This window comes from Pteropus vampyrus, unplaced genomic scaffold (genome assembly GCF_000151845.1).
Source record: "Pteropus vampyrus isolate Shadow unplaced genomic scaffold, Pvam_2.0 Scaffold143, whole genome shotgun sequence".
Lineage (NCBI taxonomy): Eukaryota > Metazoa > Chordata > Mammalia > Chiroptera > Pteropodidae > Pteropus > Pteropus vampyrus.
The window spans coordinates 3,249,259-3,306,582 of record NW_011888924.1 but is presented as its reverse complement, the minus strand read 5'-3'; the positions used below and the strand labels follow the sequence as shown (position 1 = coordinate 3,306,582).

The 57,324-nt window shown below is 42.9% G+C and overlaps 2 protein-coding genes and 1 pseudogene across 8 annotated transcripts in view; 1 reads left to right on the top strand and 2 right to left on the bottom strand.

Annotated features, from left to right (window-relative positions):
- The first annotated feature begins 7,299 nt into the window (after positions 1–7,299).
- Positions 7,300–52,985, top strand: MAP3K3 (mitogen-activated protein kinase kinase kinase 3). 5 transcript variants are annotated; one of them, XM_023535650.1, is made up of 16 exons: positions 7,300–7,454; positions 9,096–9,188; positions 17,775–17,815; positions 21,927–22,026; positions 25,847–25,960; positions 32,392–32,512; positions 40,223–40,356; positions 43,826–43,899; positions 45,551–45,618; positions 45,804–45,896; positions 46,493–46,684; positions 47,199–47,347; positions 48,064–48,195; positions 48,682–48,811; positions 49,151–49,305; positions 50,713–52,985. In XM_023535650.1, exons 1-16 carry the CDS (start codon positions 7,359–7,361, stop codon positions 50,770–50,772), a joined length of 1,752 nt encoding a protein of 583 aa, XP_023391418.1. In that variant the 5' UTR covers positions 7,300–7,358; the 3' UTR covers positions 50,773–52,985. The 5 variants fall into 5 exon arrangements, with proteins under 5 accessions (XP_023391418.1, XP_023391416.1, XP_011366856.1 ...); XM_023535648.1 differs by having other exon boundaries at positions 7,302–7,454; positions 43,826–43,887; positions 49,151–49,346; XM_011368554.2 differs by having other exon boundaries at positions 7,305–7,454; positions 49,151–49,346.
- On the bottom strand, positions 24,555–24,673 carry LOC111744922 (annotated as a pseudogene).
- A 1,450-nt stretch (positions 52,986–54,435) lies between the features above and the next one.
- The window catches only part of LIMD2 (LIM domain containing 2), a 3,175-nt gene continuing 286 nt past the window's right edge, over positions 54,436–57,324 (bottom strand). Inside the window, exons 1-5 of one of the 3 annotated variants that reach the window (XM_023535646.1) lie at positions 57,223–57,318; positions 56,335–56,428; positions 56,010–56,054; positions 55,791–55,930; positions 54,436–55,705 (exon numbers count right to left, since the gene is read on the bottom strand). In XM_023535646.1, coding sequence (XP_023391414.1) covers positions 55,546–55,705; positions 55,791–55,930; positions 56,010–56,054; positions 56,335–56,376 — 387 coding nt within the window. In that variant the 5' untranslated portion in view covers positions 56,377–56,428; positions 57,223–57,318 and the 3' untranslated portion in view covers positions 54,436–55,545. The other 2 variants (XM_011368551.2, XM_023535647.1) reach the window with 2 other exon arrangements.

Below are 57,324 nucleotides of genomic sequence, written 5' to 3'. Positions count from 1 at the left end.
CGAGGCGGTCCCGGCCGGCGGAGCTCATCGGCAGCCTCCTTCCGGGCTGCGCTGCGGGCGCATCCCGAGGAAGCGGCGGCTGGATGGAGGGCCGGTGCTTGGCCGGGCAGCCCCCTCCGGCCTGAGCGAGCTGGACCGCGAGCCCGAGGGCGGGGGAGCGAGAGCGCAGTGTGGGGCCCCGGCTGGAGGCTGGTGCAGGCCCAGCTGCTGTTGTGTCTTTTCCTTGATTTGCTTTTTTTTCCTGCCTGTGTCATTTCCTTCCCTTTGCTCACACAGGCCGGCCTGTGAGCGTTCCCGGGGCTTGCTCTCCAGCCCTATGCGCGCCCCAGCGCAAGGGGGAGGGGGCGTGCGGGGAGATAGACTGGGAGGTGATTAAAATGGCAATCACTGTTAAGAGCAGCGCGGTTGAGAAATGCGAGCTGCGTGCAGATTGATGGAGGTTAGGAATTGGTCGGGTGCAGCCAGTTATAATTCACATCCTACTTTTTGAAAAATCCAGATGCAGTGTTTTGCATCCATTATTTTTATCTTGCAGTATCCCTGAAATTATGTAACTTTTGAGGGAAGCATTCGTTACACAAAAGAATATGAAATCATTTCCTTTTTATCAATATTTGCTATTTATGTTATGAAGATATAATTTAAGAAAAGCTTTTAATGCCTTCCATATAGCATTTAAGCTGAATTATATTTCATGTCCTTTTTGGTAACTCGACAAATAACTATTGGACTAGATTAAGAAGAAAATAACATTTTAGATGTACTTTGCTTGTCTTGGATCCGTTACTGTGATACCGTGGTGGGCGATCGCAAGTCTTGCAAAGTATTTTATATTGTCCTAAATACAAGGGGGTAAACTTCAGTGAAAGAAATCTTTGCACAACCATTCATTGCCTCTGAAGGGCCGCATGTGAAGAGGGAACGTTAATGTTTGCTTTGCCCTATAGCAAGGTCAAGTCATTTTTGTAGGAGGTTAAATGTATGCTTTGCCACATTAGGCAGATACTCTTTTGCAGCCTGTCTTTTACACTCTGGGTTTGAATGAATTGCCTTGTTTTATTCTAGGCTGCCCCTCCTTTAGGAAGGGATGAATTTATTCACATGCTGAGTACTGTTTCCTTCCCATGCTTTACTTCAAAAGTGCTTGTTGCTCATCTGTGGAAAGTGCCCTGTAACACTGAGCAGAAAAGGAATCCAGTCTGGCATTTAAATATAAAATCTAACAAATACTTTTTGAACATTTACTGTAAACGAGGCACATAATTATTCCTGTTCTTTTAGACTTCAAACGTTTATCTTGTGTTCTGCAATTTGATGATTGAACTAAATCTTTGAATTAATTTGTGAACCTATATTTGTGATAGTCTTTCTAGTAAATCTTTCCTTTTTGTCTGTTGGGGACAGTCTTAAGTCCCAAAAAGGAGTGTGAAATACTTGAGGGTGTGCAGACCTCCCACTCCTCCCTTTCTTGACTGCTAAACCAGTTAGAGTGCCCAGATGTGTTGACTATGTTTCACTGTCTAACATAAAAATAGATGTCAGTCTGTTTTCACATTTCAAGGCATTTTTAAAAAGTTTAAGTGTGTGAGTTTATTGGCTGACAGTGATGGAGAGGAAAGGAACTATATAGGTACAGCCCAGAGTACCAAAGAAAAAAGGACCAGGATCTCAGTGTCTTCTCATTCGTCCCAGTGTCAGTTTTACATGAAGAAACTAAGATAATGAGGGTGGAATTATTGCCTAGTGGCTGCCATATATTAGGCAACTTGGTTTAAGAACCACTGCCTGGCTTTCTTCAGCACTTTCCCCCCCATACTATTCTCTCTCTTTTTTGGTAGATGACCTCGATATACAGAGCTAATAGTGAATTCTCCCCAAACCTGGTTCTTTAATTTGCTCACCAAGGTTATATGTACACACACACATACAGTCTCTCTCTTAAATACTAGTTTCCATTTTGGTGATATTAATAATGAGAATTCAAGTTCCCGGGCTGGTTAGTTTGTTTTAGTTGCTAAATAAACTCAAGGGTTGTTAAGAAAGAAACATAGATTTATTAATATTTTCATTACACCCATTAAACTCCAGTCCAGGAGAAAAGGAATATAACTATCTGAGTTCCTGCAGGTTCTTTGGTTAACAGTCATATTTTCCTGAGCTCTTCTAAGTCCCAGACTCAAGCCTATTTGATAACTTGGGTTGGTAGTAAAAACATGTCAGATTTTATGTTGGCTGTTAGCCCCAGTAAATTTCTAGTGGAAACTACACATCTCTGTAAATAATAAGAAATATTTTTCTTTTTGGCTTTGATACTAGGTGGTTAATAAAACAATTGGGAGTGACTGGTCATTTTTTTTCGGTCATACTAGGATTCTCTCCTAGTTTTAGCAATTATAGTGGCAAATACTGTTAATGCCCAAGGTTAATTTACTAGTGTTTATTTGGACTTTTTATAAATGCAATATGATACTTAGTGGGAAATATTACTGAAACATATGCAACAACTTGGAAATGTTACAGGAAACTATAGTGAACTGAGTATAGGATTAAAGATGGTGTGGTTCTGGTTTGATGACTTGATTTGAAGTCAGAACCATTGTGATTTAGAGACATCTGTCTCCAGGGTTCCCAGGCTGTTAGGAGCTCCCAGTTAGAGCAGTCTCAATTCAGTTTGGCTAGAATCTGACCACCTGTGTAGATTCTGAATAGTTAGCAACTGTTTTCATGGAAATTGGAATCACAATATAATGAATCAATATTTCAATGTCACAACTAGATTTCTGATATTTTAAAAAATGACAACTGGATTTTGAAACTGAATTTTAGGCATTTGTAAAAAGTAAATAAATATCTGAGTATTATTTAGGAGAATATATAAAGGATAAGAAGCAGTTTTCTTAGTTTTATGTAAGCTATGCATTTATTCTTTGTCCATTTATTGTCTTTTATGTGTCAGATGAAGTGTTAGGCCCTGTACCTGCATTTATCCTATCCTTAAGCAGTTACAGTTAGGTAAAGTGAACCAGACACATGTAAACAAATAAGTGCAATGAGGTGTTGTACTTTGTCAAAACTGTGTAAAGGTACGCAGGAAGGCGAGGTCAATTCTGTAGTTACTGAAATGGCATACATAATCCTATATTCTCCAGACCTTTATGTTAATTTCATTAAACATTAAAATAAAATATAGTGGGATATATTGATTCTTATGAGGAAGCAGTAGTTTACTTTGTATTATGTCTTTTTAAATTTTGAACCATCAATTAATATTAAAGAGCTCTTAATATCTCAGAAAAATAAACACCAGAATTTGACTTTGAGATTTAGCAAAGGTTCAACCATGTCCTTGAAGGAAAAAAGTTTCTTGTGACTTGAGAATCGGGCCTTTTTCCTTATCTTTACTATAAAATGATGTTTGCTCAGGTAGGGACAGTGTGGAGGCAGTGGGAGTATGTAAAATATGAACAAAAATGTATTAAAATCTGACTCAAGGAGCGTCCGAAGCACAGCATCTCTGTGATCAGACCATCTGTCAAGAGTAGGGCAGAGCTGTTGGCAAGATGAAGAAATAAGATTATTAGTTAAGTGAAAACAAAGATTTAAATATTACTTTGGAGATTTGTATATATGGAAAAGAGAGTGTCTGGCATAGTAAACAAACATCATGTAGGACAACAATGTTCACTGAAGGCCGTGGTGCTTCTGGAAACTTTTCTGAGTTTTTAGCCAAGGGAATTCATAAGACCCTGCTTTAAGGTGAAGTAATGGCTAGGTCTGAAAGAGTGACTTCCTGATGGAGCTAATGAGAAAGGAGTATGTTGCCTGGTAGCCCCGTAGATACCATAGGTCAGGGTATTGGGAGAAGAAAAAGTACATGCTGCCTGATAATAATGGACTGCTGTCTGCATAAGACTGCTTAAGAGTTTCCACTTTTTAAGCTTGAACTCTAATCCTTGTTACATAGAACCCTTCTTTTTCTATTTTGTATGAATACTCCTCTCTAGATTCTTAACTTCTTAATTTCTAGAATTAACTTCTTTCTCTGTGCTTCTTCCTGGTAGCTTTTAAGTGTATCAGACCACCCACATCTTCAGGAAATCTTTCCAAGGTTATAGCACACTATTACCCCTGCCTCAGCTTGTTCACATGTAAAGTTTACAAATGAACTGTTGATTCCCACTACTTCCAATTTTCTTTTAATCTCCAGCTTCTTGATTCCCTTTAAAATTTTGTTTCTGCCTCTACCACTCTATTAGACCTGCTTGGCCTATGCCTACCACTGCTCTTCTTTGCTCTTGGCTTCTGTGATGTGACTCTTTTGTTTTTTCCAATCTTCTTAAAAGGTTCTTTGCTAACATACTTTCTTCCTACCCTACTCGGTAAGGGTTACAATTCACTGAGAATCAGTCCCTTTTTTTTTTTTCCCCCTCTGCCCCTCACTTGCTTTCCTGTCCTTTCTCCTCCTTAGTTCATTTTTTAAAGCTCTCCTGCATAGCTGAAACAACTTGCCTTTCTGAAAGAATCTTTATTCTGTTAATATGTAAAATCATCTATAGAACCTCTTGCTACTGATACTGTAAAAAGATATTTACATATGTGTGTTTATGTACTTTGGTTTGTTTACCGTCTAATTCGATCTCTTCATTTGTATAACATCGTATTTGTGTGTTGTTTATCCTTTTACTAGTGTTCGAATACCTTGAAGTATCTTTCAAAACTAACATATAATACATGCTCGGTACTCAGTAAATGATTATTGTTAATGATTAATAAAAATTCAGGTATAAAATTAAATATTAAGGTAAGTTAAGTGGCCTTCAGTCTTTTCCCATTGACCTTTTTCCATTGATGGTGATAATAGCCAGCATTTTTTAGCGTTACTAAGCGTTAGGTACCGTGACGAATAATTTGTAAGTTTTTTTTTCTCTTAACTCTCACAGCAACTATGTGAAATAATGCTTTATTTTCTCTATTTTACAAATGACGAAATTGAAATCTAGGGAGAATATGTGATTTGTTCAAGGCCTCCTTAAACCCAGGTCTTTCAGACTCCAAAGTCCATTAACTGACTGCTGCACTCTAAGAAAGCTGCTAATTGTTTTCAAAAGTTTTATTTGTTTGTTTTTATTTTTTAAAGAATCTCGTACTAGAGTGGAGATAATTCAGTTAAAAATCTCAATCCAGGAAGAAATACCTAAAAGAGCCACTTGATTTACTTCCTGTCTTTATCCATGTCCTCACTTTGAAGTATCAGTTTAAGTACCTGTCCGCCTCTAGTGATGTATTCAACTTTGACACAAAATCAGATTCTATAACCCTGTTTCACTTGTGTCAGTTGTCTGGAATTTCAAGAGATAGTGCCAAACTATTCCTCTAGTGTATTCTCAGTACTAGAGCTACCAAACAAGTTTATCCATTAAGTAATGCCAGGAATTGGTTAGCTTCCTGGAAACAGAATTTGTCAACCTGATAAACCAGCTCTTATAATAGCATCATCTTATACAGAATTAGAAACAACTTTTCTAGTCTACTTGTCATGGATTTCACTTGACAAGTGTGTGCATGTTTCTCTGTGTGTGTATTCACATCTTTCTTGGTTCAATATCTTAGCTGAGACAACTGAAATTCTCTGTTCAAAGGGTGATTACCTTGATACTGAAAGTTCCATGCATTCTGCTGTTAGAAATATCACTGGATGGTCCTCAGAAAACACCTATCTAGTCATAATCCCCTTTATTTTGATCTTAACTTACTGTGACAGTCGGCCCAATAATTTTACTTATATATGTTGTATTTAATAATATATAAGCCAATTTAATATATAAGTGTGTGTGCGTATGCCAATCTTCCTAGCTTAGATGTTGGGTGGTTAAAGTACAAAACAAAAACCAAGCAAATTCCCTTTCTTTAAGGACTCTATAGGTAAATTGTTAGAAAATATGAACTAATTGATAAAATATGTGTGTTTTAATTTTGACAGATGTCTTTTAGTAAATACCAACTTCCTCCTTATTCGTTATCTCATTTACCTCATTCTTTTGGTACTGCAACTGTATTACTCTCGTACATACTTTTGTATATGTTTTGAAGTGGAATTAGATGGGACGTTATGCTACTCATGTTTTCTTGCAAGTTTTAAATCTAATTTTCCTTTTTGTGAGCAGGCTAAAACCTCTTCATGGGCACCCTTCTTCCTTTTCTGCATCTCCTCCAAGGGCATATGGGACTTCTGAGCAGATTTTGTTTAGGAAGTGGGGAGAGGCAAATGGCATAATTTTACTTCCTAACTTCATGCTCTTCTTTCCTTTCCATATTTGAATATTTCCAGTGGACAATGATAAAGGGCAGAAGATAGGCACTCTCCTTGGGTGGAGACTTTTGTACTCGATTCTTTTAAGGTGTGCCCTAAGTCCCCAAGTGACTCACCACCAAAGCAAGTATAACAGCTCATCCCTCATATTCTTTTCCAGATCAACAAATTTACTTATTTTCAACTCCCAGATGCTATTTGAGTGGACAAGGATCTCTTGAAGGACCGAGGAGAATTTTGCAAAACATGGAATTGGTTTGGTGTGGGTTCTGAGTTTTGGCCAGTTGTCTTCAGTGAATGAGGACTCTAGTACTCTTTGGTATTTCAAGAAAAGGGGATTACAAGTAATGCCATTAAAAACACAGGCAGTGCATTACTTGGTCAATTAGGGAAGAAAAACAATAGCACTGCCTTTTGACTTCCCTATGGGAAGCAAAAGGCCTATAAACTTGTAAAGAGTTGGGAGGAGGGCATTCAAAGGCTATATAGGCTTATAAGACAACTTCTGTTCCAAGCAGCTACCTGAGGTCCTTGTTTGGTACCTTTTAAAATGTACTCTCCCGCATATGATGCTTTAAGATTAAGTGTGTGACTGACTCTGTCCCATAATCAGCTCTCCATGAATTCATCTTTTCACTCAGTACCCTACTACACTGTGCTCTGTTGTTCTTCAGTTCACTCCAACTTTTCATCTATTTTTCCTGGTTGAGTTTCTCTGGCACTGAAGAATTGCCAGAGAAACTGGCAAGGGAGCACCTCCCTTGCCCTCAGTGAAATGGTAAATCTTGCTGCCAGAGATCTGATTAGAGTGCTATTAAGAATCCATTAAAATTCAAGCCACTATAGTCTTACCTAAGTTATCTACTTTTAAGAGACATCAAATTCATATAATTAGAGTTATGGGGTCTGTCATTTTACCAGGGCAGAAGTCCCTGATCCTGAGTATTAGTAATGTAATTTGTGAAAGTACTTTGCTGGTCTGTGTTAAAATATCTTAACTCATGTGCACTGTTTCATTGTAGACGAACAGGAGGCATTGAACTCGATCATGAAGGATCTGGTGGCCCTCCAGATGAGCCGACGTCCCCGGGTGCCTGGATATGAGACCATGAAGAACAAAGACACGGGTCACCCAAATAGGCAGGTATGTGTGGCCCTGGCAGATTTAATGAAATTTGTTAGGGAAGAGTGTTCAGTTAGGAAATATTTGAGAAGCCAACAATATTATATACCAGGCTTGAATGCTATTGGCTCCCTCTTTTCACAGTCTGTTAAGTGGTAAGTGATATATATCAGCCAGATGTAGGTCATGATCTGGAGTTGCAAAGCCTTGTGCACTTGACCTTGTGCATAGTGTTTCATCTATGAAGAATAAGAATAATTCCTTCGTTTATGGGGAAGTATTCATATAATTTTTCTTTTACTGATTATTTGGCAAATTTTATCCAGATTCGTGATTCTTAACTCAGGTTTTTAGCTACCTTTCAGTATGTACTCAGGAAGAATTAATTTTAGTATAAGCTTATGTAAAATATAATTAGTAATGGAAAATTTTTAAAATAAACTGTCATATAATATATTCTAAAGGTAATAATGAGTGATCGTATTATTATTGTTATTTATAGTTGTTTCTCCTTATTAACTCAGATAGTTGAGAGTGCCTATTTTATTGAGAGTTGTATGCTTCTTTAGGAAAACAATTTTTATTTTTGTTAACATTTAAACCTACATGCTACTGAGAACATTCTCACCTGTGATGTCATTTGCCTCCCTGTTTCTCGGGTACTTTGACCTACAGAGAGGAATCAATGATGGGGAGCTTTCCTCCCTACTGGGTATCTGGTGCTATATCAGATGGCTGTGTTCAGTGTGTTGGATGAAAATTTGTCCATGACAGCTCCCTTGTGGTTCTCTTTGTTATCAGCTAAACTTCTCTCTCCTCATTTGCACCTTGTCTACCAGTTCTTCAGAAATACCTACACTTGGCTATTAAAGAAAGTATAAGGCCCTAGAACTTCTGTCTGAAGTCTCCTAGATATAGCCTCCCAGAGTATTTCCTGCATTTAGGAAAACGAGGAACCCTGAGTTCTTTTGTTTCATGTTGTAACAGAAAGATTCGTTTAGAAAGCTGTTTTTATTTTTGTGGATGCCTTACAGAACTAGGAGTACAACAGAATAGGGCCCATTGTTGTACTATTTTCATACATTATTCTGTCTAATTGTGTAGGTTCTCCCTTGCTGTAATTTAGTTCTATTCAAAGCTGCTTTTGGAAGGAGCATTTTACCAGAAGTGAGTCCCCTCCCCCCAGGCTTGAGCCTAATGACCTCACTTTCCTTCCTGTCTTCCTATGTGGAGTGTGCTTGCTAACTCTGCTCCAGTCAGCTGATCTTTCTCCAAACGGGAATGTTAGCTTGGATATCAGTAGGTGAAAAGGGGAAGCTTTCTCGAGTTGAAAGGCCCAAAAGGATAGGCTGGGAAAAGGAGGAGTAGAGTGGTCCTTGAGTGATCCTTGAAGGGGGGATTCCTTTTAGGAATCCTTCTTCTGTCTAGAGCCTAAAAGCTATTTTAAGAAAAGTCCTGATCTTTTACTGTGACTGCTGCTGTTATTAGAGTGAAGTTAGTGGTTACGAAGTAGAAGGGTGTGAAAAGATTGACTTCTGGTTAAGGAAGTAATCTCAGCAAGAGATACTGGCTCTTTGGATCCACAATTTACTTGAATATTATCAAACTTTTTCTGTTGCATGTAGGATACAACTTATTAACCTTAGTTTTTTGTTTTTAAAGAAAAAACACAACAGCAGCAGCTCAGCCCTTTTGAACAGCCCCACAGTAACAACAAGCTCATGTGCAGGGGCCAGTGAGAAAAAGAAATTTTTGGTAAGGAACCAAATTACCCATTAAAGCTAAAATGTGCTTTTAAACCTGATACTAGTGCTGGAAGAGTGTGGAGTTCATTTCCTGGACAAGTCGTTTTAGTGGATTTGTAGGGAGGACTATATTCTGTCACCATTTCTTACAACAATATTATTCATAAGCAGTCTCTCAGTGTTGTTCAGTAAACTTTTTGTGGTGATAGAAATGTTAGAAATTTGTGCTGTCTACTATAGTAGCTGCTAGCCAAACGTTGCTATTGAGCAACTGAGGAACTGAATTTTAAATTTTATTTAATTTTAATTATCTTAAATTTAAATAGCCACATGTGGCTAGTGGCTATTGTCTTGGACAGCACAACTTTATATATTGTATAAGGGGCTACTGATTTATTGGGCAAGAAATTAAGTACATGCTTAGAGATGTTTAACAATTCATTAACACATTCCTTCACACAGGTCATGAGCTTCTATGCATTGTCATAAACTTGTGAAGCTGTGGAATGAACATGGCTGTTTAGAAATTGAAGCTCAAAATTTTATGCTAATATTGGGTAAAAGGGCAATGAAAAGGTCAAGATAGCTTTTCCCCTTAATTAAGTCAAGTTTGTGGAATGGTCTCCCCTGGGAAGTGTAGCAGATGTTCAACTTCTGACCAGGAAAAGTATTCTTCCTGAAAGCAGAAAGAGAGAGAAAGTCTCAATGAATGCATTTCTAGAAAGGATGGGGTGAGGTGGGGGTCGGGGGAACCTTTCGGGGGGAAAGGTGTTTATAGCATAGTGTAATGAAAAGAGCCCAACCTAAGAGTGTGGACACATTAATAATCTTTTAACACAAAACTTTACAATTTACAGAGTGAATTTATTGTTGTTCTTGTTTTTGTTCACTTGGGCCCAGGATAGAATGAAACAGTTTTCTCTATTACCAGTTCTGTCAGAAGGTCCATGCTTAGAAGAGAGGAATGAAAGAGTAAAATCTAATTTAAATGGCTAAGAGATGTCAAATTTGGCTAAAGATTCAAATTGCAGAGTCCCAGTTGAAAGTAACCAAGTATTTTGGCCAGCAGGAAAGGTTGTTTATTCAGGGGTGAGATGGTGCTGGCAGAGGCAAACAGCACTTCAGTGTGAAAATGGCAATGCTGGCCACAGGGTAGAGCTGAGATTGGCACAGCTTCATGGGGCTCAAGCTTGCTATAGCAAGGAAAGCTAGAGGAGCTATAGATGCATTGACAAAATCGTTTGGGGGCTGAGGCCTAGAAGAACTGAAAAACCTAATTTAATATCTCTGCCTGGCAGGACTTCAGATATCCTGGTCCTTAAGTAAACAAGGTAGGTGTAACTGATTGAAAAAGAGAATGCTTTTGAGAACAGCTAAGCATCTGAGCAGCTAGGGAAGTACATGGACAATGAATGAAGTGCTCAGCTATGAACTATTTGCTAGGAGGTAGGATCTATGTTCTCCTTCCTGTATATTAGGTCCCTGAAAGCCTACAGCCTAGTTAGAGCTGGCTGAAGATTCTTAGATATATGGCACATCCTAAGTGTATCTGGGGCTTATGGACAGTTTTGCAAGCCTTGATGTGTAACATCCTTTTAGCAATCATAAATCAACTCACCGTGCTTTATAACCAGCAGGTGCTATTTCTCCATGAGGTTGACAGCTTAGTGTAGTGAAAGAGCACTGGCCAAGAAGTCACTGAGTTGTTAGTAATTCGTTAGCATAGGCTTTTCCAATTTACAGGACTTTCCACAACAGTTAACAATGATAACAACAACTATAAGCATGTATATAATACTCCTGGTCATAATAATTTGACTGCGGGTAAGTCTAATAACCTTTCTAAACCTCAATATTTCTATCTGAAATATAGGGTTAATAATACCTACTGCGTCTACCTCTTAAAGCTGTTTTAAGATCATGGACAGAATGTTGAGCATTTGCAAAACAAATGTTCAAATGTAAAGCAGTAATGATTAGATCACATCTGTTATGTTCTGGCATTATGAGTATGCATAAGCTCTAGTGAAAACTTCTAACCAGAATTATGCATACTGTCATGGTACCAAAAGGGTTAAAGTTTTCTACCTTTATTGGATGGTCGTTATTGTCTATCTGACAGTCCTTTGCAAACTTCTGAAGCTAGCCTAATTTCTGAAAATCCCAGTGGGAGAAGAAATAGAATCCTTATTTCCACGGATTTCTGTTTCTCTTAGATCATATCCAAATAGTAGGTAGAGGCTTAAACAGAGAGCACAGGGTCTCTCAGTCTTACCTTCCAGATATTCACTAGTGGGAGCTTCAGAAAGAGAAAGTTGCTTTCTTCATAGCAGGCATAAGCAGGACAAGGCTCTTAGAATCAGTTTTAGAGGAGCAGGAATCTTAAGAGCTCTTTTTCTAGCACGGTCAATGATTTAGCAGACTGTCTTTTGCTTTTACTATGTTAGACCTGGCTCTTCAGGACTTCCTTTGTTTTTTAGAGGTTGTTGGTAAGATAGGCTGGCTAGTCTGAAAATAAAACATAAAGCGACACACAAGCCTGGTATGCTATTTTGTAAGAAGTTGCTTTATAATCATGTCTTCCACTGATCTCTTAGGACTTTCACTAGTCACACTTACAAATAAAATTATTTTTTTGTTGCCCATTTCTTTTTCTTCTCATTTATTTTACTACCTTTGGCAAAATTAGGACTCTAATGCCAAAGATGTGGGAGCCCTCAAAGGAATATAGCAAATACAGGGAGAGGGAGCACTACAGAATCTGAGAGCGTACCGGGCCTGATGGCTTGCTGAGGCCTTCACCAGGTCAGATTAGTTCACAAACATTTGTTTAATAAACACTGTTCAATTTTTTTGGATTCTTGGAAGCCCTCTTGGGTTACATGTTCAGTTGTTGAGTTCAGACCATGAGAAGTTCATTTCTGCTTAAGTTTGGTGTCATCATTGGTTACTCTTATTGGCCCTGCTGATAGCTCACCCTGGAGGCCTGCACTATTCTTCTCCTGGGCTTGGCTTTCGTTATTCCTTTCACCAGATTGGCTGTGGTGGGTGGGGGACTTCAACCTGCCTAGACCTGAATTTTTATACTGTAACATTTTTCTCAGCAGCTATGACACCTCTCCATTTAGTTCAACTTGTGCCTATAATTAAGTTTCTTAGACATACGAAAGAAATGTAAGTTATGTTTCCTGTACCCTAGGAAGCATGCAGTTTTATTGGGAAATGAGAAATTCATGAAAAAAAGCAACTAAGGTAGAATGTAACTATGTCTAAATATATGGTACAGATAGTAAGTGCTACAGGAGGCCAGGAAAGTGATAGATGAACTTGTACCGAAGAACTTACGGAGTCATTTCTGGAGGAGGTAGCACTTGAACCAGGCTGTAAAAGTTTAGTTAGGTGGAAAGGAAGAAGAGTGGCATTCCAGTTTGGGAAATCGAATGATTAAAGGCCTAGAGGAAGGAATGAATGTGGCATATTTCAGGAAATAGGATGGACATTGATCTGTCTGGAGAGAGGGTTCCTGTTGAGAACAAACAAAGTGAGATGGTTAGGTAAACTGAATGAGCTTAAATTCCTTAGGGCTTTGAATGAGAGCTGAGAATTTAGACTTTATTCCATAAAGTCATGGGGATCACTGATTACTTTTTGAATAGGAAGGGACATGGTGAAAACAGTGGTTAAGATTATTGAAATTGTAGAAGAATGTAGAATGTGTTGGAAGAAGGGTGCAGAGAAGTACAGAGCTGCTTTAGGAATCCAGGAGTGAGGGGCTAAATGAGAGAGTGATGGTGGAGAGAATGGTCAGATGTCTTATACTAGAGGCCTTTGAAGGGAGTATTAGAACTTGCTGTCTGACTGTGAGGAGGGGAAAGAAAGGAAAGAATCAAGCAGAATTCAGAGATTTGAGTTTATAGCCAAGAGAGCAGTCGTACCAGTGTTAGAAATAGCAACACTGAGAGGGGAGACTAGTTTAGGAGGTAGTTGATGCAAACACATATGGCTAGGTTGAGTTTGAGAATACAGTGAAAAACTCAGATTGTGTGCATACATGTGTGTGTGGTTTTTGCATATCCATAGTCCCTTATCTGCAGTTCTGAAATCCAAACAGTACTGCAAACTGCTGAAAGGCTTTTTCTTTTTCTTTTTTTTAATTTGTGGCAAACCCTGGTCTGAATGAACACAGGTCTATTTTTAGTCTTTATTCTACTTACTGTGAATATTCATACTTTTCACTACAAAAACTAACTTGTGCTGTGTTAACAGATAAACCCTAAATCTTAGTGACTTAATACCATATGTCCAGTACAGAGAAGGGGAGGACAGTATCCTGCACAGTTACTTAGGGACCCTAATCGAGAGTGGTTTCCCTGACCTGGAACATGTGGCTGCCAGGAAAGAGAGTCTAGAAACTCAGTTCGGTTCCCAACTCTTGATCAGAACTAGTCACAAAGCCCAAAACCAACTTCAAGAGAGGCTAAGTGATGCAGAGGAGCATCTGTGAACATTCTGCTTCTGCCATCGGAGTGCTGCCCCAGACACCCGCCTCCTGTGGGGAGCTATCACGTAATACATAGAACGCGCTACTTCGTTAAATCCAAAAGTGCATTCTGAAACATTTTTGGCCCCAAGGGTTTTGGCTAAAGGATAGTTAGACCTGTGTTATTATTTATTGGGCACCTGTGATGTGTCAAGTCCTGTTCTCATATCTTTATCAATTATTTAATTGTTTTGAGAATTCTATGAGATAGATACAATCACTATTCTCACTTTACAGAGGAAGAAACTGATCACAGAGAGGTTAATAACAAGTTCAAGGTCACATAGCTAAGAAGTTGTAGAGCCAGTATTTGAAGCCAGATAGATTGACTCTAGCACTACATTCTTAATAATGATATATTTGCCTCAAATACATGGCAGACAGATGAATCCTTGCTTAAGAGGTTGGGACTGGACATGGAGATTTGGGAATCTTCTCTTTAGAAGTTGCCTGATATTTTATTCTTACTGAGAAGAAGATGTGAAGAGAGGAGAAATCCAGAGGCCAAAAGTCCAAACATCACATGTGGGGGAGGGGTGGGAGAGGGCATGAGGAAGAGGAACCAGCCAAGAAGCAGAAGTGGCTAGAGTGGTGGCAGGTTCCCTGGGCTGGGATAGAGTGACAGAGGCAGGGGAAGAGAGAAGCTCGTGAAAAAGGACTTGGCCACCAGTTCGAAATGCCTCAGGCAAGAAGAATAGTTGGCAAGAAAGAATTGAATCAAGTTATCTTTATCTGAAGTTTTCTATCCATGGCTTATTCTTGTCATCCTAACAGGGGAAACTCAGATTTAGGAGTTCGATGAATTTAAACATGCCATGTGGTACATGGAAGCCAGTCATGGGACTGCATCCTGCTTTGAAAGGCTGTCACTACATCCGAGAAAGGATTCAGAGCACTAGGTATCTGCTCACAGTGCTTACTAATCACAGACGTGATTAGTCTTGAGTAGGACTGATTTTTTGGTTTGGAGCAAAAGTTTAATTCCTTTTCTGACAAAATTCACTAATTTCTGACTAATAGAATATTGCTTAGATTCAGTCCCACAAAAGGACTAAGGGGATTCCTTTGTTGGTGAATCTAAATGTTATGCTGTCCCAGTTTAAGAATGAGAGCTATTGTTGTATTTTTTATTGCTATAAAAATTAGATAAAAATCAACAGAGGAAAAAAAACTCCCTAAGGACATCTGAATAAACTGTGGACTTTAGTTAATGCATCAATATTGGTTAATTAGTTATAACAAAAACAAATGTACCATTCTAATATAAGGGGGAAGGTCTATGGGTACTCTCTATCTTTTCACTTTTTCTGTTAATATAAAACTTGTTCTAAACATAGAATCTATTAGTAAAAACAAAAAAATAGCGAGAACCTACACCAAGGTATGCTGGCTGGGCTATGAGCAGGAGGAGGTGAAAGGATGTGGTGACCTACCGGCAGAGACAGACAGGACTGCACACTGTGGTGAGTGCTTGGGCTACTCCAGAGCCAGTTGTGGAACTACAGGTAGTGGGAGGCTGGAGATGGCATGTCAGAGCGTGGCAGCATGTCTCAGGCACCATGCCTTGGTATCTGCTTAGCGTTTCAGGGGAAGGAGAAAAAGAAGACAGTGCAAAAACTCCTGTCACTCATATAAACCTTGAATCTACACAATAACTTCCTTTGTAGCACCGTTTTGCTACACACACACACTCACTCACTCACTCACTCACTCACTCACTCACTCGCCTAGAATGCAGACCAGATAGGGCTTACTGCCTTCCCCCTGTATACCCCCACCCCCACCCATACTGGTCCCTCAGGTCCCCTAGCTTGCTGCGTGGTTGGTCAGTCTTCTGATTCTGACAGCATTATTACTCAGAAATGGAGATCTTTCCATCTTCTCCATGAGTTCCAAAAAGTAATATCACAAAAGATTCATTGATAGTTTCCTTCTTTCAGTGCTCTCATTGAAGCCCTGCATCTGTGAGTAAACTAAACCTTCTTTGCCAGTGCAGTGCTTACGTTGTAGAATAGCATGATAGAGCTGGGCTTCCATGGTTCGAGTCCTGGCTCTTCTTTTAAACAAGCATCATGACCTTGAGAGAACTTATTTAACCTGATTGTAACTTAGTTTCTTCTGTAAAATAGGAATAATAATAGTGCCTGTTGTGAGAATTAGTTTTATTGATATATATATAACGTGCTTAGAACAAGTCTTAGTACAGAGTATACGCTCAATAAATGTTAATTATTGTCATGTATTATTCTTGGATAAAGTGGTCCGTATATTATATTAAGGGATGAGAGGGCTATATCAGGGCAATATTTTGAGGAGTTGTCACCTCACAGACCTGTTTCTAAGGGAAGCTTTGCTCTCCACTGTTTGGTACATGACCTTTTCAGGGACACTAAGCTCTCTGAGCCCATTTCCTTGTCTTTAAAATAAAGAGTTAGAGGATGGCAAACTTATATTTTAATTCAAGCTATGGTCTAGGGAGGTTCCCAAAACCCTTCAGGAATCCATGAGGTGAAAACTATTTTCATAATAACACTAAGATGTTACTTGCCCTTTTCACCCTCATTCTCTTAAGAATGTACAGAAGTGTTTTCCAGAGGCTACATGAGATGCTTTATCACAACAGATTGAAAGCAGAAGCTGATATCAGAATCCAGCTTGTCTCTTGTAAGCCATACACTGAAAAGATTTACATTCTCTCACTGAACTTTTAAAAAATATATAGTTATTTTTTAAATAAAAATTGTATTTATGTTAACAGGTAATGGTTTTTAATTATTTTAAAAATTTAATTTAAATTTTTATTTAAAATTTAAATTTTCTCAGTTTTAATTTCTAATATGGCAAATATCAGTAGATATAATCTACATAAACAAAAGCTCTTTGGGGTTCTCATTAATTTTTAGAGTGTAAATTAGACTGAAAAAGAATCCTAGCTCTCTAATTTCTTGGGAAAAGGAAGTCCTTTATGTACCCGTCCTACTTGTCAAACTTTCTACCTTTTCTGCCATCTTCTCTGTCTGCTGTGTTCCTCATCTTCAGATACTCTGAAACCCTCTTCTTTCTTTCAAGCCACAGTCAATTAATTTGTCTTTCTCAGTATAATTTTATTCACTATGAACTCTTTCTCTCTTCCATCTCTATTATTTGTTGGTTTTCTAACCATCTTTCTTTTCCTCTATACCTGATTTTTCTTCTGTAATATATGTTTTCTTTTCCTGTCATTTTTAGCTCCCTCAAGCTGTTCGTTTGCCCTTTACAATATTTCTTCCTCCTTTATTTGTTCTTTGACATTTTAACACTTCTACTTCCTCTTATTTCTGCTGTTTACATTCAACTCTGTTCTCCAATTAATCTATTTAACAAATATTATTAAGCACAAATATTATACCATTCCCTTTGGTTGTTATTGGGGGTATAGAAACAAGATGGACATGATCCCTGTCTTCCTGGAGTTTATAGCTATCCTTGATGTTCATTTAGGATAAGCTGGAGGCAGTTATAAGGTAATTTGTCCAGGGTCCCAGTTTACCCCCAGTGGGGGTAGCTGCGAGAAGAGCATGGAAATCAGTAGTAGCAGCAGCAACCATTTATTGCATGTCTACTATGTATCGGGTATTTTACTTACATAGCAACTCTGCAAATTGGGTATGCCTAGCCCCACTCTACAGATAGAAAAACTAAGACTCGGGAGGATAAGTAACTTGCTTGTGGTCATATAGCTAGTAAGTATCACTACTAAGATTTCTTTTTCTGTTCGGGAACATCAGCCAAGAAGGAACAGTATCCTGGCCAGGAGGTGATATGGAGGGATAAGAGGTCAGAGCATAGCAACTAAGCTGGGGCAGCCACCTAGGGATCTTGTCCCAAGAGCTTTGTTGCCCCTGAAGTTAGAACTGGAAGACTACAACTCATTGGGAAGGAATGCTTGTGGGGTAGAGAAGGTGGAACAGGAGCCATCTGGATGTTTGCTTAATGTTGCTAAATTACTGCCTGAGGCTTACCTGAGAGTAACACATGCCAGAGGACCCGCTAACCTGTCTGTCATTCCTTTGGCAGAGTGACGTCAGAATCAAGTTTGAGCACAACGGAGAGCGGCGGTAAGTCTGCCTTCTGATCAGTGCTTGTGTCCCTGTAGTGATTCCTGTGGGGTCACTGGCTGGACAACTGTGGGATTGATTGGGCCTAAAGGGGAAAATTTCACCCTTGGTTTGGCCTACCAGTTGAATCTTGTTTCTGGTCTTAGAATTGGAAGCCATTTCAACTGCTGATGTTATGCTCTTCTGTTCTTATTCTGCTACTGTGAGGTTTGCAAGTTGTTTAGGAGAGGAAGTCAGGATTCCAGCCCTACTCAAAATCATGGCTTCCAGACACACTGACACTGTGCCACCTGTGGGCATTAGAGAGAGATCAAGATTCTCTTGTGACATGATGCCATTCCCATCCTTGGTAGAGTTGCCCTGGCTTTGTCCATATCAGGGGCCAGGCTAGTGAATCAGAAGTTTCTTTACAATGTTTCTATGTCAGGGGAGACTTTGTCAAGTCCTTCAGTTGTGAAAGAGTTCAGACCATTTGAGGACATAGAAAGAGGGAGTTTTTCAGTCTATATTCTGTATCTTACCTTGTTAGGGAAGTGAAAGTACTGTTGCAAAACTCTTACGTTCTTTTCTCTATTATCAGTATTTAGTTTTTTTGTTTTGTGTTTTTTTTTGTTGTTGTTTTTTATTTGTTTTTTTGTAGGAAGACAAGGTAGACCTCAGTGAAGAAAAATAAGACTCCACTTAATTTCTAAAAAACATACAGGACACTGGTCATGGTATATTTGGGACCCTGTGTATGCATATGTGTGACACGTATGTGCTGCATAAGAATGCCTTTTAACATCTGTTTCCCACTCTGTGCCTTTCTCTCCTACCCATTGATGTCCCTGTTTTTCCTTTGCTCTGAGCATTTGGGGAGGTGAAGAGCATACTCATGAGGATAAGGTCCTCCTACTTGACAAGCCCCACCAGAGGACCTTTATGCCTCCAAACATTCTTAGTACTGGTAGTTCTCTGCTGCTGGCAGCTTTCAGTCCACCTTGAAGCTAGCTCCATAGGAGACCTGTGGCTGATGCTCACCTTTAAAAAGATACATTCACAAGCCTGCAAGGTTTTCAGAGGCTGCCTGGTGGAAACACTGTGCAGGACTGCAGAGCCACAGTCCTGCTGCTGCCCTGTGGATTCTAGGGCTGTTCCAGACCTGGAAGAAGGATGGTCTTCTGAGCTCTGTCCCTAGTTGCTCCTCTTGTGCCATGCCCCTTGCAGAGAAGTTAAATTGTTACTACATTGTTGCTGCTTTTCACACTTCTGACCTGACTGGGTTTTGGAAGGATGGCCAAACTCAGACTGGCAGAGAATTTTCAGAAATAGATATGAAATCAAAAGCTCAATTGTGTTGGAGCCTAATTATGTAGTTACGCTCTCCTGAATTCCTGTTCCCAAAGTGGTATGCAGTTACAGTGAGCAGACTTACACTGAGAAAGTGTATGTGTTTAGTTTCATAGGAGCTGCCAAATTGAAACCACAAATATTTAAGGTGGTCAGACAGGAATGGCCTTTTGAAGCCCTGAGCGGCAGAACACTGGTATCAAGGTTTTGAAAACTGTGTATATTCTTTTTATGGAGCTGTTTTCAGGAGCCATGGCATTTCACTATTTGTGTACTATGTGTGGAATTGAGGACTTTATAAAGTTGGTTTAGGGAAGCCAAGTTCAAGCTGCTCTGTGCCAGACAGCTCTGGTTTCATGTATTTCATGTCTTAGGATTTCGTAGAAAATGTTATTGTCGGCTTTCTTTACTTATTACAGGGAATATGGGCAGTATCGATCTAAATATTGTAGGTCTTTATAGAATCAAAATTTATAGAAGAAAGGAAAGAAATAGTGATTTTTCCTATTTACCTATTTCGGGTATTCATTTTGGCAAGTTGACTTTCCCTTTGCTTTGGAACGGCCCAGACTCCTGACCCTTCTCCCTTTCCGCCTCAGGAGAGCAGAAGAGGAAGACTGTAGATTAGGGCCGCCTTCCTTTGGAAAACCTTCATGTCTGGGTACTGGTGGGGGTGGTTGTCACCCGTGTTATACCCCTCTTTGATGAACTTGCCTAAAAATGCTTGTTATTCACTGTGATGGCAGCAGTTTAGGTCTTACCAAATCTAGAAGCCCTAGTTTCTGATCTTGACCAGACTTTTGGGCTGCTTCTGGGAGATTTTGAATGGCTTGTCTGTCTCCAGCCCAAATGCAGGAGAATTCATCACTGAGCCTGCTGCTTTTCTAGTAGTGCGCTAGGGACATCTGAGGGGCCTCCCGGTATTTTATTCAGAAGGGCTGGCCCCTTTTGAACTGTTGTTGAGGTCCTAATGAGAAGGGGGTCTGATTTGCGATTAGGAATTTATGGAAATCCATTCTCTCAAAGGTTCCAGGAAACTCATATCTCAATAATCCATACCTAGATAGCACCCAATGGTTTCATTGCTTGGGACAGATGATTTAAGGGAAAAAATGTAAGGATTACAATATGGATGGATTTCCTGGTGGATACAAACTAATATATTTGGCAATATAATTTCCAACATTAAAGAAATTATCTGGTCAGATTCCATTAAAAACCAGTGGCATAGATTCCTCCTTCCTGTGGTTTATTGCTTCTTCCTCTGGTTATACCACTTCCCACTCAGAGAGCAGGGAAGATGAGAAAGAACCACACACTACTTCCTCTTAGTGTGGAGAAGGGCAAGAACTGTAGAAGCTCCATGGCCAAGTGCTGTTACTTCACCACACACTAGTCACATTTCTTCAAGCCTAGGCGTTCTAAGAGAAGAAGACAGTTTTAATATGCATTTTCTCCATCACATTAAAGCTTCTTTTCATGTGTTCATTAGCCAGTCATAACCCTTTGAATTGTCTCATCATACCCTTTGCCTCTTTTTCTATTGGGTTGTTTGTCTTTTTCTTATTGATTTTCAAGTATTTTCCCCAAGTTTGATATTTTTTTAACTTTGTTAATGGTTTATGTTGTCATCAGAGGTTTAAATTTTTGTTGTCAAATCTGTCTTCTTTTTTGTCTTATATATTTTATGTCATACTTAGGAACTCTTCCCCACTCTAATTTAATTTTTTCAATCCTATATTTTCCTCTATGTGTATATAGAGAGAGTATGTATATGAATTTCTTAATGATAGTCTCTTCTGTTTATCGCTTTGCTTATTTTTGTTTAATTATTTAAATTTCAGAGTATTATGTTGAACCCATATGAATTTGCCACTTTTGTGCATCAAATTTGTTGACTATCAGCAGTATCATACAGTTAATATATTCATTAAAACATTTTAGTGAAAATTTCAAACACAAAAGGAGAGAATATTATACTAAACCCCCATGGATCTGTGACCCAGCTTCAACATTATCAATATTTTGCCAATCTTATTTCTTCTTTCCCCACTTTTAAATTTTGCAGTGATATTTAATGAAAAATCATTTTAAGACCTCTTTGGACAGGTTCTTACTCTTCCCTCCATTTATAGAAATTGTTCTTTGAACTGACCTAATGAGTCTGTCTAGAAAAGCATCAATATCAAAAGCATCAATATCAACACTACTTACATGCTCACATGTGTCACTGGTTAAGAAAATGACCAGGCATATAACTAACTCAAGGGGAATTCCTCTGACTGTGGTAGGAAATCTCAATTCTGAGGGTAATCAGTATTGAGATTCCTGTGGCATCTCAAAAACAAACAAATGAAAAAGACCTTTCAAGTCCTGGAATTGAGTTGTTTAGGAGTTTAAGACCATTTTCTCAGGACTGTTGCTCCAATCTCCAGAGATTTTCTTCCTAATGGGAGTATTTGGTATATAGTTTTTTAATCCAGGTATCCTGCTATGATATTGCACTGTCATTGACAAAGATCCAAGCTGAAATGGTAGAATGGTGGTTGGAATTGAGCAATGCTTATGGGTACGATTGGCAAACCTGAGAGATTCTCAGAGGAAGAGTGAAAAGTTACAGGTAGATAAGAGAAGAAAAAGAAACAATAGAGAGAAAGACAAATGGCATGCAAAAGAGTATCCTATGTTGGGGTTGGGGAGAAGAAGATATCACTCAGAAGCCATAGCTTTTTAAACCCTACATTACAATATAAAATTAATTGTGCTTCCTGTTCCTTTTCAGAATTATAGCATTCAGCCGGCCTGTAAGATATGAGGATGTGGAGCACAAGGTGACAACAGTGTTTGGGCAGCCTCTTGATCTACATTATATGAACAATGAGGTAAGAAAGTAGATGGATGACATGAGGACAACAGTGGGGGCAGCTGCTTCCCTTTTTTCTCTCTGCTTAACTGAGGATTTCCTAGTTCATTCCTCTAATATCATCTGCAGGTTTTCACTTTCTGGAGCCTTTTTTTCTTAATTCCAGTAACTCTGGGATTTCTGGTTGTTGTTGTTGTTTTTATGACATGGGAGATTACATAGCTGTTTTCAGTGCTGGTTGCTCTACTACTCCTTGGTGGAATCAGGGACAGTGCCAGGGCCAGGGCTAATATCATTTCCTTTACATTTTGTAGGTTATCTTTTTCTTTCCAGTACAGACTTAACAAGAAGGAGAGGGTTCAGCAGGGGCTGGGGTGGTGGGGAAAACCAGTAAATAGATCCTCTATTGCTACTCATAAATGCTGGATTCTTCTCTCAGAGTTTAATTCCTGGTCATAGCATGTTTCAAACTTTAGCACTTGCTCCAATGATTTCTTTGACTCTTTCTCCTCCTCAACCCCATACCCTGTCCCAACAGTCCTTATTTATTCATACTTTGAATATCACCCAGGAAGAAATTCTTTTGAATGTCAGATACTTTGCTGCTTTCCCAGTTCTAAGAAAGGTACTAGAGGCGGCAATCTGCTTAGGTTGGTGCTTTGCATTAATCTGAAAGGTAATGTGTTTGTGCCTAGTAGAGAAACTGTGTTTGGAGGGAAGTGAGTAGGGGAGCAAGACAAGAAAGCTGGGCAACATGATGGCTCTTTGAGAGTCAGGTCCTTATCGTGTATTTTATTTTATTGGTTGAAGAGTTAAGAATTTTCTTTATAGTTTGATGCCGAAATCTGTCGGGGCTGAGATTTGTTGGCTAAAAGCTCCCTGGTCCCTTCATACAATATGTACAGTTGGATATAGTGCCAAATAGCTAACAAAAATAAGACCATCTGATCTTTTGTTTTCTGAGTAAATTTTAGACATAGAGCAAATTTGGAAAATAAACTACTAACTCTAATAATAAATTATGCAGATGTAGTACAGATGCAAGTATTTTAAAGTACGTAAACTAACACATTATAAATACAGGATATGAGAGCCCTAAAAAAAATGGCAAATCCATAGAACTGATAAAAATTGTAACTCAAGCTTCAATGATTTGCATAAGAAAGTGAGGCTAAAGTCAGCTGGGTAATCAACATTAAAGGTGTACTTCGATTAGTAAAGAATTTTCTGGATGATTTAGTACTCATTTCTCATTCCATTAATATTTCCATTAAGAATTCCAGATGTCCCAAAATCTGTTTCAAACTCTTGCCAACAAAGTCATTACCTAGAATGTTGGGGATACCTTTATTCAAATGTTTATGCAAATATTAATTCTAAAACTAAATAAAAATAATTGTTATTATTTTATATCATGCATATCTTTCCATACGCTGCTAATGTCAATGACCAAGAATTGACTAATTTACATTTTCTTAATTTAAAATCCCTCAGCCCCTTTTTCTTTGCCCTCTAAACCCTGCCCTATTAGGATTTGAGAACCACAAATGAAAAATCTGTTGAGATTTTATTTTATTTATATTTATATTTTTGTAATAATAGCTTTATTGAAATATTCACCTACCATAAAATTTACCCTTTCAAACAGTACAATTCAGTGGTTTTTAATATATTCACAGAGTTGTATAACCAACACCGCTATCTAATTCTTTTTCATTACCCCAGAGAGAAACCCTATTAGCAGTCACTACCATTCCCACCCCCTCCCCAGCCTCTGGCGACCACTTATCTACTTTCTGTCTCTCTGGATTTGTCTATTCTGAACATTTCATATATTAAATGGAGGTACACAATATGTGGCCTTTTGTGTTGGGCTTCTTTCACAAAGCATAATATTTTCAAGGTTTATCCATGTTATAGCATGTATCAGTACTTGATTCTTTTTTATGGAAGAATAGTATTCCATTATATAGATATAGCACGTTTTGTGTATCCATTCATGGGCTATTAGAAATAACACTGCTATGAACATTTGTGTACAAATTTTATATGAACGTGTTTTAGTTCTCTAGAGTATATACCTAGGAGTGGAATTATCAGCCTTATAGTAACTATGGTTAACTTTTTGAGGAACTGCTTAACTTTTCCATATTGGTTGTGCCAATTTTCATTCCTACCAGCAATGTAGAGAAGCATTGCAGTTTCTCCGCATCCTCGCCAACATTTGTTATTTGTTTTTCTGTTTGTTTTTAAATTATGCCACTGTAGTAGGTGTGAAGCAGCATCTCATTGTGATTTTGATTTTGATTTCCCTAATGACTAATGATATTGTATATCTTTTTATATGCTTATCAGCCATTTGTATATCTTCTTTGGACAAACGTCTATTCAAATCCTTTGCCCATTTAAAATTGGATTATTTGTTCTTTTATTGTTGAATTGTAAGAGTTCATTATATATTCTGCATACTAGATCCTTATCATACATTTGCAAAATTTTAGCTTTTTTAAAGTTAAAACCTACTCCAGTAATTTCTTTTTTTTTTTACGCCTACAGTACCTGGTTTTCGTAGGTGGTCTCCCATCCAAGTACTAACCAGACCCGACCCTGCTTAGCTTCTGAGATCAGACAGGATTGGGCTTGTTCAAGGTGGCATGGCCGTAGACTCAGTAATTTCTTTATCTCCTCCCCCCAGCCCTGCTTCACACAACAGTCCTTATTTATTCCTACTTTGATGTTACCCAGGAAAGAATTCTTTTATAATTGATATGATTTGCAAAATTTTCTCCCATTCCATGGATTATCTTGAGATTTTATTTTAAATACTATTCTTATTATTCATTTTTCCTGGCCTAGGATTTGAGTTCTCATCTCCTTGTATTATAAATAGGGAAATTAATTGGACTTTTGCCTAATTTGTGTTTGCCACAAATGTATAAGATCTGACATTTTCTAGCCAAAGCATTTTTTTGTATCTTTTAATACTTAGTACTCATAGTGTCCTCTGTTTTAACAGTGAGACCTATCTGTACCTTCAAGGACTTTCTCTTTAATACTTCAGTGGAATGAAAATGGAGGAGGTGGTTTCTATATTCTAGTCACTGATTTTTACTGTTAATTATTAAAATACGTGGTTTAAATTTATGTTCTTCTTTAAGTAACAGTTTTTATCCTCTGCCTTCCCTCCTCCTCCATCTGTGCCTTTTCTGCTTGTTCTGTTAATGTCAGCACAGGATAGGGTGGGACATGATTCTACTGCTTAATTTGGGAAGGAGTGTGGGGACTATAACCATTTGGGATTTAATGCTTTGGAGTAAAGAGTATTTTTAGAGAGGAAGCTCTTCTCAGAAAATATCTCGAAAACAAAGTACTGATAGGTGCTTCAGCATGGGTGAACTCAAAAACATTAAGCTGAGAAAAAGAAGCTAGATGCAAAAGACTATGCATTGAGTTGAATTGAATACATATGAACATTGTATGATTCTATTTACATGAAAGGCAAATCTGTAGAGAGAGAAAGTAGATTAGTGGTTACCTGGGGCTAGAGGTAGGAAGGCAGATGACTATAAATTGGCACAAGAGATCTTTTGGAGCAATGGAAATGTTTTAAAATTGAATTGTGATGGTTGTAAAACTCTGTAAATTTACTAAAAATTATTGAATTATACATGTAAAGAAAAGAAAAAGAAAATATCTCTATGGTTTCAGTTAGATCTCTTAAGACCCCATAGTAGCCAATGAGATTGTTTTTCCTTCAAACTTATTTTTATTTTTTATTTAGGTTATTTTTGCAAACTAGACTTGTATATGATTTCTTTTTTCTGTGTCCTATGTCACAGCTCTCCATCCTGCTGAAGAGCCAAGATGATCTTGATAAAGCAATTGATATTTTGGATAGAAGCTCAAGAATGAAAAGCCTTAGGATATTGCTGCTGTCCCAGGACAGAAACCATGTAAGTAGCCCCTATCATGGCCGGGCAGTGGAAGATAAAACCTGCTGCCCTTCAGGAGTTTGCCTTGCTTCCTTGACAGAATTTTATATTCCTCAGCTACTGCTAAAGTGAGAACATAAGCACAGCTCAGCCCAGTGTATTAGTGGGCCGCTAGCCTTCTGCATTTGATTTCACTTCCAAGCCAGATTGTCACTGTTACAGTTGCAGCGAAAGGTTACTTGGCTTGTGATGTGGAAAGAAAGAAAACTTTTTATAATAATGGAGAAATTTCTTTTTCTCTATATTTATGTTCTTTCAATTAGATTTGGACCCCAACAAAAGATTTGATTAATGTGGGGGTACTGATAAGCAAAGGCTGTCAAGGATTTGAGACTGTCATGCTCAACTCCTGCAGCTCCTTAGCAGCTTTGTCTTTCCCTTGGGACACATGTAGGAAACAAACTTTTCCTTCTGTTCATTGGAAAAAAGGCAGTTGGGCTGGAGGGCCTCTTGTAACTTACCAGCTGCTGCCTTACCAAATGGTAGGCAATCTACAGGGACCATCAGAAGTGAGGAATTATCTCTTAAACAATTTCCTCTCCTAAAGGGTCCCTGGAGGCCTACATTCCACAAGAATGCTTGTAAACTGGGTCTGTCTTCTAATCACTGATTCCTTTACCAGTTTTCTTCAGACACATGTTCCTGAAGGTTTCTTGGCACTCTTTCCTTTCCTTAGGCTTGAAAACAGTCAACTGTAGAAAGCTGACATTCTTGCTTGAGAACTATGGATGCACCATACCAGGACAGAGTGTAGATGGAATGGTACTCATGCTGATCATTTATTTTTAAAGAGACTTATGGGTTAGGCTGTCCAATTGATTAGCAGGAGGCACAGGAGAATGCAGTTAGGAAGCCTTAGAATAAAGACATTTTCTAAAATCATAGACTTGTCCTTGTGCGTGAGGATTGGTCTCTATCCCAAATGTGTCTTTTTTCTGGATATGTTCTGGAAAGTATTCTGAAATAAAATATATACTTTATAATTTCATTTCTCTGTTTAAATTACTCACTTGCTCTTATAGTCCTTCCTTATTGCCTATCATATGAGATCTAAATTTAGCCTAGCATCCAGAGTTTATCACCAACTACCCTTGCTTTTAACTCTCTAGTCTCATCTTTCTACATTCTTCAGCATACTTCCCTTATTCTGTAGTTCTTCCTTTTTCCTCTTTGCCAGGCCATAGCTATCACTTTTATTTTTAGGCTCTAGCATGAATTATCTCATATAATTTGATCAGTATTTTTGACTGAGACCATTTTGATTATTCCCTATTCCTATAGTCATGGGATATAATTTGCACACTAGTTTATAGGTTGCTTACTAATTCCCCTTTACTTCTTGCCTATTTGTAAGTTTTACCCCAAAATATTATAAGCTCCTCAAGAGCAGGAGCTGTTTGTTATTGTTTCGGAACCCCTTCCCTACCCATCCTCTTGAGAAAAAACAGTGAATGATTATTGTATTGTTAGCAAGAGTCAAACAGCGATCATATCCAGCCAACCCCTTCCTTATAGAAGAAGCTGGAATTGGGGTTTGGTTTAATGATATGATTGCTTGACTGGGAGCTAGCTCCCCTGATTCTATCCCTCCACTCCCCTGATGAGAAGGTAGAGACGACTGGTTCTTTACATCTGCTTTCCCATCCATTAAGGGGTGTACAAGGCTGCAGATACTGTTTTAATACCCAGAACTATTCGAAAGATGATCACTATAACACATTAATTTATTTTTGCATATGCTCCTCCAGTCTAGTATACATACTTTAAGTGTTGTTACAATATTTGTACAATTTTCTAATTTTTTTCTATTTTTATGTGCATTTTTCTATGTTAATATATAATCTTCATTATTATAATTTGTAAGGATGCATAATTCTCTTGAATGAGTGTACCATAATTAAATAAGCATTTTTGCTACTGTTGGGACCTTTAAGCTACTCCTATTGTTTGCATCTATGAAGATGTACATTTAAGACTAGCAGTGGTAATAGTGGTGATGAACTCTTGGGAACTTCCTCAGCTAGACTTCAAGCTTCTTAATAAACAGAAGTATCATGATCCAAAATTGCTATGTGCTCAGGAATCCCACCGTTAGAACAGAGCTTTTCAATGTCCATAATGAAATATCAGTTTTGTTCTTGTAATTTCCAATCTGTCATGAACCAATTCTTTTTCTAAAACACAAAAATTGAAAAATATAATGGAAAAATGAACTAGAGATGAACAAAATATAAGCCCACAGTTTTTGTTGTCAGATTCAATAGACATAAAGTCATTGCCAAATTGCTGTAAAAGTTTTTAAAGTTACTCTCCATTTCTGTACTTACTTGGTTAAGAACTGGTACATCACAGGTTTTGGCCTAGCACCAGCCTACAGATCACACTTGGCATTCACTACTCCAGGATATCATATCACTCTGGTCCTCATCTCCTGCTGAGAGGACTGTCAACCACTTTGTTTCTCTACTTAGTTTCCTACGTTTTTAGCATTCTGTTGCCTTATCTACCTTTTGTTACCACCTATACCTTTATTTCTCTTCTTATTCCTGTTTTTAAATATTCTTTCTCTTTATTCTCTCTGGCTACCTTTTCTGTTGATCCTTCTATGACAGCTTCTAATTTTTCCTCTGTCTTCATCTCTCACCAAGGTGTACTGTCATATCCCTCCCACCTCACCTGGCCAAGGTCATGTCTTAGGCCTCAATATTGTTCTTACCTGAGAACTCCTGGATTTGGGTAATTATAGAACCTTCTCTTAGTATGAGGAGCCCCTCTCTAGCCTTGCTTTCTACTGCCATTTTAAGATACTTCATTGTCTCCTTCAGCAGTTCTTGCTGCTGTAGGCCTCTGCCTTGAACCATCAGTTCTTAGCTTATTCTTTTTAAAGACTTATCTAAACATGTGTGCATCTAACTCTTAATTTATCTTTTTGCTCTAGACCTTCCATAACTTTCTAGACCCAGGTCTTCCACTTTCATAAAGTACTCTCAAGCTTAACATTTTTTTGTCACTTGTATCTTCATACAGTAAAAACTAAATATCCAGCCACCTTAAACTGAGTATGGCATTTTGTTTTGTTACCTCTGAGTCTCGCTAACAAAAGTAAATTTCTAATCTCATCCAATTCTTGCTCAAATTTCCTATCAGTAAATTTGATGCTATCTTGTCTACTAATATTTAAGTTCAAAATATTAAGGATAATCTAAAGGCTAATTTTCACTCTTCCTAAAATAATGAGGCAAGTGCAGGAAGGTAGAACAAAACTTACATATATCTCATTTAATTTTTGCAACTTTGAGAGGTCCAGAGTAGGCATCTGTTATCACCAGTCTACACCTGGGGAAACAGACTTAGAGTGATTTGCCCTGGGTGAGGCAGTAAGTAGTGACAGATCTGGTCTAAAATCCAGATATTCTGACTTGTAGTCCAGTATGTGTCAGTTACCTAAGATCTAGGAAAGGAATCTTAGAATAATTGTAGTCTTTGGAAAACCTTACCCTCCACAGTTTGTTAGAAGCAGAACAGAAAGTATAACGTTATCCACGAGGAGAACTTGTGAGATGTATCATTATATTCTCCAAGCTCAGAAGATAACTGAACTAGGATGGGTCCAAGAGAAGAAAGAATTTTTAAAGGGTTAGGGGTCATTTTATATGTAAATAGCCTAAAAAACCAGGAACTCTTTAGTCAGGAAAGGCAGCCTAAGCAAGCATACATATAATTAAAGTCTGCAGAACATTGAAGAGGAGGGATAATAAAAACAGATTTATTCACCTAATCTCAATTTAGATGAATTCCTTGAATATTGGCAGTATAGAACATAGCATAGAACAAAAAGAAAATAAGACTTTGTGTAAGGGGTGTACACGTGGTATTCATTACTCAAGTCGTACAGCTTTAAAACAGATTTTTTTAACGTTTTTAATAAATTCATGGATATTAAAGCTGTAAATTTATTAAATAACCTGGATGCTTCCACAACTATCATAACTATCATGGTCTTCCATGCAAATGTTTCTTGGTAGCACCGCTGAAGCAGAGGACTGGTGAGGTCCAGGGTGCCGTTTCTCAGCTCATGTTCCCATGAACCTAACTAAAACACACACACACACACACACACACACACACACACACACACACACTGCTTTTTTTTTTTCTCCCTGTGTAGCTGAATCCACTTGTTCCATTTGTCTGATACCACCAAATCTTTTATCAAGATAATTACTGGGTTAACTTTTTTAACCTCTTTCTGCTGATCTCCTAGCTTCCAGTCACTGCAGTCTTTATGCACATGGTTCCTTGGTAGAGTTTCATGTTGTTTGTGTCAGCCACATACACTGCTACCGTAGAGTCCTTCAGTGAGGTTTATATTGAATGATCAAATGCCACCTTCTATTTGCTATCTTCAGAATGTTCTACTAGGTACACATTTGACACCTGTTGGCTCTTCTTTCATTCTACTGCCCCCTTTTATTTTCCTAGTCTCACTTTCCCCCTTCCTCTCTTTCCCACTTCTAAGTCTCGTTCAGGGTTCCTTGAATCCTTGCATCAACGTCATTTTTGTTTACCATGCTATTCTTTTTTATTTCCTTAAATCAGGGTTTTGAGACTTGAGTGAATATTATAAACACTTGGGGAGATTTAAAAATACCAACCTTTGGGCCCCATCCCCAGAGATTCTGTTGGTCTGAAGTATTAAAAGCCACACAGGCAGTTCTTAGGGATGGCTAAGGTTGAGAACCATTGCCTTAAATTGAAACATGACTCATTTTCTAAGACCTTGCTGCTCAGAGTATGGTCCATGTGCCAGCAGCATAGAAATGCATATTCTCAACTCCATGCCAGACTTATTGTATCCGAACCTGCATTTAAAAAGGTCCCAGATGATTTATGTGCACATTAAAGTATGAGAAGCCCTGCTTTGAAAACTTTACTGATTTCTCTTCATCTGTTTTCCAACCTGTTGTCACAACTTCAGCCTTTTTTTTTTTTTTTAAACCTATACTCAAGTGACTGTTGAACCTACTTTCCTTTCTCAACTTTTAGATTTTAAAATTGAGGGTTTAGAGCATATGTTCTTGATACATTTCTAACCTGCATTGCCAGGATGTATTTATTGAATTCACATTATGTGTAAGGCCCTGTGTCCAAGCAGGTATCCCGGGGTCCACATCAGGGAACCCTTCTCCTTCTGACTGCAGGGCTTTGGCCTTTCCTTGCCCTTCACTGGCCTGCTTCCTCAGTATGTTGCTTTGACTGTTTTTTCCTTTCTGACTCTCAGCAGAGAGCTATTGCACATCGGAGGCTTCAGCAAGAACATTCACTTCCTCTTGGTTCTGACTTCCCGTTAGAGCAAGACGGTTTGTTAAGACAGCCCTGCATGTGATAAAGTCTGGCGTGGGGAGACTAGAGGAGGCTGCTTGGCAGCTGAACTCACCCCTGAGAGCGGGAAGCCTTATTCTTGAAGGACAGGATATAGTGTGTTTAGGTCGTACTTTTTTTTCTTATAGAAGGTAAAAAAGAAGCAAGTAGAAACTTTGATCCAAATTATTTATAAATCCCAAGCTCCCATTTCCACTCTCGGTAGTGCTCTGTATATTTGTAAGTACATCTTGACATCACTTGCTTACTTCTGAGCTTCAGTTTTAAGCTTTCTCAGTGTAAGGACTCCCCTTTATTGCTTTGTTTTCTCTTTAGGGCTTACCTGGTGGCTCGACTGGGTCAGTGCAAAAGAGGGGGTAGATGTGGTAAGGCTGCTGACCCTGTTCTGAGGTCCTTGACCCCTGGCAGAATGGTACCTTTCCCAGACGAACACAATCCTGAGATGGTTCACAAGTAAACCCCAGTAATATGAAGCAACTGTGATCTTCCCTTAACTTTCAGGAAGTGATTATGATTGGAGAAGAAGTAGCATATCAAGCTACTTTTAAAATATGTATTTATCAACCAGAATTTTGTTGGACAGGGAATTTGCCATCATTTTCTTTTCTGACCCCCCACTCAGCAGGTGATCTTGCTGCTGAAATAGTTTCCTGCTTTTCCTGCTATTCTTCCCAAGCTCTCTGGAGAATTTTATGAGAGGGTATTTACAACTCTTCTGTTTGGCAGATTAACAGAGGAATCCTTGTTGTTGTTCTATGTCTGGGTCATTGCCTATTAAATTGGGGCACTGGGTCTTAGTGCTCATATGTCAGTGAAGATGTAAGACTATATCGAGCATGTAGTGATTTTCCAAGACAGATTGAGGCGTGAGATTTGGGGGAAATCTGGGTCGCTCATGTATTGAAAGCATGAAGGCAACTGAGGGTATGGGAGTCCTAGGAGAGTGTGAGGGGGTTTTTCTCTGCCTGCCTGCTTAAAGATAGCTCAGCTTTTTACCTCTTATCTTGCAGACCAGTTCCTCTCCCCATTCCGGGGTGTCCAGGCAGGTGAGGATCAAAGCTTCCCAGTCTGCGGGAGATATAAATACCATCTACCAGCCCCCCGAGCCCAGAAGCAGGCACCTCTCTGTCAGTGAGTATTTCACACTTTTTTCCTTCTCATCTAATTTATCTGCTCATGTTTTTTTTAAAAAAGTATAATTAAAAAACAATCATCAAACATTATTGACCACTATGCAGAAACAATCCTCTCTGCCTTTATTTGGGGGGAAGGGGTAGAGAACTGACTGGGATGGTATGCTAACCCTCAGGAGCTTACACTGTAATGATGTGGTGGCATTATCAAATTCCTTTTAAACATCCCTGAAAAAATGATCTCCAGCATCTGCTTGAAGACCTCTAGTGGAATTCTAACCTCAATTTTGAACATTCTTTCCCCAAAGGACTGTGGACTTGTGGAGTTAGGAATCAGGTCCAAGTCTGAGTATTGACCTCAGACCTCTTGCTTATGATTCCTGAGGAGTCCCTATGCTTCAAGGAAGATGCTGACCAATGAAATTCTTGAAGAGTCATCCCACATTGTGTGGGAAGGACAGGAGACTGTTGATATAGTATACACAATTGGCTAATTAAAGAGAAAACTATGTAGCTGCTGCCAGGCCTCCCTAGGAAGGAAATCTAAATCATTTCTGTGCAGGTAATCCCATATTGCTCTGGATCCCATTCCCTAGAGTCTAAGGAAAAAGCCCATTTCTTGAATTGTGGAATTTGTTATCAAGGGGGAAGTCTGGCCTTATCAAACATTCACATTGAGCCTGCTGCCCTAACATTGCTGAGACCCCCGCCTCCACTAGGAATCTAAGTTCTGTCCATGTAGGTAGAATTGCATCACACTGAACTGCTATCTGAAGACCTTGAGCTGAGCTTGGGAGATCTGAGCAACAGACCTGTCACTGGGCTTGTCTGTAAGTGATAAGCCTCCTGAGGGAGTAGTAGCAAGAGTGTATTGCTGAGGCACTGACTTTGCCTCACTGAGTAATTTCTAGAATCTAAACAAGCACTGGTAATAAGTGTTGCCAAGCTGAAAGTCTGTATGTGAGTTTCATATTTCTTAACATTGGGGATAATTGGTGGCTGTGTTTTCAGTAAGCTGGTTAAGGAGAGAGAGCCAGCACCCCAGAAGGAGACCCTGTCTAGAGCATCTCTGGCCCTGGAGAGTGAGGGTCTGGGAGGACAGCATTGTTCATTTGTGGAGTAAGCAGTGAGGATTGATGTAGGGCAGTGAGTGGGCCTCCTGCTCCTAAGCCAGTGCTTGTGATTTGTATGTGGAGGCTGGGACTAAATGCTGGACCATTGTTGTAGGCAGTCGTATGTGGAATTCCTTGTCTGAGAATGATGAAGAATAAGATTTCTGTGAAGTTCTTCCTGTTTATCTAGAGAGTGGACAACACAGCTCCCAGCACAGGTGGATCTGGAGTTCCTTCATTCAGCAAGTGTTACGTACCAGCCATTGGGCTGGGCTACATGCTGCAGTGCAGGCACATGGAAGGCCGAGGGTGGTGTGGGAGCACCAGGAAGGCAGGCAATAACCAAGTCTGCCCAGGACTTTGGAGAACAGCTTTCTCAGAAGAGTTGACACATGAAGAAAGATTTACCAAGCATAGAGACAGATACACCAGGCACAGGAAAGAGCACCTGCCAGGCATGATCACAAAAGAAGGTGATGGAAGCCAAGAACCCCAGGTGGTTTGGAGTGGTGGATATGATGAGAGCAGTGGTCAGAGGCTGCCGGCCTTTCTATAGAGCTGAGAAATGGTAGAGATTATTTCTAACTAGAATGACCTGGGAAATACATTCTGGGGAGGAGCTGTTTGAACTGGATCTTTAGAGATTATGGAGGATTTCCATAGGCAAGGATGAAGGGAGAGGGCTTTTCAACTATTTGCCTTTGGAGATCTCATCCTCAGATTGACTGATATATCTGGAGGAGAAATAGAGAAGGTGAAAAAGGATGCCTGGGCCATTTTCTGAGGAGCCTTGAGTGCTCTGGGACTTGTTTGGTAGGCAGTGGGAAGACACTGAAAATCTTGGCTCCTTATTCCCATCTGCATGATAATGTTTATCACATTATCTTGTTATCTCTTTCCCTATCAAACTGTATTCTTATTTATTCATTCATTTATTCATTCCAGAAATAATTAACAAAGTATCTACTGTGTGCCAGAAACATGAGAAGCAAAAAAAAAAAAAAAAAAAAAAAAAAAGCTCCTGTCCGTATTGCCCTTATAGACCCGTGGGAAGATAGACATTTACTTGTCATAATGCAATAAATATATAATTATAGGCTGTGACTAAAAGGTGTGTGGTGCTATGAGCATGTATAATGTGACCTGATTTGGGGGCCAGGAAGCCTTTGGCTATGACCTAGAGCATGAATGAGAGTTATGCAGAGGAGATGGAGATACAGGGAAGAGAGTTCCAGGCAGGGAGAGCCTGATGGCTGAGGGAGTATTGTGTGTTTGAGAAACAGAAAGAGGCCCTGAGGGCTGGAGAACTGAGAACAAGGGAAGGGAGGACAGGCTGAGACTGGGGAGGGAGGCAGAGCCTTGTGGGTTGTGATGAAGATTTTGATCTTTATGTTGAAAGCGGTGAAAATCCACTTTAGGGTTTTTAAGTGAAGAGGGCATATTAAGATTTGTATTTTGAATTACTCCAGCTACAATGTGGAGAATAGATTGGAGTGAGGCAAGAATGGAGCCAAGGGAACCACATTAGGCTAATGTAGTGGTCCAGGCGAAAGAAGACAGAAGTTTGGATTAGGCCAGTGACAATAGTGGAGAGAGGAAGGAGCAGATTGATTTGAGACATTTACAAGGTAAAACTGACAGAAGATGGCATTGTGGTGCTTCACAATGTGTGGTCTGAGGACTCCTGCGTGGTCCCTCTGAGGTCCTTTCAGGGGGTCTGCAAGGTCAAAACTGGTTTCATAATAATGCTAAGATATGGTTTGCCTTTTCATTCATTCTCTCATGAGTTTTCCATGGATTACACGCCTGAGGTGATGTCTTGCTCCAATGGTGAATAAAGTGTGTGCCTGTTTATTATTGTATTTTTAAAATTTCCGAGCTTTAATTTCTAATACAGTGAATATTAAGTGATATAACCCACATAATTAAAAGCTCTTTAGTGTCCTCAATTTTTAAAGTGTAAAGGGGGTCTAAGACCAAGAGATTTAAGAACCAACCACTGTAGTATTGGGTTGAATTTGCAGGTGTTGAGAGAATGGGAGATAAGTTACTCCTTCATGGATCTGGGTAAATGGCACTACCTTTCGCCCAGACAGGAATGCTAGGAGAGAGCCTGGTTTCAGGTGCTGAGAAGGGGCAGACCTGATGTTTTAGACAGGTCGAATTGGAGATGCCCTTGAGACAGCCAAGAGGAGATCTCAAACAGGCAGTTAGATACACAGCTCTCTAGTTCATAGGGGAGAAAATCAGGGGTAGGGAAAAAATTGGAAATTTTCAGGTTGAAGCCATGGGCCCAGAAGAGAGTACCTACACAGACTGTGGAGTAAGAAGAGAAGTCTTTGGACTGAGCTTCAGGAACCTAGATTCTTAGTGGTGAGTTAGAGGTGAATGAGCCTGTAAAGGACACAGGAAAGGAGTGACCGGAGAGGTAGTAGGGAAAGTAGGAGAGGATGGGGAGGAGACTTGACATGGTACCAACCAGGTTGTAAAGGACAGACTAAGGGTAAGAGACATAAATGTATCATTTTCATCCATAACTGTCTTAAGTGCTTGCTATGCTAATACAGGGTAAGACCTTCTGGATGTAGAAGGAAACAGGAAGAGAGGAGTCAGGGTTAAAGCATGAGGGAGTAGAAGATGTCCTAGCAGTAGAAATGGGGTCAAAGGAGAAGCCTCAGTGATTCACCTCCCCACCAGCAGGGCGGGCGGGGTGGGGGTGGGGTGTCTTTTCTCTGCGGGGGCGGGGGGGGGAGGGGTGTCTTTTCTCTCCTCTCCCACCAGTGTTAACATACCTGAGTATTTAGTGAGAGATTGAACATGCAGGTCATTCAGTTCTCACTGTAACGTTTTCAATGATGGGGAAGTGCAAGGTAGCCCAATTCAATTTAGACAACTCCATTTATTTATTTGCAGTTCTTCCTTATTTTGAACTGAAAATCTGCCTTCTCTCACTTTACTCATTGACTCTAATACGCTCTCTTTGAGCAACATAGGTAACAGATAATATCTTTCATATGGCAGTTTTTCAAATATTTGAAACCAGCTATCATGTTCACCTTTCGTTTTTGACATCATAATATACATACTTTGAATTCCAATTTTTTTCAAGCCAGTTAGTCTGTTAAACTAGTTCATGCTAAAACACAAAAACAAGCCAAAAAAACAAGCCAAAAAGCCCCACAAAAAACTACTAGGTGATGAGTTAACCCAAAAGAGAGATCGCTGTGGAGAGGTCTCCAGATAAGACATGAAATTTCCCTACGTGAAGATGTTCTTCCTCATATCTCTGTCCTATAGAAATTCTACTCACCCATGAAGCGGAGCTCAAGCACCATTTCTTCCATAATACATCAGGTGGTGACCTTAAACCAAGCCTCACCTAAAGGATTTATCCTTGTCAAATTCTGACTCCTGTTTGATATAGTGCATCTCAAGTGCCTTGGCTTCTGTTTTTACACCATCTTTCTCCTTGTCTTGCCACTGCCACCCACAGAGAGGCAAGCCAGATTGCAACCTGTAAGGAATGGGTAGTGGATGAGTAGAGGCAATCAGTTCTTTCAAGAAGTTTGACTGTGACGGAAAAAAGGTGGGGTAGTGGCTTAAGGGAGTGGCAGAAATAAGCCGAGGATATTTTTAGGCTAGAGATCTGAGCAGGTTTATGAAAGGAGGCACAAAGACAACTGAAAAGAAGATGGAAGGCGGGGGAGCTGACTCCTGCTGGAAAGGAATTGGGGAGTCTAGGTAGAGGGCTTATAGTGCCTTGGCAAGGAGGAGGAGAACCTTCTTTTTCTGAGGAGAGGAGGGAAAATTCAGGCAGAGGAATAAAAGGAGTTTTAAAAGAATGAGATGACTTACAGCGGCACCCAGGCACTAATGAGTTAGAGAGCTGTGCACGGTGCAGACCTCCAGTCCTGGTACAGATTTGGAAGAGTGGAAACCAGGACTGCAGAGACAGTGACCAGCCACATGGAAACAGTAGTCAGCTTTTTTTTTTGCTTCTACAGGTTTTTCCTCCTTGTTATAAATTCTTCTGTGATACTATATAAGACTAGAAACTGATTAGTGGTGGTAGCAACTTCAAAATAAAATTGGAATTTTGAAAGCTGAAACACATGGGCTGTTCTCAAGGTCTTATAGAATGAAAATGTTGAGAAGTTCTGTTCTGTGTGGCCTGGTCCTATGTGAGCATATTGGGAAATACTGGTTAAGATTTTCCATTGAGGAAGAAAAAAATGATTTGATTCCTCCCCCCATTTCATCTGCCCCCAAGAGAGACTAGGGTTTAGAGAAAATAGTTGATGGCCAAAAAAAGCTGTCTCTTTGTACTTGCAGTGACCTGCACATTAACACTGACCCAAAGCCCTAGAACTCCCTGTGGAGGCAACTTCCTGACTGTATCAGCTTCCTGACAGAAGTCTCCTATGAGAAGGGCTAGGATCTGAGAGCCTATCTTTCAGCTTCGAGTCATAGTACAGAGCAAAAGAATCCATCATATTCTAGGGTGAGAGTTTTGCTCTCACTGCTGCTCTGGGTTAAGGAGGCTAGCAGAGAGCTAGCGTGCCCCAGAGGAATGCAGACCACTGGCAGTTTAAACCCTGACTTTCTCCTTATGAGTAGAATGCCTTCATGGGAAGCTGTGGGTCACTCCGAACACAGGACTTCTACTCTGCTCTCTTGCTTCAACTCATGCTGAGATGGGGCCCCTTGGTACAAATGGCCTGATGAGACAAGAACCAGGGAAGGTTGTCTTAGAGAACTTGCTCTCCCTGTTGTGCCTGCCTTCTGAGACCTATAATGACTGTGTCTTGCATAGCATTGTGGTTTGTGCTGTCTGGTTCACTGCTGTCATTGCTGGTAAATATGTGAGCATCAGTGAGTCTTAGAGTTCAGTATCCTGTCCTATTCAGGTCCCTGTCTCACTTTTTCTTGACTACTGTCGTGCATCTCATTGGCCTCTAATTTCTGAAATGAAGATAAAAACAAAACTGAAAATGCTCTGGAGCAGTTCTGCCAACTCCTGGTTTTTCCATTCGCTTCCTCTGATAGCCATTGGTTTGGGGAGACTTCCTTTTCCTGCCCCAAGCTGTGGGCCTGTGCACAATAGCCCCTGGCCTGTTGCCCATCAGATAGCAAGGCTGGCTCTCTGCAGGCAGCAATGTGTATTGGAAAAAGTGAAAGTCTCTGGCTGGAAATAAAAGCTCAGAAAACCTTTGCTATTTTCCCTCAGCCCCTCCTGGGTCTGTAGTGCTGGCCTCATGTGAGCTAGTCCCATCCCACCTGCAAAACTAGGGAAGAGTTCACTGGCCATCTAGTGAAGGAGAGAATGGGGGCAGGGCCATGAATATTTTTTTTCAGGGATGTCTCACACTAGATGCTTCATGTAACAGACTGAGGGCAATTCATCCTGTCTGAGATAGTTTGGACCGATGTCTAGGATCTCATCAATAAGTAAGAGTTTTTCTTTTTCTCTCATCAGTCCCTTACAATAGAAATATTGTTTGTTCTAGGTCAAATGTGTAATACCTGTTCACTCCAGATTTTATTGGTCAAGGTTCAGTAGCACAGAACAGAATCCACCCTAACTAGCTTCAGCAAGAAGAGATTTAGTGTATTTCTGGCTTATAGGATCATTGAGAGAATGAGAAACATCCATACCACATAGACGAGCTCCTCCCTCTTCTGTAATTGGGAAGCCACCAGGTCCAGAGGCACAGTACCCCTCCACTTGGGTCCATGCCACTTACATGGGGATGCCTGCACCTGTGTCCCGACATCAAGCAAACTGGAGACCAGGTGTGAGGCCTCTTCTATTTGCTGCAGCAGAAACACCAAAGCTTCGGTAGTATGCCCAGGAACAGCAGGAAGCCATCTAAATCTCACACCAGTGCATCTGATTGGCTGAACCTAAAGAGGGGGTTTAGAAATAATAGCTTTTAGCTGATTAACTTCTGAAGCGCAGGAAGGCATACTAGAGGGTGGAGTGGATCTTGAGTCTAACTCCTATCTGCTACAGAGTGTGAAGGAAATGAAACAATTCTACTGAGTTCCTACCATGTGGATATGTACCTGTGCCACCATATTTATAACTTCCAAAAAAAGGCTATGAGGTAGATCTCCCATTTTTACATTCAAGAAATTTAGGCAAGAGTTTAAATCATTCAGCTGAGTGGCAAAGCCCGATTCGTGTTTATCTGATACCCAAGCTTTTTCTCACAACACTTGCTTGCCTCTCTGGGTTGCTTCTGCTGCTGACAAATGTTGCCAACATATGGATTGACTTTGCATAGAACATGTGGGCTACTAAAATGTTATCCAAAGCCAGAAGTGGGAAGTAGGCACTAGGCTAATGTTTGTAAGCCAAGTGTTAAGTAGTGCCCCATTTTGGGGGCATGGTAAGGCTTAAGAAAACCATCCTTTTTTCATGGTTATGCTAGAATTTTGTGCTACAATGCCAAGGGAAAGGCCAGCTACATGGGTTTTTGACGTCTGGGTCTCTGAAAAATGGAGTAGATTTCTTATTTTTGATCCAGATGTCTGCTCTTCTCATGCTGCATGTCCTGGGCTCTGTAGTCAAAGATCTTGTTTCTCTGCTCTAGGCTCCCAGACCCCTGGCCGAAGCTCGCCTCCCCCTGGCTATGTGCCTGAACGGCAGCAGCGCATTGCCCGGCAGGGGTCCTACACCAGCATCAATAGTGAGGGGGAGTTCATCCCAGAGACCAGCGAGCAGTGTGTGAGTATGGTGGCGGGGGAGTGTTATTGGGGAGGGATCATATAATTAAAGTTTTATTGGGGGGATTCTCAGTAGGCATGGTACAGAGATAAGGGACTTGAGCCCCATCCTATAGCCCTTTTGTAAACCAGGCCTGCCCAAATGTGGATTATTTCATTTTATTTTTTATCTTTTATTTATTTTTATTTTTATATTTTTTATTAAATTTATTAGGGTAACATTGATTAATACAATTATAAATTTTCCGGTGTATATTATAATTTGACATCTATATATTCTATTGTGTGATTACCACTCAAGGATTATTTCTTTCTAGGAGCCACATTTCAATTCCTGCTAAAGACAGGACCTCAACTACCTAGCTTCCTTGGTGTTGGATACTCATCTGACAGTTTTTCCTCTCCTGTGGTTCTCTCACTGGTCTCTCTGCAGAATACCAACCTGCTATTCGTATATTTCCTTGTAACTGCCTGTCATTTCAGCAGAGTTTTAACATATGACTAATCCTAAACTGACAGATTTTGTTTTTCATTGGCCATATTTTAGTTTTGCTATTTCTTGATGAAAGGTAGAGAGTATACTATATCCAGATTATACTGTAGGATTGGTTACTTTGGGTGAAATTTTGTGATGGTAAGCAGCTATATTAGTTTTCTTAGCGGCTTACAACAGCATGCATTGTTGTAAGCACAAATTTACCTGGAAGGCAAGAATACAGAAGAGAAAAGAAGCAGTGTAAAGGCTTAACAAATAACAAATTACCACAAACTTAGCGGCTTACAACAGCATGCATTTATTCTTTTAGTTTTCTTGGGTCAGGAATCCAGTCATGACTTAGACGGGTCCTGTACGTAGGGTCACACAAGGCTGCAATCAAGTATTGGCCAGGCTGCATTTCTTTCTGGAACTTGGCGTTCCCTTCCAAGTTCACATGGTTTTTGGCAGAATTTGGTTCCTTGTGGTTGTAGCACTGTGGTCCCTGTTTTCTTACTGGCTGTTAGCTAGGGACCACTCTGAGCTCCTAAAAGCCACCTGCATTTCCTTGTCATGTGGCCCTCTCACAATATGGCAGCTTCTTCAAGGCCAAGAAGAGAATCTCTTGCTCCAGTCTGCAAAGATAGAGTCTTATAAAATGTAACACAATCACAGGAATGAATACGCCATCTTCTTTGCCATAGTCTTTTGACTAGAAACAAGTTCTAAGTTCTACCCAGACTCGAAGGTTTATATAAGGCTGTGACTTATGAAATGGGGCTCACTTTATGGTTTATCTACCACAGTGACTAACCCATTTTAATGGCTAGCTTTTTAACGAGTTGTTCACTTGATGAAAATGGCATTTGGCTTAGTAAACTCAGCAAGAGTGAGATCTCTGGTCTCACTTTAAAGTTTTTTCATTGAGCTTTCTTTGATTACAAAGAGAAAGATCCACTCTTATAAAATCTGGGGATTTGGTCTGGGAAGGGGAAATTTCTTAAGGGTAAAGCATCTAACAGAAGGGCCAACACCATCACATGGGGGCATTAAAAAAAACCTGCTGCTTATAACTTTTCTTTCTCTTGAAACCAATTCTTATAACTTCTCTTTCCCTTCAATAGCTAGTCTCTATACAACATTATTCAAACTGTATAGGCTATGAGAAGCCTTTACACTGCTTCTTTTCTCTTCTGTATTCTTGCCTTCCAGGTAAATTTGTGCTTAGAACAGTGACCTGGAGTGCTTTTAGCTGCAGATTCTCTTCTTGAGTATTGTACTGACTATCTTTTCTGTTTTCTCTAACCAGAGCACTCTGAACATTAGCTTTACTAGAGGTGACTTGGGTATAAAATCTCAGAAATTGCAAATGAGTTAGATTGCCTGTGGTCTCCATCTCTTCCATGGTCCTATATCCTGGTCCTTTTACTCCTTTACTTTACCTGATTGGCATTGGAAGGCGTGGGAGTATTATACTCTTAGTGAGGACAGACTTTTAGAAAGAGGCCAAGGAAGGTGGCTGCTGGGGAATGCCTAGGTTCTTCTCTAGTGCCTCGCCCCCTTAGCTAAAGAGAATTAATTGCTCCTGGTAACTGAGTCATTCAAGATAAATCCACTTAACAGAAACCAAAACAGCATAGTATACAGTGAAAGAATAGTCAATTGAGACTTTATTGAAAAGTGAAACTAAGTTTATTTTGTTTTTGCTTTAATTAGATTTAGGTAGTAATTGCATCTGTTTGCTAATTTTTAAAATGAACAAAAGCATGATTCATGTTAATTTTTTTGGCTTAATTTTTCTAACAAAAATTTTGCCAGCACAACATAACTTCCTTTATTTCCCCTTTGACTTCCGCAGCACTGTCATAAAGAGGGTCCTTTTTAACAGAAGGCTTTATGGGATTCACTGGGTTTTCCAAAGGCCTTTCTTGAACCTTTGGTATTCCTCCGCCATCGCACCTGCCATGTTGCTGTACTTGCCCATTCTCTCTTCTTCTGTTAACTGTTCCAGCTGTGCCAAAAATGCACTTGGTGGGTTGGGAGCAGTTCTTTTCCATATTGGTTTTATCCACATTGGGAAATCCTATATCCTTAGCAATATTTGCAGTTTTACTTTGTAATTAATTTGCTGTGATTCGTAGTTTTTAAAAAATCATATAACAGTATGACCTAAAGTATTTGAAGTTACGAGTGAGATGAACTCTAGTATTAAATGAGAAGAGGTCATTTGAATTGGAAACTAATTTTATAATAGTTGTTAGTGAATCTTTAGAATTCTGATATTCTCCTTCCCTATGTCATGTCTAACTTTGGATCTCAGATAATGAATACTCTGATAATGGATATCCCTCATGGGCAAAATGAAGGAGAGGTTAGTTGGAGATAAAGCTAATCTGAAGGCTTTTTATTACTGCATTTAACCAAGGGCCAGAGAAAGATTTTAACATATATGCCTATTGCCTCTGAATGAGAACCAGGAACTGGGAAATTTTTGATCTGTATCAGCTGTTTACTAACTGGTTTCATAACTTTAGACAATTCTCCTAATCTTTCTAGACCTGCAGGGACTCGTCTATGAAGTGAAGGCAATACTTGTTTTTGTAAATTATAAATTACAAAGAATAAATAGAAGCATTACGGTACCACCCAAATGCACTGGGAGCCTCTGAAGGGTAGTACCATCTTCAGCGCCAGGCTCCAGTCACAAGCCAAGAAAATGCCAACAAGAGAAGTAGCATCACTGCTTTGCTCTCCTGACAGAGCTCTTTGGGATGCCAGCCAGGCATTTTTCTCCCTCCTGGAAACTTGCCTTTCAAATTGGGGGGGAGAATAGTACCTTCCTGATCATTTGTCCCACTGCATCGGTAGAGAAAGGGCACTTTTATATTTTGACAAAAAGGACCATTTGCTGGCCTTGGCTGGGCCTTAAAGCCCTAAATCACCTGGCTGGAATTTGGGCTGGGGCTGGGGTTTTATTATATGACTTGCCTTGCAGATGCTGGACCCACTGAGCAGTGCTGAAAATTCCTTGTCAGGAAGCTGCCAATCCTTGGACAGGTCAGCAGACAGGTATGGGACTGTGGCTGGTTTGGGGGTTAGTGCATAAGCGTTTTTGGAACTGATGGGCTAAGGAAATAGAATTAACTAGTACGTGTGTCTCTCTGGTCTGCAGGCCCATGGTAAAAACGTCATGCTTCTGGGAAAGAAACCTCTTGCTGGAATTCTTAGCCCTCCTTAATTTTCAAACACCATGAGAATGTTATGCTTACATAATTAGATAAATATAATAGCAGCTCATAACAGCATCTCACATGTATTAAATGCTTGCTTGTTGTTTCAAGTGCTTTACATATTTGACTTTCCACATAATACTTGCTGCTCTTGTACTCTTGGCCTCATTGCTGTGATGTGGACTGAGAAGCAGTGGACCTTCAGTGTTTCAGCAACAAAATTGAATTATCACCTGTGGGTTTACTTTCATTTTTTTTTCTCCAGGTGTTTCTGGTGGAATAAGAAACTGGGATATAAAAACCAGACACAAAATATCCAGACTGCCAAGCTTACTATACTGTCTGCTTGGTGTGTTGTCTTGTTCTTACACTTTGAGAGGGGACAAGTGCTCTCCTTTATATACCAAATGGTTCTGTGGAGCTGGTTTGCCTGTCAGCGGGGGTATATTTGAAGTTGGCTTTGGCACTGATCCAGCCAGTCTCTCACCTTGACCTTGTTATGACCAAGAGCACGTTTGATCATGTCTGGCTGGGCTTAGGGCTTATGGTCAGAGGCTATGGAACAGGTTTGGGGATATTTTTTCTTTGCGTAACTGATTAATTGTTCACGTGGGTACTGACCTTGTGACCATGACCAAATTTGTACTATGTCTTTCCTAACAGATCTGAGCATTGATGAGCACTGTCCCCTCTGGTTAGCACAGAATATAGTTGTAGTTACTTGTTGGTATCCAATTTGTAACTTTGTGTGGGGCTTATTCTCCAGCGAGGAGAGTAAGAAGGCATAAAAGTGTCAGGAGTTGCTGCTGCAAACTGAGGGTCTGCCAGGATAGAGACCGATTATGGTTTTGGACTATCTCCTAAGTTTATGGCCAAGCCAGGAGATGGCAGTAGGAAAGGACTGCAGATGGTCTGGGTCTAGTAGTTATAAGGGAAAGGACCATTCATGTGGATGCTGGGTAAGATAGCTAAATTTGCTCACTTGATTCTTGGGTTTTTCTTTATCCCTCCCATGCTTTGTTTTCTTCTCCAAATATTAGTCGAGTAGCTTTGGATAAGTCCCTTAACCTCTCTGTTCCTCAGTTTCCCTATCTCTAAAATGGGATGGTGGCAATTAGTCTGAAAGGAAAATGGTTGGTGGTGTTGCTATTTTTGTTACTGCAAGAGATGTTTTGGCAACTCTTCACCTGTTACTAAAGTGGAAGGAAAGATTAAGACGGAAAAGGGCTGTGCAGCCAGGCTGGAGGTCGGTAGGAATGGAGCGGTTCGTCATTCAAGGTCCTGTCAGATTTGGGCCTCAGACTAGTAAAGAGAAAGGAGGTTGAGCACAGAAAAAGACTTGTTTCTCTCAAACTCTGCTTCTTACCATGTAATGACGTGGGAGGGAGTTAGAAAAGGGTGTCCGTCTGGATATCCTGCCTTCTGCCCTAGTGAGCTGCTTTGGAAGTATGCTAAAGTCTACTTTGTGATTTCGTTTTGTTTTTTTTAAGCCCATCCTTCCGGAAATCGCGAATGTCCCGAGCTCAGAGCTTCCCAGACAACAGACAAGAGTTCTCAGGTGAGTTCCCCAGTGCCTGGGTAGAGCTGCAGACATTCTGCTTTTGATAGCTGAGCTGGGAAGTCAGGACTGTTATTTTAATTCTCCTTGGGCCTACTGCTCTGAGGTCTCAGGTGACCTAGGGGCTTAAACGGATCACTCACGATGATCTACCCAGAAGCCAGTGATTCCTCTGTCTTACTCAGATCGGGAAACTCAGCTCTATGACAAAGGGGTCAAAGGTGGAACCTATCCCCGGCGCTACCACGTGTCCATGCACCACAAGGACTACAACGATGGTGAGTGCACCTCCACCCTGCCCCCTGCTGGCTGCCTCAAGAAGAGCTTTGCCATGGAAAAATCACTGTCAGCGAGTGGGCCTGGGCACTCCAGACCTTGTGTTTCCATTATTCCTGAGGACCTGTGTCCACACTTGAGGTATTAGAGACAGGGAAAAACAAAAATAGAGGGAGGGTGGTATTCGTAGACCAGGACACTGCCACTGGGAAGTCTGTCTTTTGTCTGAGTGCACAGCGTGCTCTAGGGCACCAGATCTCCATTGCCCTCTTCTACCCCATGGCATCAAAAGGAATGGAGCTTCTGCAGAAGTTTAAGATAAGGATGCCTAGGAAAACGCAGACTTCAGCCATGGATTGGTCTTGTGAGAGATGTGGGGCCTTCCCTTTGGCCAGGGCTCCCTGAACTATCTGTGGCTACTTTCTAATTCCTGCTTTTGTCCTAATTCTCAAGGTGCTTGAAACATTAGCCATTCTGACATGAGTCAGGTAGGAGAGCAGATAGGATGGGCTGGAACTGGCGTTATGACCTGGTTTACACATTTAGCCTCGAGGCCAGAGGTCTGACTTGCTCTGCTCTGACCCCTGCACCCCTTTAGGCAGAAGAACATTTCCTCGAATACGACGTCATCAAGGTAACCTGTTCACCCTGGTGCCCTCCAGCCGCTCCTTGAGCACAAACGGCAAGAACATGGGTCTGGCTGTGCAATATCTGGACCCCCGAGGGCGCCTGCGGAGTGCGGACAGCGAGAACGCCCTGTCTGTGCAGGAGAGGAATGTGCCGACCAAGTGTGAGGAGTGGGCCCTGGCTAGGAGGAGACTGCCCAGGGGATGGTCAGATGAGCTGCAGGGCAAGAGGCCAGTGAGTCCACTGGGGCTGTCGGGCTCAGCAGTAGGCTGCTCTGGCCCATCATCTCCACCCTGGAAGAGCCTGTGGGTGGACAGCGGGCCCCCTAGACCTTAGTCCTCACTCCACTGTTGTGTGACAAGCCACTTCCCCTTTCTGGTCTTTAGTTTTTCCATGTTTAAACTGAAGTACAGTGTCCTTAATCCCTGCCCTATTAAGGTATTTAGGAGCTTTGGAAGTATAGGTGTTTGATCAATGCAGAAGAGCATTTAATCATGATCTTAGCCAGTCTTCTGCTTCTCATGACTCAGACTTTAAGGTCTGGTTGACCAGAGCACTGGGCTCACTCCAGATGTAGGTGGAGCTCAGAGGTTCCATATAGAACCTCCAGAGAATGAGGCAGGATATCAGTAAATAATGTGCAGAGACTAAAGCTCCTTCTTTCTGTTCTCCTGTAGCTCCGAGTGCCCCCATCAATTGGCGTCGGGGGAAGCTCCTGGGCCAGGGTGCCTTTGGCAGGGTCTATTTGTGCTATGACGTGGACACAGGACGTGAACTTGCTTCTAAGCAGGTCCAGTTTGACCCAGACAGTCCTGAGACAAGCAAGGTACTGCCTTCCCCATGGTCTGACTTCCATTTCTTCCCTCTTGACCAATCAAATACCTGTCTCATTGCACAGACTTAATTGCTCAAGATGCTGTAGGTTGCTTCCCCCATCACTCTTCTCTCAAGTTCCCTTGCTGTCCACCTTGGCCTTGGCCATGGAGTAAGGGACCGTGGTTCAAAGAGCACCAAGCACTCAGGGGAGGGATTGGGTATGAAGAACTGAGCTGATGCGAAGTGCCAAACAACCAAACTGAGAGGTGATGACCAGTGCCACAAAGAGCAGTACCTCTCTCTCCACCTGCCCCCCATTAACCAAACAGACATCTGTCTCAGCCCAGGAAGGAGCCTGTCTTGGAGTTCAGCTTGATTATGGCCTACACTCCACTTTGGGTGGATAAATAACAGCAGTAACCTCAACCAAGTACCCATAACTCCCACCCCACTGTCTACTAAGTACCTATAACTCCCCCCACCCCACTGTCTGCCATTTTCCCATGTGGGAATACCACCATCCCAACGGGTTGCTCAGCATTGTGGCCAAGGGCCAGGCAGTTGAGAGAGTCCCCCTTTTCTCCAGCTGAAGTTTCTAAGGCAGGTAGACCGCCCTCCCGCCGCCCCACCCCCTGTGGCTACTGACTAGGTAGGGCAAGCTGAGCTGATCCCAGGTGGGCAAACAAGGGTCCAGAGAGCTGAGGTGATGCTGGGCCTCTCTCATAGGAGGTGAGTGCTCTGGAGTGTGAGATCCAGTTGCTGAAGAACTTGCAACATGAGCGAATTGTGCAGTACTATGGCTGTCTGCGGGACCGCGCCGAGAAGACTCTGACCATCTTCATGGAGTACATGCCAGGGGTATGTGCCCCTTGATGTATGTACAACATACACAGAGAGAGCCTTACCTGGGGCTGAGGGCTGCAGTGGAGGGATCCTTTGGACATGGGTATGATCACCTGAGACTCCGAGGCTCGGAGGAGAAGGTGAGGTGATGGCAAGACTTGCAGTCAGGAGGACCCTGCCTCTGGTCACAGTGATGGTGTGGGATGAGAAATGTCCTAGGCCACCCTCACCTCAGGGTTCCAGGATGGCTGCACTGTCTAGTAAGTACCACCTTTACCCAGAGCAGAGGGGCTTCCCTTCTGGATTCAGGTTGTACATTGCTTAAGGGAAAGACTCTCAGACTTTTCTCCAAGTTGCCCAATAGCCCCTAGCAAGGCACCCGGCACATTGCAAGTGGAGATTGGATGAGTCGCTTCTTTGCTGCAATGCTGGGGCCTGGAAGTAGCCTTGCCCCCTTCCTGCCTCCTTCCCACTGTGACTCCCTGACTTTTGTGACTATAGGGCTCAGTGAAAGACCAGTTAAAGGCCTACGGGGCTCTAACTGAGAGTGTGACCCGAAAATACACCCGGCAGATCCTGGAGGGCATGTCTTACCTGCACAGCAACATGATTGTTCACCGGGACATCAAGGGTGAGCAGGAGCAGACTGTGGGTCCCCAAGGCCTGGTCACTTAACCATTCCGCACTTACTGAAAAGTGGGACCCTGATTGCTTCCTTGGGGGATTGGTGTGAAAATTGGTTGAACAATTTGGGAAAATACTTCAGAGTAAACTGCCATGGCAATGATCATTTTGTGCTGTAAGGCTGAGGCTTCTGTCACTAGCCTGTTTGTCCTGTGCAGCTCACGTCTAGTTCATGGTAGCCCCGTCCTCCCCAGCAGCCCTGTGAGCTGGGAGGGAGGGAAAGAGGGAGGCGGTAGAAAAAGCCCAGAGGGTCCAAGGTTCCAGCCTCTGCCCTTTCACGCCTTAGGAGCCAACATCCTCCGAGACTCTGCTGGGAATGTGAAGCTGGGGGACTTTGGGGCCAGCAAGCGCCTGCAGACCATCTGCATGTCGGGCACAGGCGTGTGCTCGGGCACGGGCATGCGCTCGGTCACCGGCACACCCTACTGGATGAGCCCTGAGGTGATCAGCGGTGAGGGCTACGGAAGGAAGGCAGATGTGTGGTGAGCGCTGCGGACGTGCTGGGCCCCCATGTCCCTGTCTGGGCTGTAATAGCTCCAACTTAGAAATGAGCCTGGGGCTCTGCGGTGTGGTAGGATGAGGAGAGAGTCCACCTCTTGCCAGCTTTCATGCAGAGGTGGCAGTGTGTTTTAACTCCAAATAGCAACTTATTGCTGGGAACTTAGGCCATGGAAAACATCCCTGATGTTTGCTAAATCCTGAAAGATGGATTAACAATGAAGGCCTGGATCAGCCTCTCAATGGTAGCAGGCTCTCTCATAGCGCTTAGGCAGCTTGCATTTGTGCTACTTAATTTCAATCCTCTGAAAGTGCCTGGAAGTCTTGAGAGTGGCTTTTCCTCTTGGAACGTTCTTGTGCTTGGCTTAATGATGGTCCCTTGAAGATGTCCCTGTACTAATCTCTTTGACCTATAAATGTGACCTTATATGGCAGAAGGGCCTTTGCAGATGTGATTAATTTAAGAATTTTGAGATGGGGAAATTATCTTGGATTATCCAGGCGGGCCCAGTGTAATCAAAAGAGTTCTTACAAAAGGAAGGCAGGAGATCAGAGTGGGTAGTAGGAGATGTGATGATGGAAGCAAGAGGTTGGAGTGACACAAGGAAGGGGCCAGGAGCCAAGAAAGGCAGGTGGCCTCTAGGTGCTACAAACGGCAAGAAAACAGATTCTCCCCTCAGAGCAGGGGTCCCCAACCCCCGGGCTGCAGACCAGTACTGATCAGTGGCCTGTTAGGAACCAGGCCACACAGCAGGAGGTGAATGGCAGGCCAGTGAGTGAAGCTTCATCTATATTTGCAGCCGCCCCCCAGTGCTAATAGCATCACCGCCTCAGCTCCACCTCAGATCATCAGGCATTGAATTCTCATTGGAGCACTGGTCCCTGATGCCAAAAAGGTTGGGGACCACTGCTTCAGAGCCTCCAGAAAGAACCTTCCCCACTGAGACGTTGACTTTAGCCCAGTGAGACTGATTTTAGACTTCTGAGCTCCAGAACTATAATAAATTCATACTGTTTTTGGTGCCACTAGGTTCCTGGTAATTAGTTAGAGCAGCAGTAGGAATCTGATAATAGTTATCTTGGAGCTCTTTCTGTCCATGCTAGGTGGTTCTCTTCCCCAGTCTCAAGAAGCACCTGGGTGGGTTTAGGTTGGTAAAGCCCGTGTGGACAATGCCAACAGTGCTTTGAAGCCTCTTCTGGTTTTGGGGACCCTCTACCAGGTGTCAACCCTCAGCTTGGCCCATGCTGCCTCAGTGTGTTCTGAGAAAGGCACCTCCATTTACAGCAGTGGGCAGGGCAGCTGGCAGCCTGGGGCTGGCCAAGGAATGACATGGAGATCTCTCTTTCTAGGAGCCTGGGCTGCACTGTGGTGGAGATGCTGACGGAGAAACCACCTTGGGCAGAGTATGAAGCCATGGCCGCCATTTTCAAGATTGCCACCCAGCCCACCAATCCTCAACTGCCCTCCCACATCTCTGAGCATGGCCGGGACTTCCTGAGGCGTATTTTTGTGGAGGCCCGCCAGAGACCTTCAGCCGAGGAGCTGCTCACACACCACTTTGCACAGCTCGTGTACTGAGCTCTCAAGGCCACGCTGCTGCTGGCTGCCCTTGCTGTATGGGCGAGGGGCTGCTGTGGGGCTCAGCGAAGTTGCTGCTTCTCCCAGGCAAGGCTGTGGACCACAGAGCTGCAGTTCAGCCAGCATTTGTGCCTCTTCCGCCGCTGGGGCTAGAGCCAGGGTGGGGCAGCTGCAGCCTCAAGGACAAAGCCCCCAGCCTGCCAGACCTGAGAGCCCAGTCCCGTAAGCTCAGTGTGGAGGAGAAGGGGCTAGGAACAGTGTGCAAGGCGCGGTGGGCCTTGAGGCTGTGTCCTGACACTGCAATCAGCACCAGAGCCCAGAAGGACTAGGGGCACAGTATGGACACGAGGGTCCAAATAGTGTTACTTTCATCCAGAGTGTTATTTTGTTTCTCCTCCCCATGTCTGAGATCACCAGGGCATCTCTGGGCTGGGTGAGGCCACCCACGCCTGAGTTAAAAACCCTGCATCCAGAAGCCAATGGAAGGCAGAGGCCTGGGCTGCGCTCTCCCTGGGGCCCCCGGGTCAGCTTTGCCAGTCCCTGTCCTTTACCAAAGATGAGTGAGCAGATGTTATGCTGCCTTATTCAGGGAAGGAGGAGCACGTCTTGCCTGCCCCTGTGACCCTGCCCTTCCAAGCAGGAGCCTGAGATGTGGAACTGCCCCACTGAGAGGGCAGTTTTGTCAATGCAATTGTCTCTGTTTTACAAGTTGGAGTCACTCTTATGCTGTACCCAGTTTTTAAACTAGAGGCTGTGTGCCCTCTGGCCTCTGACTACCCCTGCTGTGGGCTCGGACCTTGGGCTGGATTGGAAAGAGCTGAAGGTAATGGCCTTTGTGCTCCTGACCTGGCATCTGTCCCCCCACTGCAGCAGAAAGGAAGTGGACAGCACGGTGCAGGCCTCTCATCCAGCTGGCCGCCCTGCCCCGAGCAGCCTGTTCAGGCTGTCTGTGAGTGTGACCCTGCTAGGACAGAACCCTCTCCACCTGGTAGAAGGGAGAGCCCCTATGATGCCACCAACTATGTCCAAAACCGCCAGCTCTGTTCCTCCTTGACCAGCCTTGTCCATCCCCAAGGTCTCAGCCTCTTTCCCTTCTTGCTCCTCCCTTGTGGGAGGAGCGGCAGCAGGGGTCTGGGAGCCAGTATCTCCAAGCAGCTTAGAGTTGGCCTTATTTACCTCAGCTTGGGCGCTGGTCCTTTTTTCCGGCCCCTCCCCTCCAAAATGTGCCTATTGCTAGAGCTCCTCCCTCTCAACACCCAGTTCCTTGGGAGTTGTCATTAAAGGAAAAAAAGAAAAAAAAAAAAAAAAAGCCAGTGCCCAGGGATGGGCGTCTCCAGGGAGCTGGGGATTAGCACCAGGCAGCTCATTGCCAGCCATGCCCACTTCCCCACGGGCACCAGAACAAGCCAAAGCCTTCGTTGTATGTTGACGATGCACTTTTATGAATGTAGTTTCTATCGCTGTTTTTAGCCTTTTCACATCATGTAATGTGAGGCCTTGTACTTGTTAATTTATATCTCAGATCATATTTGATGGTTTTTATATGTATATCACTTCTAGACTGTTACAGGTGATGGACGCCTCAAGAGAGAAGAAAACGAAAGCAGCTGTTTTGCAGGAAAGTGTTGCACGGTGCCAGTTGGGCCTGGGCCCATTTCCATCTTTTTCCCCCAGGGGTCTCTGTCAGGCACCCCCAGCCCAGCCCTGAGATAGTGAGCATGTGCTTCTCCCTCCACCTCAGCCTTCGCCCAGAGTGGGGACTGGCCCTACATCTTGACCAAAGCTGCCTAGTGGCAGCTCGGCCTCTCCATGACCCCATCTGATGGCTCCACATACTTCTTGGGCCCACACCCCTGTCCTGTCCCCATTCCCTGAGAGGAAAGCATGCGGTGCTGGAGCTGACAAGATGAGACGACTCTGTCCCAGGTTCAGGCTCTCACAGAGCCCCACCCCCCTGGGGTTTTACCTCACAGGGAACGTTTTTTAAAAAAATGAATTTGCAAACAAGCGAACACACGCTGCACTCCAAAAAAAAAAAAAAAAACCCCGTTTTTTTTTTTTTTTTTTTTTTTTTAAGCAAACTGAGGTGGTCTGGCAACTCTTAATTACCCAGAACTACCAGGTTAAACCCGTTTTTTTTTTTGTGCCAAAAACTGTGGACATGCTGGCTCAGCATCCTCAGGACCAAGCTGTTGCTTAATTTTAATTTATTTTTTAATTAAATAATCCAGATGAAAACTTGTGGGCTTATAGTGGCCTTGGCCCCAAGGTTCTGAAGGGCAGCCTCCTAGCAGCCCCAGGCTTGCTATGGTAAGGGCCATGCGCCATTTGCTCATCATTCTGTGGGGTATGTTGGCCTTGGCCAACGCAACAGAGATCAGGGGTGGGGACCGTCCGCATTCCACCGCCCTCCTGCCCCTTTTGCCCACCTCAGCTCTGTGTGTCTGAATTGTGGATCGTGCAGAAGAACCTGCAGCCGTAGTTATTTGACTATATCTTGACCGAGGGCTTGCAGTGCAAAGCCAGGCCAGTGTCGCGCATTACTTACAATAAAAGGGATCATTTATACAGGAGGGGTCCTGTGGCAATGCTTTTGGTTGGGGTCGCGTAGAGGTAGTAGGTGTTTGCTTGGGAGAGGCAAGGTAAGGTGCCTGGCCACAAGCTTGGGTCCCTCAATAAAGAACTTAAAATGACTCCGGAGGGGTCCTGGGATGGGATGATTTGGCCAGTACCACAGCTAGCTCAGAGGTGGTACCCCTTCTTGTTCCCAGGAGCTCTGCTGAGGGTAGTCCTATCAGGGCTGATTTACCAATGTGGCACTGTTAGTATCACCAGTGGCTGGGTTCCCAGCACTTTTGTGACATATAATAGAGTCGGCTAGCCCGGACAACTCCCTTTAGTCCCATCTTTTCGGGGCAGATCACGTGCCTCCAGGAGCCATCTCTCTGGTATCCCTTCCTGTTGCTTAGCTCTGAGCAGAGACCATCCTTGTCCCTATCTGAAGCTTTGGTACAGAAGTTGGGCCTGCCCTGAGCAAGGCTCACGCCGAGGACCCACTCGCTTACTGAGTCTTGGCAGTGCTTCTTCAAGGGGCAAGTTGTCTCCCTCAGCACAGTGGCCCATCTACCCTCAGAGCCTGAGGCCTAGTTCCCTACTCTGTCCTATGGGTATTAAGACAGGAATTTAAGTTGTATGGGGTAGTGGCAGCAGATCTTCCATTTGTTCTCTTGCTCCAACTTAAGCAGCTCATGGGAAATTTGGGGAAATCAGGGCATTGGGTGTGGGGCAGGTCAACCCAGACTTCCTGCCTGTGTTTTGTGGGGTCTCAGGTCCTCTAGACTTGCCTTGTTTGTTGTCCCTCAGAGGAGCAGATGAGCTGTTTCTCCTAGAACTACCTAGACCATAGCTGCCCCACTCACTGGAGCTTAAAAAGGGGTGAGGTGACAGATGGGGAAAAAAATAAGACTAGGAAAATTTTTGACAGCACTCGCTGGATCTGCTGATTCCCTTTACTGATTTCCAGGGCAAAAGGGGCCCAGACAAGGACTCAGCAGAAGGGTTCTGCCTTGTACCCCAATATAACGAAGTTCAGTGAGGCCCGGCACCATTACCCATTGACGGCCTGGCCCTCTTTTAGCCAACGTAAGGTGGAGGGACAAAGGAGTTTCGGTTATAAAACATTCTGTGTTTGATAGCATAGAGACCTGCCTGGGAAGGACATACCCTTTTCTGACGCCTATCACCAGGCCCCCATCACATCAAGGTCAGGAGTGCTCTGGGCTGACCCTGTACCCCCTCTTCACCTCTGCATGATGAGTCTGTGTCCTTCCTGCCGCAGAGCCCCCCATTAGGCCACATAATACAGAGTCAGGATCTCTTGAAACATGTTTAAAACGGGGTTGATCACAACAGTCAGAACCGGCAGAAACAGAAGAGGAGGGGAGTGTGGCCGCTGCCAGATCACCGCTAGTCTCTGTGGCTCTCAGCCTCGCAGGAGTTTTAGCTTCTGCTTCTTGATGCCGGTGGGGCGAGATGGTCCCAAGCCCCACTGGGGCATGCCCTGCCTTGCCTTGCAGGGCTGCTCCACTTCCTCTCCCCTCCCCCACTGAGCCCTGGTGGGCATGCCGAGGCCCAGCAGGGGCACTCTGGCTCTCCATCCTCCCAAGTCTCCATGGCTCAGAATCAGGCTAAGGGCAGAGGTAGATGGGGAGACATGGGGGCCACACAGGGCCCCCGGATGGCAGTGAGGGGGCTTAGGACCCTGAGGGGGGCATGCTGACTCCTTGCTGGAGAAAAGGCACCTAGATAGGGAAGCTGGACTTGGGGGCCTCCCAGGGGGCCATGGGGTGAGGCGTGATAGGCCGGAAGAAGCAGGAAGCAGGGTGGTGAGCAACCCCCAATCCTGGTTCCCAAATCTCCACCCACTGAGGAAGAATGAAGGAATCTTGGAACAGAGCTCTGCCCCCATAACCCTCTGCCTGAGCAAGATGGCCTCATCCCTTTCCCACCCTGTCCCCCCACCGGAGCCCAGGTCTAATCTCTTTCCCACCCTTCCCACCACCCTGCTCCAGGCCTCTACAGAGGGAGTGGAGGTCAGAGAGGTCTCAGGCTGTCTTGGTGCCAGGGTCCACCTCTTTGTGGGCCCAGAGCTCCTTGTGCTGCTTCCGGCCAAAGCCCTCATCATAGTTGCCTTTGCTCTTAAACAGCTGCTGAAAATGGGGTTTGCAGTAAAATTCCCCGTGCAGTGCCGCGTAGCTGCCCAGGCTGCAGAAGCAGAACAACTGTGGTTAGGTTGGGTCAGGGCTGGAAGGTGAGGGCAAGGTGAGGGCAGGGCAGGGCAAGGGCGCACCTTAGCTTGGTGTGGCAGTGCTTGCAGCAGAAGCAAGAGTTGTGGAAAATGAGCTTGTCTGCCACCAACCGCTCCATGGGGTACACAGTCTTCTGGCAGGCGGCACAACTCTCCTTCACCTGGGCCCGAAGGCTGAAGGACTGTTGTGGGTAAAGACTCAGCCAAGGACTTGATCAGCACCCATCCCTTTTCCCCCCATACCCACCTTCAGGGTCCTACCTTAGAGCGCTGAACAGTGCTGCTGCCACCACCGCCTTTGGCTTCCTGAGGGAGAGGGCCAGTTGGGGCAGGGTCAGTTGAGATGCCCCAGACCTTCGCTGCAGTCACCAGCCCAGATCCCAGGGGCACTTATGGGGTGGGGTGCAAAGAGTGGTAGACAATCACACCACTCCTCACCCCTTCATTCCCAGGCCAGACGCCTGTCCTGGGCGTCCTCCCACCCGGCTGATCACCTACATGAGAGGGGGTGGCTTGGGCGGCTCCTGCAGCCTGGAACATGGCTGGTTGGAAGTGATGGAGGCCCGGGTGGAGACGCGGCACCTACATGAGAGGGGGTGGCTTGGGCGGCTCCTGCAGCCTGGAACATGGCTGGTTGGAAGTGATGGAGGCCCGGGTGGAGACGCGGCACCCGCTGGGTTCTGCAAGGGGAAGTCGGTTGGTCGGCCCCGCAAGCCCTTCCCCAGTCAGCAGGGTGGGGGTGTGGGTGGGGGTGTTTACAGGCAGGGGCCTTGGGGGGCTGTGGTTGGGACTTTCCCTAAGTCATTTCCTGTTGCTCTGGGTCTTGCCACTTCCGCCCCTCACCCATCTCCCCCTCCTCCCGCCCGCCCGCCCCCCAGGCTGCTCCCCAAGGGGCAGGGGTCCCTGAGTGGAACCATGTGTTGGGGGAAGAACAGAGCTAGCGGGCACTGGGGAGCGGCTGGGAAGGGGGATCTGCGCAGCCGCCCTGAGCGCCCCGCGGACCAGGTCCCCGCCTGGGGTGAGGGAGGTCAGGAGAGGGCGGGCCGGGCGAGGTCGCAGCGACAACCCGCTGCTCACTCCTGCCCCCGGCCCAATGTCGCCCACCGCAGAGCCGAGGCGCCGAGACCGCGGGCGCCCCCAGCTCGGCCCGCCCAGCCCCTGGACAGCGCTCGCCGGCCGGGCCGCCTGGGCACCCAGCTCCTCTGCCCTCTGATCTGCGTGGACCGGACCCCAGACCCGGTACCCTCGCGGGCCCATTTGAGAGGGGCTCGGCCCCGCCACCGCCCGGAGGCCCTTCCTGGAAGCCGGCCCCGGAGACCCGCCGCTGGCTTCGGGACCCCAGGCGAGAGCGACGAGCGGAGGAGCTGGACGTCGGGAACCCGGGGTCGGCAGCCCCTTCAGCCCCCACCTCGGCGCCCCGGTTTGCGAACCGGTTGCAGACCCCTCCCCCCGGCCGCCTGCCCGTGGGTCTCACCGGGCCCCGGCCTGGGCCGCGGGGCGGGGATCGGTCTCCGCGGGGACGCCTCGGGTGCGAGGGAGGAGAGGCGCGAGCTGCCGCCAATTGCCAGTGGTCCCG

Excerpts from the sequence above, each read along its gene's own strand:
- MAP3K3 (XM_011368554.2), top strand. The coding sequence starts at position 7,359 with ATGAAGGATCTGGTGGCCCTCCAGATGAGCCGACGTCCCCGGGTGCCT. Across the intron at positions 17,816-21,926 it reads GAGCACAACGGAGAGCGGCG|AATTATAGCATTCAGCCGGC; the intron begins GTAAGTCTGCCT and ends GTTCCTTTTCAG. Across the intron at positions 40,357-43,825 it reads CAGAGACCAGCGAGCAGTGT|ATGCTGGACCCACTGAGCAG; the intron begins GTGAGTATGGTG and ends CTTGCCTTGCAG.